At 37.5% G+C, this 72,089-nt stretch overlaps 1 protein-coding gene and 1 pseudogene across 1 annotated transcript; one reads left to right on the forward strand and one right to left on the reverse strand.

Annotated features, from left to right (window-relative positions):
• The first annotated feature begins 1,914 nt into the window (after nucleotides 1-1,914).
• On the forward strand, nucleotides 1,915-50,649 carry LOC149252398 (lysine histidine transporter 2-like; annotated as a pseudogene).
• Nucleotides 50,650-54,034: 3,385 nt separating this feature from the next.
• On the reverse strand, nucleotides 54,035-56,517 carry LOC149252399 (expansin-like A1). Its single transcript, XM_089459684.1, has 5 exons — nucleotides 56,192-56,517; nucleotides 55,973-56,088; nucleotides 55,692-55,870; nucleotides 54,739-54,871; nucleotides 54,035-54,402 (listed from the first exon to the last, which is right to left on the reverse strand). Exons 1-5 carry the CDS (start codon nucleotides 56,316-56,318, stop codon nucleotides 54,139-54,141), a joined length of 819 nt encoding a protein of 272 aa, XP_089315810.1. The 5' UTR covers nucleotides 56,319-56,517; the 3' UTR covers nucleotides 54,035-54,138.
• Nucleotides 56,518-72,089: the final 15,572 nt, after the last annotated feature.

The raw sequence follows: 72,089 nt of genomic DNA on the forward strand, positions 1-72,089 counted from the left end.
TAAAAAACTGATTACAACTATGACCCAATGAGTAAAACTAACACCCACTCACAGTACAAAGACACAGAAAAATCCTTTGTAAACGTGCAGCAAATGAATCAAGGAATCAATGCATATATATGTAGACAGAAACTATAATGAGTTTTAAATACAGTTCCACAACTGGGGCAGCAGCAACTGCAAACTTTCTTGGATCCTTCAAATACTCCTTCACTAAATGATGGCTATCAAAACTTCACAATTATAACACAATTCTCTGATCTTGCCACTTTCTTCAAAGAAAACAATAGTCCACTTCAACTTTATGTAATAATTGCATGAAGATATTTGTAGTGATGTACGTTGCTACCAGAGGTGCCACTCTGCAACTAGTTCATGATTCGCTATAGGACAAGTCCACGTCCCTTTATCAATAATCCCTTTGACTCCAAATGAACTACGAACAGACAATGTCTTCTTTTCCTCAACTTGAGATCTTGATTAATTTTCCCAAATTCACGAGCGATTCCAAGCCTATGAAGGACTAGAAACTTGGAGCAACTATAGCTATAGTGATAGCTCGTGTCTCTGCCCTGTGTAGATTCCTTTACCAAATTTAAATGATTTTCTGAGATCTGTCATTCAGTGCTTCTTGGGATGAATGCATGGACTTTCTTCAACATTTTCATGATCAACATTGGCTTTGTTGTTTTGATGATTAAACGTGCATAACTAAATTTCTTTCAACCCCAACGCTTTCGCTTTTGAAGAAAATCGGTATGTTAATTAAGGTAGCAATATTTGACCATTCCAATGGCTTTGCTTCACTCCTCCTTCTACAATATCTGATTCTGAACTCGTAAAGGCAGAGCTTCTTGCACGGGCATTGCAGCACAGCAACATCCTCTTCCGAGAGTTTGCACTTATATCTATTTGGAGAACTACTAAAATTCCTGTTGGTGCTCATATGCTACTAAGCTACCTTGCGGAGCCTTTAAAGCAGCCAACTGAGCTCCTTCTTTCTTTGGAACAGCATAGTGTATCAGAGAACCTCAAGGAGTTTGAAGATTGGAGAGAGTACTATGCATGTGATGCCTTATATCGCAATTGGCTGAAGATAGAAATGGATAATGACGAAGTTTCTCCTATTGAACTCTCATCTGAAGAAAGGGAAAAAGAAGCTGTGGCAGCAAGGCAAGCCTTAAATGCATCGTTGTCTTTATTGGAAAGAAAATACACGCCCTGGCTGACGGGGATTCAAGATATGCCTCAAGATACAGAAGAGGGTGAATGGCTTGAGTTGGATGGAATTGCAATGTTCCGTCTATCTTCTGGTGATTGCTTACAACCTGATGCAACGGCATGCACTACCTTGACAAGTGCCTTATATGCCTGTGCTGGAGAGTTAGCTACAGAACGCCAATTGTCGGTTGACATTTCTATTTGCACGGGAGATGAATACTGCATCAATGTTTTTTTACGCTGCGCAGCCTTAAAAGGTGATGGAATCGGCCCCTGCAGCAAGAACAATAGAATCTTTGAGGAGAAACAATGACACTTAATTCGATAAGCTTGTAACGTAAAATGTGTAATGCTTATTCAGTTCTTGCAGAGATGACAAGAAGAGTGAAAATGATAATTTTATGTACACAGGTTTTGTCTAGAGCAGCGCTTTTAAATGGAGCGTTTATGGACAGAGAGCGCAAGTAATGGCAGATAGACAATGAGAGAGCAGGTACAGAAAGCGCAGGTGATGTCAGACAGAGAGCGCAGGTAAAGAATGGCACAAATAGCGCTGAGTGAAGGAGCGTTTCTCTGCGCATCAATGAAATAGGAGCAGATATGGATCAGAAGGTGTTATGATTTCAGTTTGAAAATAACCAGGAACAACAAGGTGGCTCTCCAGCTTCCCGTTGATGAAGCCTGAGTGAGAGGATGGTGGATGCGTTGCATTTTGGAGCGTATGACCAGTCTGGAGAGAGCAGCGCTATTATACTATACAATGCCAACGATGGTTCAGTCACACTGTCTACACTGTCTGACACACAAGTAAGATATTAAATCACCACTCAATACAACACAGCTAATAAAATGCAGTTTTCCACTAAAACGGCAAAGACGACCCCAGAAAAAAATCCAACAATAAATTTTCAAATTGCAAGAGATTATGCATGGCAGGACAAATTCCCATAAAAAGACAGACTGCGGAGAGGATATTAGAAGGGAGTTGCAAGGGTAGGAATACTAAAATAGGACCTGCTCATAAAGACCATAAAACAATTGGTTCAAAGAAATTATGCAGGGTAGGAGTATGCCCGCTCTGATACCATGTTAAACACACATGGACAGCAAGAGAGATATGAAAGATAAAACATGAGAGTGCAATTTTTATTAACAAGAGATATACATTTATAGTACAATATGTGACCGTTGGGTTTCACATCCCAAGGTCTCTTGGGCTCCTTTTGTCCATTCGGCTTCCACACTAACCCATTGAGGATTAGGTGTCCAACACTGAGGTTATGTTTATAGTTTTTATTTTATAAATAAGGTAAAATAAATTAAAATAAAAAATTATATAAGATGAAGTTACAATTATAATTTTTATTTTGTAAAATAGAAAAAAATATAAATTTGAAAAATAATATATTGATATTTATATTTTTCACATTGATATAACTAGCATTTGCACTAGATGTTGCAAAGGAAACGTCGTAAGGCATAAATTCGAGAAGCATTGTGACATATAAAGAATCATTGAAGATGAAACTTAGTAGGTGAAGGGTAAAGAGCAAGTACCCAATGCTCATTGCATTAAATAAGTCATGTTGTTTTTGAAAACTTTTTGGCTATGACATCTCGCCAAAAAAAACTTCCCATTTTTAGTAGGCTATGGAATGACTTCACTAGAAGGAGACAATACTGAATATTATTGCAGGTATTGAGAAGGAGCAGAATTTTGTCCTTGTTAGTAAGATTAATAAGGGCAACAAGAAAAGAGGAACTAAGAAGGGTTAAAAATGGGTTATCTGTAGTCCTCCATTGTGGGATTTTTCTGTAATCTTTTTGCTTCTCAATCTGTATGGTAAGTCTTCAACAATCCATCTCTGCTTCCAATGACTTCAATCTGCATATTATTAAAAGGAGTTCATGCTGTTGTTTAAGCTAACATCCTTTTTATGGTTGGATTTATTTCTGTGAGCAGGGTGGTATTCATTCTTTTGGATCTCTTTAGTTCCCCTAGTTGTAAGTGCACAAAAATCTTGGACTTATATGACATTGAATTATTGATAATGGGAGATAATATTCATGACAACTTTTTTGATTGAATTCTTTGAGTTTTATGTCATTTTGTCTCCAAAATATACATATAATTTTTTTTGGTTGGAACAAAGCTACAAGTTATAATAATAGAGTTGAGCTTAGAAATTCAAGGGAAGCATGTTGTAGTTAAAGGAACCCCAAATGTGCAGCCAACAAATAAACTGTTTTGGTTCAATTGCCCTCAACTTATCCTTTTCTTGATCCATTTCACTCTTTTCCAAGTATCAAAATGATTTGCATTCTAAGTTTCAATCAACAAATTGTATATCTAAATCTGATTCACTGAGTATTTATGGGAATACCATTTGCTTAATGGTTAACTTATGTTCTACAGAATGCTTTCCAGCTTGCTTTCTTCTTGTGGATATGGGTGAGCACTATGTTCATTCAATGAAGGATAAATTCTTGTTTATAGAATCATAGGATTTACTATGGTAAGGATGGGAAAAGTTGTAGCCTCACTTACCCAACTATCAAAGCACATTTAAAAGAAAAAATAATATTAAAGAATGTTTCGGGAGAATAATGTAATGACCAAAACACTCTAAAGGCCATCATATGACCGTTGAGCATCATATTCTATGTTTCATCATACTCGTATTCATGCCCTGCAATACACTGCAAACCAACCAGCAATATTATAGAGCTAACATATTGAAGGGCAAAACATGTGTACCAATTTGAAGGGAAACGAGTTGTGTCAATGAGTAAGAGCAATATTATAGAGCTAACATATTGAAGGGCAAAACATATGTACCAATTTGAAGGGAAATGAGTTGTGTCAATGAGTAAGAAGATGCAAGTGCTATCCAAGGTTATGCACACCATTTCCAACATCCAACATGATGGTCTTCTATCTCTTCTCCATTTCCAACATCCAACATGATGGTCTTCTATCTCTTCTCAGATGGCGTATTGAATTCCTCTGTTCAGTTCTAATAAATTTGTTTCCATTACAGTATAACCCAACTCTTTGAAGTTATACTTGCCCACTCAAACCTCAAATGCCAAAGTACGGAGCCGGGGCCTTTCACACCATAGTAAAAGCAAAAAAGGAAACAAAGGGATATGTACTGGTTATAAACATTATTATATTATCATATGTAGTAAATAAAAGTGTACATGCAATAGTTTTATTCATGTTTAAATTTTTGGACATTGTCATTCATATTGTTAAATCTGTCTACGTAAATCCTGGGTGTATGTAAGTGCGGTTGTGATATTGACTTGGAATGAAAATGGTTGAGAATCAGAGAGCAAAGGCAGAGAAGCCATACTATATATACATCTCAGGAGGGTCTCCGGAGGGATATGTACTGGTTATAAACATTATTATATTATTATATGTAGTAAATAAAAGTGTACATGCAATGGTTTTATTTGTGTTTAAATTTTTGGAAGATGTAATTCATACTATTTTAGTGTAAGAAACTATAAATAATAATAAAAACAAGTCTTAATTTATGGAATATTTTGGTGTTTGAAATCGAGTGACAAGAATTCCAGACATTTTCCATACTGCAGTTACAGTTACAGGGTATAAACTTAAACATACTGCGCTGTCCCAAAAAGAAAAATTAAAAATTAAAAACCTAGTACAAATCTTGGAAGCCCAAAATCCGCTACTTTGACATGCAATTCCTCGTCCAGCAGAATATTTGAAGATTTTACATCTCTGTGGAAAATAGGCGTTCATGGCAGTGAAGAAATGCTAAGGCTTGGGAAGTCTCTATAAAAATTTTGAGATGGGTATCCCAATCTAAACGTCCATCCTTCTTCACTTCCCCGTGAAAATGAGCTGACAATATACCATTTGGAACATATTCATAAACAAGAAACAGACCTGAACTTTATGGGGAACTACAACCATAGAGATGAACTAGGTTTGTTAATAAACTGTCTGAATCTTTTAGACTTATCCTGATGCAGTCTCTTCACTGCCACGACAGAACCATCCCGAAGTTTACCCAGATATACCAAATCATATCCTCCATCTCCAACTTGATTCTTTTCATGGAAATCATTGTTTGTCAAACCGCTAACAACAAAACTCTCGCAAAAATCAAGAGTCTTGATTCTTCTCGTGGAAATAATTTTCTGTCAAACCGCTAACAACAGAACTCTCACGAAATTCAAGAGTCTTCCTTTTGCTCATAGTTATAGCCACTAATAAAGCAGTTACTATAAACACAGCGGCTCCAACGGATTCACCGTGAGTTGTTAAAATCAGTTAGTAATTAATAAACCAAACAATACATGTCAGGGGCAATTAAATCAACAGATCTGGTTAATCCATAAACCAAACAATATCCGTTAGGTGCAATTAAATCAACGCATCTGGATAATCCATAAACCAAACAATACCCCTCATGTGCAATTAAATCAACGAATTTCGATAATCCAATCGTTAACGATGGATCGAACGACAAAAAAATGATCACATGTGTACACTGAGGGGAGTTGGTTTCAGAGGGAAACACTTTACAGCGTAAATATGTTAATTCTATTATATTTGATATTAAAATATATAATATTTACGTAAATTTTAGATATATAATTTTTGTATTAGATTGATATAAATATATTAATTCTATTATATTTGATATTAAAATATATAATATTTATGTAAATTTTAGATATATAATTTTTGTATTAGATTTAGTTTAGATAGTTGAAAGAAATATTATTATTTTTAACCCGGAGAAATGTAGCTATTCTCTTAAACTAAGTTTTATTTTTAAGTAAAACATATTAAACCTATAATAAACATATCTTTCTAATAATTAAAAAAATAAATTTATCAATTTCTTAATCTCTTTTATTTAAAAACATTATAATTTTATATATCCTATATATTCTTAAATCATTTTAAATAAAATAACTTCTCCATAGACACAAATAACCATGTATGGGATATAATTGTTTTTACTTGAATATTATTTAAGGAAATTCTTTTTAGTTATAATCACCTAGTCTGGTTTATAAATTTCATTTTATTTTAATTTGCGGATATTATATGTAATTATTAATAAGAAATTACTTCCAAAACTATAATATATACATTCAACCTTACGATATTATAAATATTAGTTTTAAAAAATAAAAATAAACAAACAATCCTATTACATAATTCAGGTGCATAGACATTACGCCCGATAGTTCTGGCTTAATAAAACAAAGCACTTGAAAAGTCATTGTGGAAATTCGATAAGAAAAGTTATTGGAGATTTGAGAATCATTTTATCTAAATTTAACTATTTATATTATCTAATAAAATATATTTTAATATATTTATTATGTTTATCATAAAAATAATAATAATGTAATTTTAAAATTATATTAAATTAAATTGATGTATGAAATTGTCGTCTTCAAGATATATATATATATCTTAATTTATTATAGGAGTGAATCTTTTTTATAAGAAAAAGTTTTGTAGCATTTTTATTAAAAAAAAATCACACTTTGGTTACTTTAGTTTAAACAGATTTTTTTTGTTCTTCAAATCATGGAAAATCTGACAATATTTTGATAAAATCTGCTTGAGATTTTGTAAATCCAAGTTACAACTATCAAACTACAAGATTTTGGGTGCTCCAAGGTTTTTGATGGTGTTGTGTCTATTTCCACCATTAAAAACATAAGTCAAAAATTGCTCCTGCAAGATTTCTTGAATTTTTTTTTGCCCGAATTCTAACCACTTTTGGCAGTCCATGGAATTCCTCCGCCTCAGTAGACAACGCCTTTTGATTATCACAATCAAAACTGCATCACTATTCCCCACTTAATGTTGCAGTGTGACATTCTATAAGAAAATAAATGTGATCAAATTGTTAGTAATGCATGTTGTTGTCCTCTGAGATAATTCTAGGTTAGGTAATTATGCTAGAGCATCTAAAATATTTTGGTTGTTTTTAAATTTGTGGAAGACCAATGTTTTAAGCTTATGTAAACAAGTATTGTGTCCTAATTTCTCTCAACACAATGAAAGGGTTGTTTCTTCACTTCTAAACAGTAATTTAGCTTTAAAATATTTGGAATGAAGAATTCAGAGAAAATATGAGTTTTAAGTATTCAAATAGAATATTTAAAATAATCATAAGACAGATGCTAGTAAACTATGTTCACTAACCAAAAAAAATGCATCCAAATTCATGAAGAATTGACAATTAATTGATGTAGAGGAGTTTGTTTAGACAAATAGTCTAATGAACTAATCTTTGTAATTTATTATAACTTCGTAGGAGATTTAAGATAGACTGATATTCAGTTTATATCTTACTCAAATTTCTTCATAAAACCAAATACATGTTGAAATAACATAATGGAATGAATAACATAAAGAAAACTCATAGAGATAACAAGTTTGAAACAAATTTAGAATCCTTTTATTGATATCAGACAACTTCATATACATGTAATTCTGATTTGAATAAACTTAGCCCAAGGGTGCAACACTTTTCAATTCAAATTGGGAATTATTTATGCAAAATGTTCCCAAATGATCTAAAGTAAAATATCTAGATACATTGGAAAAATATCTAGAGATTTTTCTACAAAAATAGTACATAAATATAGGGAAATAAAACTGTTGAAGTTATTGTCTCTAGGTTCGAGGATTCTGGTGCTGATGTGCCTAATAAATTTGTTATTCTGTTGTTAAATCTGCTGATGACTGTTGTTGACTCATTACTCCAGTAACTTGCATAATTCTTTCCATATTTCTTTATCTGGAATTTGGTATTTGATTAATCTTCTAAAAGTTTCATCTACCTCAGTATATTTTTGAAAAGTTGGTTTTACCACAAATAAATTATTTATCTCATGCTTGATGAGTAAATCATAACTAAGGCCTTCTATAAACGTTTTACCTGTGATTGTGCCTTTGATCTTTGCAAACCTAGATTTATCATTGGCAATTGAACATAATTTCATTTGATATTCTTCTAAATTAATTAATTTATCTGTCATTCCCTGTAATCTAGGCAATCCCTTTTGGTGTAAAACTAAAAATTTCATGTGAAACTTATGGATACTTGATTCGAGGTTATGGCACTTATTTTCCAGCTGCATCATCAAATTCTTCTTAGTGAGAATCCTTCTCACTTCCAGTATGGTCTCTATCTTGTCTTCTATATCATATTCCTCCAATTCATCTTTGGTTTTGGAATTCAAAACCCTTATCAATGCATCTTCTCTTCCTCACTTTGAACCCAAATGTTTCTTTACATCTGTTAGGGCTTGTTTGGCCTTCTGTACTAGTTCATCCTACTCAAATATTATTTCAATTTAAGGCCATATCTCAATGATGGCTTCATTTATATGGATCCATATACATTCTCTAGCATGTGTAATAGTATCAATCATAACATATTTTCTTTCTAGGAATTGAACTCTTTGGGTCAGCGTATATGAAGTCTGCAACTTAGCTAAATAAGCATGATCAATCTTTAGTTTCTGTTCTTGTAAATTGTTAAGCTGACTCCTTAGTTTTTTGACCTCTTGCCCCTTAATTAACAAATCTTCCATAGTATTTTCCAGCTTTGTTGTTGGATCAATAGATGTAGTCCCCTCTGCTAAAGTAGTGGTTGATGTAGATGTTAGTGTTCTATCAGATGTTGGGGTTCCCTGCTATACTTTTTCCTTTAGAATCTTTTCAATCTTAGTCTCCATTTTCTCTATCTTCACATTTTGTTCAATTATGATCTGGAACATATTTTATTTCTCCATTTCTAGCTAACCTGTCTCTTTAGCTTGTGGATCTTCTGTAGATGGCAGAGTAAGTTGTTTTCCTAGAGAAATTATGTCTACATTTTTAGTATTGATAAGTTCTTCTGTTGCTTTTACATGTGTGGGATCATATCCCAACTTTATTACTAAATCCTCTAAGGATTTGGTCTTCGTATATTTTTTTGAAGAATAAACTCTTCCTAATTTTAACTGAGACCATACATTATCTAATGACTGTTGAAGTTTAGATGCTGCCATAGTTGAACTTGTAAGGGAAGAATAGATCATTTTACTAGATTTCTCATGTAGGTCAATATGGTCAATAGATGAATTGAATTTGTATCAAAAGTAAAGATAGACTTAGTATAATCATTATCACTCCTAGGATGAGTGACTTTGGGCTCTAGAAAGGCTATTTGCATCTTTCCCTTCTCAGTGTTGAAGGCAGAAAGTACCCTGTGTTGAGAAGAGGATGTCTTCTTCCAAAACTATGTGTAGGTGGAAGCCTTCAAAGCTTCATTCCTCTGCTTGATTTCTTTGTAAATTGTGAAGATACTCTTCTCTTTATGATTCTGCTGCAATTCTCCTGTCTGAGATGATGACACATTTGGACTAGATGAAGATAAATGAGAGCCTACAACCATTTCTTCTCTTCTAGAAGATGATGACATGAATGGGCCTATTAGGATAATTGGGCGTTGTTGTGTAGTGTCTTTTGAATGTGTATCACTTGTATTAGTTGTCTTCTACCTTTTACTGTAAATTTTAAATTCCTTGGCTGCAGTTTTTGTTTCCATGGGAGAAGCACTATCTTTGGGCCTTTTATAGTATTTTTCTTCTCTTAGAGGAGTTTTTGATGGTGTAGATGTTATAACCTGTTCCTCTGCTTCCTGAAGTGTGTTTTCTAGCCATTCATCCTGGTTCATAAATTGTTCTATCTCAGGCCTAGGAGTGTGAGTATATCGGGTAGCTTTTTGTTCTACCCTTAGTTTGAAATTACTCATAAGGGATCATAAGACCAGGTGAAACTAGGCTTAAAGTTCAATTGTCTGAGGAGATCTTATGCTTCATTTGTTTATGATCTAGCATTACAAATAAAGGGCCCTACTTGAGTTTTAATCTTAAACTGAGCCTTTTTCTTTGCTCCAAAAAAATGTAGTTGATCCATGTTGATCATTTGTCTGATATACTCTAATGCAAATATACAAATAGGAACAAATTTAGGTAATTTGAATGGGGGAACCTGACATCCGTATATCTTAATCCTTGTATCATTTTGGTATAAATACCAATCTCCCATTCTGGTTTATTCACTGAGATGAAGGATTTTCATGATCTTTATCCCAATTCTTGGTTCTGCATCATTGTTGAATAAACATGTAGCAACATATAGGAATTGATCAAATCATTGAATGTGTACTTATTGGTGTTCTTCCTCACCAGGGAAGTCCAATGGATGACTGAGTGTGGATTCCCTTGATTGTCCATCTTCTATAGGAGAAAAGAAAACCTCTCTGATTCATTAAACAAAAACAAGTATACTAAAACAGAGGCATACTTGAACACTGCTTTTGTAGGAAATTTCATGAACTAATCATGAATTGACTTTGCTAGGTATCCACTGTAATTGAAAATCAGAGAAGGCTTTTCATTTGTTGAGAAAACTGAAAGAAAACCTATTAATACCTCATTGATCCACTGATCAAAATGATAACCTAACAGATATGAGGCAATGTATAAAATATGCTTGTTCATTTATGGAAACATAGATGACTGATAAGGTGGGTTGGTTTTAGGTAATTGGACATCTTCTGGTAAAAAGGTTTCAAAAATTCTTGCTCTCTAGGGAAAGTAAAGATTTATGTAAATGTCCATGAGGGATTCTAGAGAAAATGGATGCAAGGGTTTGGTGTTTTGAATCTGTAGCATTTGGTTGATTGGCTCAGTAGTGATGGTAAAGAGAACTTCATTGTTTTTAGAAACTAATGCTCTTTGAGTGGGAATATACATATCATGACACCATACAACAAAATCTGGGAAACGGCGGGTCTGTTGAATGTTGAACTAGGGTAAGGAGGATTGCCAGAGGTTTATTTCATCACTTTGGTCAATGCATTTATGTTTTAACTAATTGTGGAGTCCATAGAGATCGAACTCACAATTGTTTTCAGCAGATTTAAAGTATTGGTCAACTAAAGGCTGATAATCTAAATCAATGGTAGGCAGCAACATGGGGTTTTCCATAACATTAGATTTATTTTTAGAAGCCATGACTGAAAAAGAAGGGTGAAAACAACTTCAATTACCCAGAAAATTAATGATTTTGTTGTTGACTGATAGGTAGCAGTGTGTGCAAATCTTCGCTGATAACTTGGGCAATTGTTTGGCCTGGTATTCATCGCAAATGGTTGAATTCTGATTTGGTAGGGAAGGGGATAATGGTCATCCAATCAGCTTCAAAGAAAAGAAATAAAAATGGATTTTGGTCAGTTAAAGTTTTCATTGGGTAATACCCGTTAAATGGCGCGAAAGAGGCATTTATTGGTAACAGGATTTTTAACGGGTTCAGAGTCAGCGTATGAGGGGGTGACAAGTGGTGGAATAGGAGTGGATGGATGATGGGTACGTGGTGTGACGAGTGGTGGGACAAGGTTTTGTTTAAAAATAGTGGGAATGAAGGTGTAATGGTCGGCTAGGTGTGGGAAGGTGGATTTCCAGGGGGTAGTGGGCGATTTGCGGTTTTGGAGTGGGGGGGTGCGGAGGGCATGTGGCAAAGGTGGTTTTGGGGTGGACCACTTTTTTGCACCCCTCCTCGTTGATTAAACACCGGAGGGGCTAGGGGGGTGCAGAGTGGCTTTGGAGTCATTGATCTCTACGCTCGGGATCTTCAACTGCCCAGAGCTTTGAGAACTTTAACCAGAAATGACAAAAGGTCGCGTCGTTACTTATTTCAAAACAAACTTTATTTTAAGTTTAATCTAATCATACTTAAAATAAATTAAATACAATTAATAAATGAATAAGCGACATTTAAACTAGCACGCTTTATTCTTTGGGATTTTCATTATTTTCTATTATTTCTATTTTTCTATTTTTCTTTTATCTTTTAAAAAAAAATAAAATAAAAAAAAAAAAAAATATATATATATATATATATATAAAACTTATCAAAACATGTTATCAACTTGTCTAACCATTACAAAACGGGAATTACTGCCCAGGTCAAGAACCCATAGCTTTGACCCTATCATTATATCCCCGCAGGTGGAGAGAAAGGAATATATCTTTCCTTCGACAAGACGTTAACATATAGCCGTGGAATTGAAATTGTAAAAAGAGAGAAGTAGACAAAGTAATGTTCACATTTCACCTTGCCACCTTGTGATGTTACTAGAGGGCCATGTTTATCTTGAATATACATGAGTGGATGTCCATTCTCATTTTCGGTCAACTGCGGCCAATCGGCATTCCAACGACAACGCGTATATAAATACTTCAAGGGTACAATGGCCACTAGGGTTTTATGTATATTCTCGTTCCGAATGATTTATTAGCTGAGAATTCAACTTCCTTTAACTTATTATTAGACTTCTAAACAGTGATTTGTTTGGCTCTGATTATGCTTGAGCAACTCTTTTGGAGATGTTTAATCACTTAAAAAAACTCAATACTTATTGTAGGGTACCTAAACCCTCACTTATACATGGTTTATAATTTGAAATAATTATTTAGATATATTATTTTGCTTCTATGCAAGTAGTTTCTATAAATATTCTAATTCCGTGGATTAGTGTATCTAGTTTCAATAAGAATTTTACCTATGTTGTTTAGATATGTACTTTAGTCTTTGTAAAATTACTTTCTTAGTGAATTATTTTTACATAACTCCTTAACCTTAACCTTAAATTTATAGGATTATTCTTTCAATTGCCTCGTATCTCTCTACTTCAACAATTAAATATTTGTTTATACTTAATTACGAAACCCTCGGCGAAAGTCAATATTTGGGTTTCTTCTAGGAAAGCTTTGAACAAAAAGATAGTTATATGATGCATGCGTATACATGTTCTATAACTACTTTATGAAAGTATTTTATAGATTAAATAACTAATAAATGTAAAAATCCCGTTTAACCAAAACACTTATACATATATAAATTATTTATAGATATTAATAGTTCAATTACAAATTTCTAGCTTTTTTATAAAACTAATATAACCTTTCTTTACCATGTTCATTGTGATCATACGATTATCAAATGTGATAACTATTATTATTTTTCTATTTGATATTAATTTATAGATATTAATAGTTCAATTAGAAATTTCTAACCTTTTTTTTTAAACTAATATAACCTTTCTTTACCATGTTCATTGTGATCATACAATTTTCAAATGTGATAACTGTTATGATTTTTCTATTTGATGTTTAAGGGACTACGTGTGACAATTCTTATGCTTTCATGAACAATTACTTTATACACACTCCAGAAGATGGTGGAGATGCATGAAATGGTTCCAAGGAAGTACTTTGATCGATATCATGAGCTTGGGAAACATGCATTTGGGGAGAAATTGGGTCTATGGATTGTTTTTCCACAATAATTGATAATGGAAGTGGGTATGGATATAGTTTACATGGTCACAGGGGGAAATCACTAATGAATTTTCATGATATGGTTTGCTCCTCCTATAATAAGATCAGACAATATTGTTGGGTAGTCATCTTTTGCTTCATTCATTTCTTCTTAGCGCAGTTTCCAAATTTCAATTCAATAGCATGGATTTCACTTGCAACAGAAGCCATGTTTCTAAGGTATGATTAAGTTTATTTGTAGTCGTAGACGATTGTATTTCAACATATTTTTGGGTTTGTTTCAATCTTTGTTTTACTTTTATTTTGAACCATTATAATCACTATTGACTACAATAAGCTTTGAATGTAAGTTAGTCCATTTTTAGAGTCTTATTCTCCAATATAACTGTGCGGGAAAGAAAATCTTTGTATCCTTATGCTCATTCTCAATTATCTTGTATTATGATTTTTCTCTCTACTATATAAATCCCCAATCCTTGGGTATAGATTAAGGTACACTTTGAATATAAGTTAAAGCATTTTTAGAGCCTTCTTTTCTGATATGACTATGCAAGAAATAAGAATTTACTATACAAAACCTTAATCTTTGTGTATAAAATCATATTATTTCCTAGAGAAATCAGGATTCTCTATAGAGATTTGTTATCTAATTTCAGTGGGCATGAATTAAGTTATTTTCTTAAGAGAAAGTAAGATGGTGTACATAGTCTTCTTCTCTGATTTGATAGTGTAGGAAGGATATAAGTTATATTCTAAAGACAAATCAAGATGGTCTACGAGGCTTTATTCTTTGATTGGGTTTTCATATAGAAATTTGGTCAAAGTCTACCTTTGGAAATGCTAGGAACTCTAGGGTCTTTTTTTGTTTTGTTTTAAAAATGGTTACTAGCAAGACTTATGTAAGTTATTCCAAAGTTTATTTTGAATGGTTATTCAAAAATTTAAAGAATATGTCTCTACTAAAGATATTTAACCAAGAATGAAGTTAGAAAAGTCCCAGAAGGTGTTGTGGAAAGGTTGCATTTTTAATGTTTTGTTTATACATGCTCTAATAGTTATGTTACCATTTATTGACCTTTGAATGTGCCTAACAAATCATTTTAGTTGTAAATCCCCCAGATATAGTTTATGTCTCAGATATCCTTACTGTTGTTGTGTGCCAACTCTTAAATGCTCCTTTATGCCTACCAATTAGTACTTTAAATGTGGTGTATTTCGTCCCCACTAATGAAATGATGCCCCATTGTAGTATGGTCTAGCTGACCAAGACCATCTACAGTCAAAAAAATCTTAGTTGTGGCATGCATATGGTTTTGGATTTGAAGGTAACTAGATGTTGGGCATTAGAAGCAATTATAGAAAGTAGAATATACATGAAGATTATGTTGTACCTAATACCACCTAGTGTTGTTTCCCCATGGTATGCAAACATAGTTTATTTCCCTTACATGGGATCTAAAACTCCCACTCGCATGTCTTGTTATGCAACAATCACTTTTGAATCAAACTAACTCAAGCAAATACTTAGCCAAATCTGCAGCCTGACAAGCTCTTATTTCCTTGCGCAGTTTCTTAGGGAATTAGCCTATATTTAATTAAGAAATTCCTCAATTTTGAATTGCGCAATCCTCATAGGTCTTCCTCTGATTGTATGCACGACCTGTACAATTCAGATGATTATACAACTGATAGTACAATGTCCCTAAACTCCAACCTCATCTGGGTCTTTCTCTAATATGACATGCATGAGTTAATTATGAGTGAATCTTCAGTTTATTGGTTTATCAGTGTTGGTTACACCCCACTACTGCAAGCTACACCCTACTACTGGATCTCTCACTAATTCCTCCATCAGTTGGAACTAGCTTAACTGAATTTAACTCAGTTAAACTGAATTAAATAATTACAACTCAAAATCAAGTCAACCTAGGCCCCCAAAATTTAGGAATCACTCTACATGACTCTAGATAGACTCCCAACTCGAATTAACTAACCAACTAATTCAAATTAACTTAGTTAACTATTACAAGTTGTTATCAGAATTAGAATTACAATTTAATTCCTAATATAATTCAAGGACAAAATTAAATTAGTTTTCCTTGTTGCATTTTTCAATGCTCCCTCTCAACAAGAAATGGATTATATACTACCCTGATCCTACCTCTGTGAAACTCGAATTTTCATCTTGACAATGCCTTTGTCAAAATATCTGCATCCTTCTCCTCTGTAGGAATGTACTCCAGCAACATGATTCTCCTCTGCACACAATCTCGTAGATGGTGATACCAGATGTCGATATGATTGGACCAATCATGAAAAAATGGATTCTCAGAGAGTTTGATACAACTCTGATTGTCACAGTAAATCATTGTAGGATCCATCTTCTGACCAAATAACCCAACAAGGATCTTCCTCATCCAGATAACCTCACAAGTTGCTTCACTATCAGCGATGTACTCTACTTCTGTTGAATTGAGTGCAACTGATCTGTGCTTCCTGTTGTACCAAAAAATTGTTGCCAACCCAATACTGAAGATTTCCCCTGATGTGCTCTTTTTTTGGGATGGACTCCCTACCCAATCTGCATATGTGAAGCCTTGAAGCTCCACTCCCTCTATCCATCTGTACCAAATACCAAACTGAGTGGTTCCTTTGAGGTATCTCAAAACATCTTTAGTTTCCTTCCAATAAAGTTTGGTTGTATTGACTAAGGCTTGACTAAGCTGGTTAACTACAGAACACGTGTATGGTCATGTGTTCACCAAATACATAAATGAACCCACAAGTTGTCTATAAATAGTAGCCTCCACTACTTCACTTGAAGTAGCATCTTCCTTCCTCCAGTTACCTGCTAGAGGACTCTCCATGGGTTTGTTTCTCTCCATGTGGAACTACTTCAGTATCTTGTTGGCATACTTTCCCTGAGAGACAAACAGTTCCACACCTCCTTGTCATACTTCCATACCAAGAAATTAATGCATGAGCCCTAGGTCCTTCATCTCGAATTCTCTTACAATATCCTCTTTGCAAGATTTTATCAGCTTCTCATCACTTGTTGGAATAAAATGATCGACATATAATATTATAATCAACAATTTACCTTCAACCACAATATGGTAAAGGTTTGCATTTGTTTCACTTTTGGTGAAGCCCAACCCGGTTAAGTTGATGTCTATCCTGGTGTACCAAGCAAGGGATACTTGTTTTAGTCCATACAGCACTCGCTTGAGTCTGCATACATGTGACTATATGTTGAAGGTCTCAAATCCTTCTAGTTTCTCAATATACACCTCTTCCTCAATTATATCATTAAGGAATTTTGTCTTTACATCCATCTAATTTATCGTCCATCCCATCTGTGATGACAATACTAGAATAGATCTGATTAATGAGTACCTTGCTACTGGAGGAAAGGTCTCACCGTAATCAATTCCCTCCACCTCAGAGAATCCTCTGGACACAAATCTAACCTTGTTTTTTTCCGCATTCCCATCCGTTTCTTTCTTTACCTTGTAAAGCAATATGTAACTCACCACTGACTTCTATGTTGGTCTTGGGACCACTTCCCGAACACTTTTTCTGATAATGGAGTCTTACTCCTCAACCATGGCATCAACCCATACTGTTTGTTGCACTTCTTCCTCGAATGAGGATGGCTCAACCTATACATTCTCGCTCATTAGAGCCATGTAGCCAGTGTACTGATCTGGTGACCTCCTCTACTTGTGTTGTGATGTGGATGCTCCCACATTCTCTCTAGCATCATGCATCAATCTGTCAGCCTCTCTCGTGTGCTTCCTTCTATCTCTGGAAGTATCTACATGAGTGGGTGTTTCCACTCTCTGCTCCTCTGCATGTGGCTGCTCCACATCATCTTGAGGTTCCTCCTTAGCAGCTAAAAGATCCTCCTCTACATGTAATTGAAGCTAACCCTCAAAGGAACATCTCATGGCATTCTCTTCATCGAACTTCACATCTCTACAAACGACTGTCATCTTGTTGGATGGCAAGTACACCCGATATTTGTGAGGTGTTTCAGTGTACCCCACAAATATACCCAACTCAGTTTTTGGCTCTAGCTTTTTTTGTGCATCCTTGGTAACATGAGAGTAGACTGATGAACCAAAGATCCTAAAGCATGCCACATCTAGTTTCTTACCTGAAAAAGCTTCTTCTGGTGTACTAATCCTGAGAATTCAATGAGGGGTTATGTTCTGCAAATAAATAGTTGTGTTGCATGCTTCAACCCACAAGTGAAACGGTAGGCCTTGATCATGTAAAATCACATGTGCTACTCCAAAAATACTTATGTTCTTCCTTTCATCCACCCCATTCTGTTGTGGGTTATGAGGTGCTATTAACTCACGTCGAATGCCTTTTTCTGCACAGAAGTTCTTGAATTCATTCGACACATATTTTCCATCGTTATCACTTTTGAGAGCTTTAAATTTCTTGCCAATATCTTTCTCGACAAGTGCTTTAAATTCACAAAATTTAGTGAACGTCTAATATTTCTTTTGCATGAATAAAATCCAACACTTATGAGAAAAATCATCAACAAATATTACATAATACCTATGCTTGGTCATGGATGTTATCGAGAATGGTCCACACACATCTGAGTGAACTCAATCAAGGAGCGCTTGCACTCAACTATCTTTATCATGAAAGGAATCTTTGGTGTAATTCCCCATTGTGCACCATTTGCATGTGTCTCTTTTCTCTAGTGTACCCTTGGGAAGTCCTGTAGAAATTTGTTGCATGATCTTCAAAGCTTTGTGGTGCAAGTGACCCAATCTTCTATGCCACAACTCACTGATGTATTGGCTCTACACCTTCTCTGCTTTTGTGCTCAAAGCAGCGCAGTCTTCTATATCCAATTTGTAGAGGTTCTTAACTCGAACCCCGATACGCTTCACCTGTCCTGAGGCTATGGATGAAGGAAATCCTTTCCCTTTCTAAATATCACATCGTAGCCACGGTCCTCCAACATGGAAACTAAAACCAAATTCTTCTTCAAAATCAGAACATACATGAAATCTTTTAATGTTAGAGGAGAACCAGACTCCCTCTGAAAGGTAATAGTACCGATGTCGGTCATGCTATACCTCCCATCATCTCCCATATCGAGAATTCAATGAGGGCTTCCGTTCTGCAAATAAATAGTTGTGTTGTATGCTTCAACCCACAAGTGCAATAGTAGGCCCTGATAATGTAACATCGCCCGTGTTGCTCCCACAACACTTATGTTCTTCCTTTTAGCCACCCCATTTTGTTGTGGGTTATGAGGTGTTATTAAATCACGTCAAATACCTTCTGCTACACAAAAGTTCTTGAATTCATTTGACACACATTTTCCATCATTATCACTTTTGAGAGCTTTAAATTTTCTTCCAATATCTTTCTTGACAAGTGCTTTAAATTCACAAAATTTAATGAACGTCTAATCTTTCTTTTGCATAAGAAAATCCAGCACTTATGAGAAAAATCATCAACAAATATTACATAATATATGTGCTTGGCCATGGATGCTGTTGAGAATGGTCCACACACATCTAAGTGAACTCGATCAATGATCAGTTGCGCTCAATTGTCTTTATCATGAAAGGAATATTTGGTGTACTTCCCCAATGTGCACCCTTTACATCTGTCTCTCTGCTCTAGTGTACCCTTGGGAAGTCCTGCATGATATTCAAAGCTCTGTGGTGCAAGTGACCCAATATTCTATGCCACAACTCACTAATGTCTTGGCTCTACACCTTCTCTGCTTTTGTGCTCAAAGCAACGCAGTCTTCTACATCCAATTTGTAGAGGTTCTTCACCCAAACCCCGATACACTTCACCTATCTTCAGGATATGGATGAAGGAAATCCTTTCCCTTTCTGAATATCACATCGTAGCCATGGTCCTCCAACATGGCAACTGAAACCAAATTCTTCTTCAAAATCGGAACATACATGACATCTTTTAATGTGAGAGGATAACCAGACTCCCTCTGAAAGGTAATAATACCAATGTCGGTCGCACTATACCTCCCATCATCTCCCATCTCGATTTGCATATGGAGGTCCTTCTCCTACAAGTCACTGAAGAATTCTTTGTTGTCAGTCATACAGAATGAGGCTTCACTATCTAGATACCACATAATACCCATCATTGATGTCACCATGAAAGAGATGAGGGTGAAATCCAGTTCGAATTATGAAGCAAGAGCTTCACCTGTCGCTCCTCCTGAGGGCTTATTATCGGCCTTCTTGTGCGGACACTTTGTGGCATAGTGTCCCAGCTCATGACAATGAAAACATTTAATCTTCGACATGTACTTCTTCTTGTCACCCTGACTGGAATCTGATTTGGAATGGGATGACTTCCCCTTCCCTTTCTTCACTTTCCAACTAAGGCACAGTTCTCCTCATCATCATGCTTGGATGAGGATCCTTCTCTGGTGTTTCGTCGAATCTCTTCTTGTACCAGGTCGGACCATAATCAATTCCACTCTAGTAGCTTCTCCTCCCATTAACTGAGTCTTGGTAGTTGTTCCAGCTATTGGGAAGGCCTAGAAGTGCTAGGCTCACTAGATTGTCTTCTACAACTATAACACTGAAACTTCCAAGATCATCCTGACATTGGGTGAACTTGGTTAAGTACTTCGGCGTTGTGTCACCCTTCTCCATCTTGATTTTTTTGAGCTTGTCCTTTAGTGCTAGATTCTTGTGGTCACTGTTGTTTTGAAACAAGCTCGTCAAGGCCTTCCACATTGCAAATGGATTTTCCTTACTTTGGAGGTTTATGACAATATGATCTCGAACTCCTAGGATAATCCTTCTCGCCTTTGCCACACACTTTCTCCACTCTGCCAGATCTTAAGCATCAATTGGCTTAGGAATATCTTTGTGTATGAATTCCTTAAGCCATTGTCTTTCAAGACTGCCTCCATCTTGTCCTTCCAAGCAATATAGTTCAAACTACCTTCAAGGGAATATTTGAGTCTCAATCTGTAGAACAAAATCCTACTAGCTCTAAAGTATGATACTACAAATTTAGCTTATCCTGCAAAAGACAAACTCGTATTCTTCTCTTCTATAGTGATTTCAAATATGATACCATGTAGAAATTCCTTGTAGATTCAAACTGCAGATTGTAATATGCTAAAACAATTGACTTTAATCTACTCTACTCGATAGCAGAAACAATAATTGATGGATGAAATCACGAAGCATAAAAGAGAAAGAATTCAATCACACATAACAAAATAAGTTTCTAGGGAAAGATGCAGCTAAAAACCCCTTCTATCTATATATTGAATTAATCTTAAAATATGAGAAGATTAGAATGCTTTGCTCAATCTCGAGTAATCTCTACACTATCTCTATCTGTCTCACTGCTTCACAAACAAGGTCAACTCAATACTTAGCCAAATTTCTTGCCTTCCAAGCTCTTATTTCCTTGTGCAGTTTCTTATGGAATTAGCCCATTTTAATTTGGAAATTCCTCAATTATGAATTGTGCAATCCTCATAGGCCTTCCTCTGATTGTGTGCACCACCTGTACAATTCGAATGATTATACAACTGATAGTACATTCTCCCTAAACTCCAATCTCAACCGAGTCTTTCTCTTATCTGAAATGTGTGAGTTAATTATGAGTGAATCTTTAGTTTACTGATTGATCAATGTTGGTTACACCCAACTACTGCGGGTTATACCCCACTATTGGATCTCCCACTAATTCCTCCATTAGTTGGAACTAGTTTAACTGAATTTAACTCAGTTAAACTGAATTAAATAATTACAACTCAAAATAAACTCAACCTGGGCCCCTAAAATTTAGGAACCACTCTACATGACTCTAGATAGACTCCCAAATCGAATTAACTGAGCCAACTAAGTCAAATTAACTTAGTTAACTATTACAAGTTGCTATGAGAAATAGAATTACAAATTAATTTCTAATTTAATTCAAGGGCAAAATTAAATTAGGATTTTCTTGTTGCATTTTTCAACAAATATGGTTACTTGGCCTTGCCATACAACTTTAAATTGTATGCATTAGGGTTTGTATTCCTTTTACATATTCCTCTATTTAAGAGAAACATTGATCTTATGTCAATGCTCATGCTATGACCTAGTTGTTTTTGCAATTTCATGTATACTCCAACAGAATCACCTAGATTGTGGTATGCCTATAAAACAACTACCAAAAAATTGTTCTTTGCTTGTATTAAGTCATACATTCTTGATCTAGCGTATGGTGTTTCGTTTTTTTGTCCTCTAATTTCCCTATGTTTTAAACTTTGGATAAAAGCTGTATAATGGTGTAGGAGCATGAGGCTTGAAGACAAAAGGCTTCGAATTTATTCCAAAAATACAAAAAAAGTTTACAAGCAAAGGAGTGGGATCCTTTAGCTATCAATTTACAAAGTTCTCTAGATAGGATTTGAGCTAGGATTTAGGGATTGAGTGATTTTATAATTAATTCAAGTTGTTTAGATTCAGTTGAGATTCTCGAGGAGAATATCAACCAAATTAGATATTGTCTAAGATTAGGTAGATTCGATCCATTGATTAAGGATCTGATTGTTAGAATGAAATGGTATTTATGTAAGTTCTGAATGATTGTAAAGGGATTTTGACTGATTTGGCTTGATTAGGCTATATAAGATTAAGTTACAGAAACTGTATCTCTGTGTGTTTGTGTAAAATTGGTCAATCCCGGAGGTGTTTTATTCCTTCGAAATATCTTTGAGTTCTGTTGATTTCCAATTTGGCTTTTGAATTAGAGTATGTAAAATCTGTATTATATCTCCAATCTTGTGATTTTCCCCATTTTGAAATAATTTGGTTATGTTCTAAAAACATCAGAGAATATGGTTTGATACAAGTTAAATGTAGCGGAGGTGTTAAGTTTGGCAGAATAGAGAAAAGAAAACCTGGAAAAATCATGTTAGCCAAAGGAGTCTAGAACCATCCGATCTACAGGTCAAATAGATCTAATGGTCATCGCGTGCCAATAAGCTCGTGCGTTAGTCAAGGAAGAAAAGTGGTTTTATCAGTGAAGCTATTTATCAGGTGAAGAAAAAGTGGTAAGTTGTCTTTTGAAATTCTGAGCGATTCCATTAATCGACCGAAACATAACACTCAAGTGGAGAGAGAAAACCACTTTATCGGGTGGAAAAACATCGTGCAAGATCTTCGTCTGATATCACTGTTAACCTTTGGATCAAGTGTGTTGTGATTAATGGTGGAGGATCGTCGATTAGTTTTGTTGATTGGGTGAACCAACAATCGACGGATTGAAAGGTAAGATCAACGATGGAGAGTTAGCGTGATAATGTTTGTGGAAAAATAAGACATAATGAGGAATTAACCAAAAGTTTGAATTCCTTTTGATTCCATGGAAATTGCAAGGTTGTCATATTACGGGTAAAATTAAGCGGTTTTGCTAATTTAGTAGAATAGCCAAGTTTGGAGGTAGATGACTGATACTCCAAAGGAAATCCAAGAAGAAGTACCACCTGAACTTGCAGAAATCGTTTCTAGATTTGAACGATTATCCATTACACCTTCACCCAGACCACCATTTGTGGTATTAGAGGGGCCTATTGACACTGAACAGGATCTTAAGGATCAGAAAAAGAAATCCAACATGGCTTTCAAAGTTGGAGGAAGAGGTGGTGGTCGAATAAGAGGAAGACTAGTTGCAAATGCTGAAGTGTTGGAAGCTATGCAACAGATGAAAGCTAGATTGGAAGAAATGGAAATGGGAAGAGATGCAGATGCTGGAGATGTCAGTGAACCTAAAGTTGGAGCTGCAAAAGATGAGGAACCTACAGATGTAACTCCTGAAATGAGATTCTTTAAGTCAGTATTGAGATCCACATCTAAGCCTAGACTTGAAGTTTCAATCTACATAGGAAGCTTAAGCCCTGAGGAATTGATAGACTGGATAAATGACATGGAGAAATTCTTCAATTATGAAGAAACAGAAGAAGGAAAGAAGGTGAAGTTTGTTGTCACAAAACTGAAAGGACATGTAGCACTTTGGTGAGATGGAGTGAAGGCGGGAAGAAGAAGACTTGGCAAATAACCAATTAAGAATTGGAATAGGATGGTGGAAAAACTGGAAAGTATGTTTTTTCCAAGTGATTATCAGCAAACATTATTTAGATAGGTGCATAATCTTAGAGAGAGGTCTATGACAGTAAAGGAATACACAGAGAAATTCTATAAAGTGAGTATAAGAGCAGGACAAATCTAAGATACAGATGAGAAGGTTGCAAGATATGCGAATGGTCTTAGAATGGAGATCCAAGATGAGATAAGTGTACTATATCCTAAAACAGTAGAAGAGGCTTATCAGATGGTATTGAAGGTTGAAGAAAAACTCATGAGGAAGCAATCTGCCAAAAATAGAGGTACTTTCTGAGGAAGGGCAAGTCAAGGTGGTAGAGGAAGGTCTACAACACCTAGAGATGGAGCTAGCAGTAGCTCAAGTCAGTATGCACCCATAGGTTTGATGCAAGTGGCAGAGGGAGTTTTTCCAGAGGAAGAGGAGGCAGAGGAAGAGGAAGAGAAATCAGATGTTACATATGTAACAAGCTAGGACACAGATCTTATGAGTGCCCAAAAAATATAGGAATGAATCATAGGAATGCAATTGTTGCAAAAACTGAAGAGGAAGCAACAAAGGTAATAGAAGAAGAGAATGTACCAGAGAAAGGGGAATCTTTGGTAGTCAACAAAATTTTGTTAAAGCCAGCTAAGGAAATTGTTGAACTAGCACAGAGAAAAACCTTTTTTAGGACTGTGTGTAAGGTTCAAGGGAAGTGTTGTCAAATGATAATAGACAGTGGTAGTACAGATAATTTTGTCTCCACAGAAGTGGTAGAGAAGTTGAAGTTGAAAACAAAGAAACATCCAACACCTTACAAGGTGTCATGGCTTCAAAAGGGATATCAGTTGGTAGTGAATGAGCAATGTGAAGTGGAGTTGCAGTTGGGTAAATACAGAGACAAAATTCTGTGCGATGTGATGCATACGAATGTGTGTCACATATTGTTGGGTAGACCTTGGAAGTATGACAAAGGAGCTATGCATTATGGAAAGAATAACACATACAAATTTAGCAAAGATGGGGTCAATCATACATTGCTGCTAATGGAAGAAGAGGATACATCAAAGAAACTTGATCCAAAGACCTTTTTTTGAGTGGAAAGGAGAACTTGCAGCAGATAGAAGAATATGAGGTAAGTTTTGCATTGGTTTTCAAACCCAAGGTAATAATTACTTCCACAAAAGTTTCTGATTTACCATTTGAAATTCAAGAGATGCTGGAAAGTTATTGTGATATCATTGTAGATGATTTGCCTGATGAGTTACCACCCATTAGAAAAATCAGTCATCACATAGATTTGATTCTAGGAGAAAATCTACCTAATAAAGCAGCTTACAGGATGACTCCCACAGAGAATGAAAAGATCAGGAAACAGGTTCAGGAACTATTAGACAAGGGACTGATTAGAGAGAGTTTGAGTCCTTGTGCAGTGCCAACAGTGTTGAGCCAAAAGAAAGATGGAGGTTGGAGAATGTGCACTGATTCTAGAGTAATCAATAATATAACAATCAGGTACCAATTTCCTTTACCTAGAATCGAAGATTTGATGGATTGTTTGAGTGGAGCTAGATATTTTACAAAGTGAGATTTAAAAAGTGGTTATCATAAAATCAGAATCAGATAGGGAGATGAGTGGAAAACTGCTTTTAAGACCAATGAAGGATTGTATGAATGGATGGTAATGCCTTTTGGATTGTATGAATGGATGGTAATGCCTTTTGGATTTTAGAATGCCCCTATTACATTAATGAGGCTCATGAATGAAGTTTTGAGATAATTTATTGGTAAATTCGTAATAGTATATCTCGATGATATATTAGTTTACAGTAGATAAAAAGAGGAACATGTGAGACATCTAAATTATGTCTTACAGAGGCTACAACAAGAGAAGTTACTGTTAAATTTAAAGAAATGTTCATTCATGAAGAAGGAGTTGGTGTATTTGGGCTTTGTTGTTTCTGTTGAGGGGTTAAAGATGGATCTAGAGAAGATCAAGGCTATCATGGAGTGGCCTTCACCAAAAGGTGTCTTTGAGGTAAGAAGTTTTCACGGTCTTGCTAGTTTTTATAGGAAATTCATAAGGAATTTTAGTAAGATCAATGCTTCAATTATTGACACAATAAAGAAGGACAGACAACCATTTAAATGGACTGTTGAAGCAGAAAAGAACTTCCAGCTGTTGAAGAGAAAGATTACTGAGAAGTCTATTTTGATTTTGCATGATTTAAATAAACCTTTTCAAGTGAAGTGTGATGCTAGTGGAGAAGCCATTGGCGCTGTTTTGAGTAAAAAGGACAAGCCTGTAGCTTATTTTAGTGAAAATCTGAATGAGTCAAAGAAGAAATATTCTTCTTATGACAAGGAGTTTTATGCAGTGGTGCAGTCTTTGAAGAAGTGGAGACATTACTTGATGTCCAAGGAGTTCATATTGTATTCAGATAACCATGCATTATAGTACATTATGCAACAGCCAAAGCTTAACCAGAAGCATGCAAAATGGGTAGAATACCTTCAAAGTTTTAATTTTGTGTTAAAACATATAACTGGTCAATCAAACAAAGTAGCAGATGCCTTAATTAGAAAAAGCATTTTAGTTCAAGAAAGTCAAATTAAAGTTTCGGGTCTTGATTTTCTTAAAGAGTTATATGAGAAAGATCTAGATTTTAAAGAGGCATTTGAAGCTTGTAGAAATCCTGTTTTGTTAGACAGAAGCAAGTGGCTGGATTATTTCCTGCAAGAGGGACTATTGTTTAAAAGAAATCAGCTGTGCATACCAAATTGTTCTATGAGATCAAATTTAATCAAGGAGAAACATAGTGGTGAACTGGGAGGACATTTTGGTGCAGACAAGACTTATGAGCAGTTGAACCAGTTTTATTTTTGGCCAAAGATGAGAGATGAAGTGGAAAAGTATGTGAAAAATTGTAAAGTCTGTCAATATGCAAAGGGAAGGAGCCAAAACATAGGTTTGTATGTTCAATTACCTATTCTAGATAGGCCTTGGGATACGGTAAGTATGGACTTTGTTTTGGGTTTACCAAAAACTCAAAGGGGACATGATTCAATTTATGTAGTATTTGATAGATTTTCAAAAATGGCACATTTTATTCCATGTTATAAAACCAATGACGCTACTCATGTTGCCAACATGTTTTTTAAATAAATTGTAAAGTTGCATGGGTTACCTAAGAGCATTGTTTCAGACAGAGATACCAGATTTGTTGGTCATCTTTGGAGGACCCTGTGGAAGAAACTTGGTACTAAATTGAGTTTCAGTTCTGCTTATCATCCTCAGACTAATGGGCGGACTAAAGTTGTGAACAGAAGCTTGGGTAATCTTTTGAGAAGTCTTACAGGTGACCATCCGAAATAGTGGGATCAAGTATTGGCACGGGCTGAATATGCTTATAATGATTCAACTAATAGGAGTACAGGGCGGAGTCCATTCCATATATTTTATGGAATGCACACAAGAGGAGTGTCTGAATTGAGAGACTTGGGAAAAGAAGAAATGAGAAGCGCTAAAGGAGAAGATTTTGCTACAGAAGTTCAAGCAATACATGAACAGGTAAAACATCAATTACAGGACAACAATAAAAAATACAAGAGAAAAAAAGATTTGAAGAAAAGAGAAGTAAATTTTGAGGTTGGAGATTTGGTTTTGGCACACCTAAGGAAGGAAATATTTCCAAAAAGGGAGTATAACAAATTAAAACTTAAGAGTATTGGACCATGCAGAGTTTTAAGGAAATTTTCTGCAAATGCATATGAAATTGAGTTACCCCCTGGCATTGGAATATCTCCAATTTTCAATGTTGCTGACTTACACAGGTATGAAAAGGGACAGGGAGATGACACGGCAGAAGACAAGGAAGAACAAGAGGTGGATTGGGTAAAACAATTACCTATAGCAAAGGCATTGCAACCAGAGAAGATATTGGATAAAAGAGTGTTTAAGAAAAAAAGGGGACATGAGTATTTTCAATACTTGGTCAAGTGGAAAGATCAACCAATCGTTGATGCTACCTGGGTAACAGAAACCATGCTACAGAAGTTGGGCCGTTCTGTAGAAGAGCTCATGGACAGGAGCCCATGAAGAGTTTTGTCCTCAGAAGTCTGATGCAGGAGCATGAGTCTTGAAGACAAAAGGCTTCGAATTTATTCCAAAAATACAAAAAAGTTTACAAGCAAAGGAGTGGTATCCTTTAGCTATCAATTTACAAAGTTCTCTAGATAGGATTTGAGCTAGGATTTAGGGATTGAATGATTTTATAATTAATTCAAGATGTTTAGATTCAGTTGAGATTCTCGAGGAGAATATCAACCAAATTAGACATTGTCTAAGATTAGGCAGATTCGATCCATTGATTAAGGATCTGATTGTTAGAATGAAATGGTATTTATGTAAGTTCTGTATTATTATAAAGGGATTTTGACTTATTTGGCTTCATTAGGCCGTATAAGATTAAGTTACAGAAGCTGTATCTCTGTGTATTTGTGTAAAATTTGTCAATCCTGGAGGCGTTTTATTCCTTTGAAATATCTCTGAGTTCTGTTGATTTCCAATTTGGCTTTTGAATTAGAGTATGTAAAATCTGTATTATATAGCCAATCTTGTGTTTTCCGCATTTTTGAAATAATTTGGTTATGTTCTAAAATGTTATCGGGAAATCTAGTGTCTATTCAGAGCTGCTAGTCCCACTAAGACGGGTAGCTAGCTTAGAAACAAATAGATTAAAGTCACTTGTTTTTCATTTATGAGAGAGAGATGAGAAAGAAGCAGAGAGTACCAACCTCAGTCTTCCGCTTGGCTCCTTGCTTGTTTCCTTTCTCCTTTGATAGAATCTCGCCACTGCTTCCTTACTTGTCCTGCTTCAAAGAGCACCTGCAGATTCTCAGAAACATAATACCATCAAAGCATAGAGATCTATCATTGTAAACAATATAGGATCAAATATATATTGACCATACAAATGCATATATCAACACAATATTCAGAGATACACAAGAATATGGAGGAAAACTCAAATAGCTTTATTAGTAAAAGTAGTAGAAGAGAGGATTACAACCACTTGGTTTGACCCAGTGCCATCCTCCCAGCTTGAAAGCCCTGTTCACCTCATACAAAGCAAGATCACCCAACAATGTCTTCAAAGAGAAACCAATAGCACTTCCTTGCAAATTACAAAATTCCAGCCTTTGGATCTCTTGGATGAGGGATCCATATATAGACGTTTACAGGGGAGTGAGTTAGCTTCTGGGATTTTGATTAGTGTCATTTCACTGATAGTTCTTGGTTCCACATGGACATTTTAGATCCCTTACTCATCCCTGGGCGAACTCAGAGAGGCAAGTGTCAAATGAGTAGTTTCTAGAAGATTCTCTAGGTTTCCACCTAGAAGGGCTTTCTAGTATGCATCGCACTTTTTGCATGTGGCAAGTGAGATGCATCGCACCTTTAGCACTGGGCAGTCTGTGTGGTCCTGCTTTGACCAGTTCTGAGTAGTTTTTCATGGAGAACTTCTGGGAGATGATGTAATCAGCTGACCTTGCTCCTTTAGGGTATGAAACAACACTTTTAGGAACTTAGAAGCCCTTGGTTTATGGACATGTATGATTGGGGTTGTAATTCCCAAATATGTCTATAACAGTTGCCCCCTAAAGCATGAGGTTGTAAATCCTTTTGATGTTGGGTGAAATGCTTTATAATGAGGATCCGAGGTTTTTCGAACTGGAAGGTGACCTGTAATAAGATATAATACAATACATTATCTTCATAATATTTTTCATGATCTAGCTGAGGCGGGCATTCCCATGCTCAGCTTTGATAAATTCAATTTTATGTACATAGGACAGACTACCGTCTGTGTGCAGACTGATGATTCTGGTACATCCATCATCCCTTAGTTTGGATGATTATCTGTGCAGCAATGATGTACATTTGATGTCTTTATTCTCCTAAATATATCGCAGCCCAGATGGATGAAACTAGATCCGAGGTCTTCAAAACTCGTTCAATCTTTGCCCGAAGTACAAGTCGATCCATGCGAATAGATGTTCTGAAGTGGAACATGGAATGACATCGCCTGATTACTAGCCAATGATGTAAGTTGTTAACAGGCGTGAGAGGAATCACCGATGATGATGATGACCCTCAAGGTACTGCAGTACAATTCACGTGGTGTGAATACATGAGTTAATGTCGAACGCCACTCAAAGTCTTTCGGTCGAAGGCCATTAATGTAAACCTGTCGCCGGAAGTGAGAAATTTTCCATTGAGGCATGCAAGCTTCAAAGTACTGAAAGGGTTGTTCCTAGGTCGGCTTCTTGGATAATGAGCTGATGTCAACAAGAAGTGACCCGTCATAGGAGGGCATTGATGGATCCCACATCTATGACATGGAACGGAGCAAATGATTTCGTAGAGGTGAAAATGATCTGATGATACAAGGTTCAGGGTGGTGGTCATGAAAGAATGAAGCGTGAAGGTATTGCAGTGGATGAGACACAAGCTGGGTAGGTGAATTCTCTGAACGACTTCTCTTGAACATATTGGCGACACTGAAATGGATTGGTAGCATTAAACCCAAAAGTGGATGGTACGGTGGACCAATGGTGGTATGACCGGTGAACGGAATAACCCAACTTGACTCAATCATGGTGATGGAGTGAAAGTGTCATGTTCAAGAGCGACCTGCTACCAATAAAGTTTCTTCAAGTTTTCTTCCCAATTTTCCCCAGTCATTTTTGACCGGTACCTCTTTATTTTTGTCAAGCTTGAGGAGGATAACATATGCTTGTTCTATAAAATGCCCTTCAGGCAAACCTATCGCTATGTTTTAACGAGCCTAGCAACAGTGAAACTCGCTCTTGTCTAAATCGACAAGTTTGTCGCTATTGTTTTAACGAGTTTAATGACAAGGATAACTCGGTTCTTTTCAATTTTAGAGAGTCTGAAAAGAGACGAAAAGAAGACTCCAATATTCCTTTTTCATAATATAATCCCTTAAGTCCGAAAAAGTATAAAATAATGCGAAAGGGATGACTTTTCGATAGTTTTAACAAGCCGAACAAGACAAACGCTCAATCTTTTTGTGTAATAATCCCTCAGGTCCAAAAAGATTAAAATATAGAGGAGGGATAGCACTTCCAATCACTTTAACGAGCTGGAGAGACCAATTGCTTGGCAATCTTTTCATATTTTACAAGTCAAATGGAAAGAGCTTAAAGGAGACTCGTTTGAGGAACGAGTGATGTTTTCAGATAGCAGTTGGTTCCAAGTAATGTTTGGAAATTTTCAATCACAGCAGTGTAAAGAAGGTGGCTAATAAGATCACTCGTCGCAGTTGTTCCTCAAAAGGGGTAAACAATAAAATCGAGGCGAATGATCAGCTAAAATAGAGTGGAGGTGATGGTAAGAACACGACCAAGGCTCAAAAGCTGATAATAATTCAAACTCAATGGTTATTTACCGGTGGTGGGTTCATTTTTTAATGGGCTTAAACTCTAGTGGAACATATGCTCATTGCTAGGTTTAGTTTTTAACGAGATTGAACTTCACGTAAAACTGCTCGTGATAATGGTCATTGATATTTGATTCACCGTTGACAGTAGGTTCTTTTGATGGTCATACTACCTATTCAATTGCTCCATCAAACTAATTAGAAATGAGGACATATGCTTGAAAAATGAGTTAAAAAACAATTCCCTACTTAAATTACATGAAAGGTAACTTAAAATTAGTTTTTTACCCCTCATTTTACCATTTCATTTGGAGTTGTGACTTTTGGAGCTCTGGAGGTGTTTTCCCCTTTGATTTTCACCAGCTGATTCCATGAGATTCTATGGACGATTTTCGACGCCGTCTAGACCATGTAGGAGCTAAACCTGAGCTCTTCAATTGCATTCTTTCCTTTTTGAATTATGAGCATGTTTTCCTGCTTTTCTGGGGCTCTGGGTTTGAAAATTCCGTTCTACCCCCATCGCACTTAGTGTATATCGAAAGGTGTGATGCATATTAAGCTAGCCACTGGCCAGAATGTATGCATCGCACTCATTACACAGCTAGGGTGCGATGGGCGCAAGGAGAAAAACTTTTGCATTGATTTTTCATGGAAATTTTGCCTGTTTTTTGCCAAATCAGGACCCTGATTCTTCTCTTGTTTGTTTTTTAGAGATTCATCGGAGAAAAATGGTCATTACATGGCGTGAATGCGAGCATGAAGAAGAGGACATGGTTGCCCTACATGATCTGGGTACGGTAACTGCATTACGGAACTGTGGCTTGCTCAAGTTCTTCCGCATTTCTAACATGAGGCAACAAATCAACTTGTTGCAATATTTCCTCGATGTATGGGATCCTACCAACCAAGTGTTCCAGATAAGAGGCAAATCCATCCCCATGACTGTTGAGGACATCTACTTTTTGACCGGTTTATCAAGGCATGGTGCCCCTCTCTCACTTTCAGGTTCTGCCAGTGGGGTTGAATCCATGAGGGATTATATTCGTCGATACTGTAGAGAAGGATCTCAGCCAAGCAGGGATGGTAAGATCAGTATCTGAGATGTCACTGGCCGGCCTTTGAGGACTATTTTTTTCACCTTTGCTAGATTGGCTGGTAGCGCGGCCCTTCACTTGGCCAATATGTCCTATATGCAGTATGCCTTGGAATGCCTTGAACCCAAGGTATTCAACTGGTGTGATGCAGTACTTCCAGTTATCAAATAACAGCTTACCAAGGTGAAAAATGGAAGATCCAAGAACTTTGGCTATGGTTCTATTCTGATTGCTTTCGCCTTGGAGAAGATCCCACTGATGCAGCCACAGTACATTTCACTTGGCCTACCACCACCGACTGAGCCACGGATGCAGAGATGGGTTGACCTTATGGCCAGACATGCTGGTCAACCGCAGGTTTCATTCTCTGATGCTTTCTTTGAGTGGTTCAACTGTGCCGAGTATCCATATGCAGGGATGGATTTCCGGGGTGACTCGGATTTGGTGCTGCCGGCTGGCGAGCAGTGGGGTGTCATAGGTAAAAATCTTTGACCATGTCTCTGTTTATTGTTTTTATAATGTTCTTGTGTTTTTCAAATGTTTATCAAGACTAATCAAAACTCATGTGATTATGCAGATATTGGGCCAGTGCGACCAACAGCGCGTCTGATAGGAGCAGTTGTCGTTCCAGTAGGAGTGGTTGTAGGGAGGGCAATTCTTCATGACCTGGACGTATCCGAGACCCTTGCAGTGTTGCAAGATCAGATCAAGGGCCTCACCCTTGGTATTCCGGATGTGAGGACCGATGAGCTGCCTCTAAGATTACAGCGCCATACCACTGGCATGCCGAGCCGATGGACCAGGCTCTTACGCATGATTGCACAGGCGGTGACTAGTTATCATGAGCACCATTAGATTAGGGTGCCCCCTTGCATTTTGAGTTTTTGGGTCATATGACCGATTTTGTCCTGGACACAGAACACTATGTACAAACTATAAACAGTTATATATATATTTTTATTTTCGGAGCTTTATTTTGGTTAAGTTATATTATCCTGATGCAGTTTATTGATAAAATGCTTTTCTTTTACAAATGTTGCAAATGTCTATCTAACACATAATTTGCTAATGAATCGGTTAACGTGTTTAAGTTTCTGGAAATATGTTGATATTGAATAGAATCGAACTGTCTTTCCAAAATATTGACCCTTAGGAACATGCGATATATAGCTAGATTCTGAACGGAATAAGTGCCGGTAAGTTGTAGAATGATGAGCTGTGAGTCTAGCTTGACGACAAGTTGGCGTATGCCATGCGCGATGGCATCAGAGAGAAGTTCTATCAACGCGCTATATTCAGCGATGTTTTTCGTTGATTGACCAATACATACCCCTCTGAAACTCACTAACTCGCCGCTTGGATCAAAGATGGCCCAAGCTGCAGAAGATAGGTTTCGTGTACTATGACTCGCCCCGTCGGCGTATCCAACAAATGATTCCAATGGGTTCGACATCTGCAAAAAAATGCAAAAGTGGATTACCTAACCAAAACGATCACTCTTAACGAAAACAAAAATGTAACAAAAGCATATGAAGAGGTTACCATGCCGAGTCAAGCATAGTAACGCTTAAGGTACAACCCGTTTCGGGGTTGCGACAATGGAATTCCATTATAATCTACTAGCTTGTAGGCTCCTTTTGCTAATACACGCTTAACAATATAGGGATCCATCCACAAAGATTAGAACTTACCTGCTCCCAATTTATTGGATTCCTGATCATAGAGCAAGACCAGGTCACCTTCTGAGAAAACGCGGGGTTTGACATTCTTGTCAAATTGTGCTTTGACTCATTTCTTATGTGCTTCGTTAGCCAAGGTGGCGTCATGACGAGTTTCATCCAGTTGGATTAATTCTAAGAAATGAGCTTCTTCCTCTAAAGTTCCGGGGAGGAGGTCGACTGCAAGCTTGAGAGACGAAATCTCACATTGAACTGGTAAGATTGCTTCCAGGCCATACACCAGCTAAAAGGGTGTAAACCCGGTCGCATTTCTCACTGATGTTCGGTATGCCCACAAGGCTGAGTACAGGATTAGGTGCCAACTTCGTTTATGGACTCCAATCATCCTTTGCAGCATGCGTTTCAGGACTTTGTTGATCGCTTCAACTTGCCGTTAGCTTGCAGATAATAAGGAGTAGAGGTGTCGTGGGATAGTCCTAATTTGGCGGCCAATTCAACCATCATGTGATTGCAGAAATGCGATCCATGATCTCTAATTATAGCTTGCGGAACGCCGAACCTGGCAACTACATGATTGAAAAAGAAAAGAGTAGTCATTTCGCCGGTGTTGTTTAATGTAGGCAACGCCTCAGCCCATTTCGTAAAATAGTCAACTACGACTATGATATACCCATGCCCCCCAGCCGAGGTGGGGTTACATTGCATGAAATCTATGCCTCACTTGGCGAATGGCCCAACAGCAACTATTGGCTGCACAGGCGCGGGTGGTATTTTGGTTTTGCAATCGAAGATTTGACAAGCATGGCAACTTCTAACTGCGATTATGCAATCTTTGAACATTTTTGGCCAGAAGTATCCTGCTCGTAAAATCTTTTGTGCTGTAGCATAACCAGATTGGTGCCCCCCACATGCACCTGAATGACAATCATTCAAGACTTTTTCGGCCTCCTCATGGGTGAGGCACCTTCACAGAACAGTATCGACACCACGACGGTATAGTTTATCACCGACGATCATGTAGTCTTTTGCTTGGTATCGAGTACGTCACTGTTCTAAGCGAGAGGTATTAGACCTATATGTTTGGGTTTGGAGATAAATGATTATATCTCCATACCACATATCGCTTGAAGATATCAGAAACAAAGATTCATCCACAATTATTGTTTTGGATGTTGAATCGTTGGATGATGATGGTAAATCACATAGTGACTCTGCGAATACTAGAGCTTTCTTTGATTTGGATTTTAGAAATTCCAGATCAAACTCTTGCAAAATTGCTATCCATTTTGAATATTTGCCCCCAAGCAATTGTCGCGACAAGATGTAGGTCATGGGGTTGCAATCTGACAAAATGGTAGTTTTTCGAAAGAGAACATAGTGTCAAAATCTTTGTATTGCTTGAACAGCAGTGAGAGCTATCTTTTCAACATATGAGTACTTGCTTTCTATATCATTTAAGTTTCGACTTAAATAATAAATAGGATGCTCGATTCCATTGTCTTCTTGAACTAAAACCATTGCGATGGTCGTATCTGCTGCAGCCAGATACAGGTTAAAGTCTCTTTGATAATGAGGAGCATACATTAATGATGCCTGTATTAGGGATTCCTTTAGAGCATCAAAGGAAGCTTGCGCGACCTGATCCTAGTTGAAGGGTACTTCTTTTTTCAAAAGACATGTATAACCTTTAGCAAGTTTGGTGTAATTTGGAATGAACCTCCTCAGAAAGTTTACTTTCCCTTGGAGTTTCTGAATCTGAAGCAAATTTGAAGGTGGAGGCAAATCGATGATTGTCTAAACCTTACACGAGTCGAGACGAATTCCGTCCTTTGAAACTACAAAGCCAAGTAAACGACTAGAACCGACGCAAAACACGCATTTGTGTGGATTGAGTCTTATTTTGTAGTGTCGGCAATGTAGAAATATTGCTCTCAAATGTTGCGGATGATCGGTCCGCTTTCGCGAGTGAGCCGGAAGATCGTCGAGGTATGGTTTAATGATGTTCTTGATGTCATGGAAGGCATAATTCATTGCCCTCTGAAAAATTTCCCTTGCGTTCTTTAAACTGAAAGGTAGCTTATGGTACGCGAATGTGCTCCACGGACAAATAAATGTAGTCTTTGACTAGTCCTGTGGGCGGATATTTATTTGATTATACCCGGAAAGTCCATCCATAAACGAAAAGATTTCGCATCTAGCGCATTCATCAATTATCTGGTCGATGAAGGGTGTAGGGTAGTTATCCTTTGGACAAGCTTGATTTACATCCCTGTAATTCACGCAAACTCTAATTGTTCCTTGCTTTTTCATCATAAGAACAATGTTCGATACCCAATCAGTTAAAGGAATCGGGTAAATGAAACCAGCATGCAGATGTTTTTCAACTTCTTCCTTGATGGCAGCGGCTTTATTTGGGTGCACCTGGCGAAGCTGTTGTCTTACTAGTTTTACATCTGGATACATCTTAATTTCATGTTCAATTATGCTCGAGTCAATGCCTGGCATTTCTTCATATGACCATGCAAAGACATCTCTGAACTCGTGAAAGAGAGCGTAATATATTTCAAGTTCTAAAGAAGAACAAGATTTGCCAACATGAATATTTTCTACAACATCTGGTTTAGTTGAGATATTTATGGCGATAGTTTCTTCAATATTGGACAGATTTTGCTCGGAATCCACCATGTTTACAATATTTGATAGAAAATCAAAAAATGATGGATGATTATGGTCACTGGAGTAATCTTCGTTGTAATCCAGAAGATGGGAACGATGGTGGTAATCTTCCCATGGTGCCCCCTGTATGTTCATTGACTGAACAATTCCTTCGTCTGTAGAATGTACATGCGACCAAGGATCTGAAGAGGTACCATACTCCTTAGACCTATCTACCCAAACGCTTGATGAGCGTTCATTGGGGTTTGCCTCCCATGCCGAGAACATTGATTGCTACAATATTTCTATTGGGCTTGGAGGCAACACCTGGTGACGATCCATGCTAATATCGTGTTCGGACATCTTCTGAATGGAAGATACCATATTGCAGGTTCCCACCGTTGCCACTTCTGCCAAGTTGTTTGGAGGCGGTAGGGCAAAAGTACCCATCAATGTAGGGTCTTTTAGTAGGCCTACTCCAATATTTTGAAGCGACTGAGAGCTTCCGTGGATCATCGGAATGCTTCCCATAAATTGCGAACTGTTGGGGAGGAATGTCTGTTGGTTGACAATTGTAATTCCCCCTTGGAAGGGAAATGCAATCTTTCTGAAGTATGTCAACACAACAGCAGCCATAGCATAAATCCAGGGCCTTCCCAGTAGGATGTTGTAATCGAGGTTTCCATCGATAACTTCCACATCAATTTCTACTATTTTGCCCCCCAGTTCGACTTGCAAGTTACTTAAAATCTCGTATGGAGTGTATGTTCATCCATCAAATGCTTTTAACGTCGTCGACGATCGTGACAAGGGTGGTGAGCCTAAAGTTTTCCAGCAACTCATTGACATAATACATGTAGATGCCCCCTCATCAATAATTGTTCAATGAATAATTTTGTTGAGGGCTTTCACTTGAATGAGGAAAGCGAGTTGAGCTAGTAACTGAGGTTCATATCCTTTATGATTAAAGGCCACAAGATTGGAATCTGCTGGGTCAATCCCACCTATTGCTGATAATAGAGCCTGCTTTTGGGAGGTGCAATTTTGCAGTACTTCAAGTGTCGACATAGCGGACGACGATTGGGCCAAGTCCTCTACTATATTATAATTCTGTGTAGCTCTGGCACGAGGATTAAATGTCAATTTGTGTACTAGTCCCTTTGGCAGCTTTATCGTTAGCTCAGGTATGATGGGTGGCACAACTTCGCTCGAAGTTGTTGTCGAACTACTAGGTTGATCAGTAGCCTTGTTGTTCAACAGCTGTGGATTCCCGTAATCTTTATTCCTTGTCAATATCAAAGCATCATTTTTCTGTTTTAAAATGGACAACATAAGTACTTGGGATGGGGAAGCATTGTCACTAGCAACCAGATTGGTTCCTAGGTTTGGAAAAAGATCAGTCAATACTGTTGAGGTTTTTAAATTCTTAAAAAATTTCTTAACTTCAGCTTTATATGGACAATCTCTCGTCCAATGATCCTCATCGCATATGAGGCATGGCTGAGTAGGTTTCTTTTGCCCATAAGGGTTTGCAAAAGATTTTTTAGGAGACGAATCATCCTGTTTCTTCTTTTTGATCTTCCCTTTCTTCTTTCCTCCTGGTTGCTTCGGTTCTTTGCCTTTTTCAGTTGACACGGCATTAACCTCCAAGGCTAGAATTTCTTCATTTGCATTTTGATCAGAAATCTTACGGGCTTTCTTAGATGTAGCCTTTGTCAATTTCGTGCTCGTCGTACCTATCACGCCATTGCCGACATGAGAGTCTTTGTTTGATTTAGGAGGAGGAGGAATGGAAAATTCTGGTCTCGGAGCATCAGGGATTTTGTCATAGAGCGTGCCAGACTGAGTATAGATCAAGTCTAGATATTGCGCACGAGCAATCACCTGCTCTTCAGTGACAACCCCTCCCTTCGCCACATCTTCTGTTATAGAAGGTAACAAAGACTTAATAAACCATTCAACTAGTAGCTGATCAGGGACATATGTTTTTACCATTCTACGACGACGTCGCCATTCATGAATATGATCGGATATGTGAGTGGCCGTCATTTGCTTGAAATTGGTAAGAAGCTCTGTTCCTGTTTCATACCTTATTGGTAATTGAAAATGGGTTAAAAAGGTTGTGGCAAGGGCGCTGAAGTTATCAAATGAAGCTCTAGGAAATTCAATGTACCATTTTGCTGCTGGACCAGTTAACGTTCGCTGAAAAAGGTGAAGCCGAATCGAATCATCATTGAGAGTGTTGGATGAACACCACAGATGAAAGGTCATCACATGATTCGACGGGTCTTCACCCAGATTTCCATTAAATTTAGGAATATCTGATGGAAGTTTATGAGGAATCGTTGGCCACCAAGGGGCATAAGCGATTGGATCGTTCGTTAGCTGATTTAGATCTGGTAACTCTAGAGTCGCCACGAAGGGCAACTGTTGATTCAGGTTCGGCAAAGCGTACCCAGGATAAGATGGGATCGCCTGAGCAGTGGGTCTTTGCGTACCAGCATAATGTATTTGATGCTAATAACTTTGATAAGGTGGTTGGGCATAACCAATTTGAGACAATTGGTGATAACCGTTTAGAATATACGGTTGCCCATTACCTTCAAAGTTTTGCTGCTCAGGTCCTTGGTAAGCTTGTTGGAATTACGGTTGTTGATGTTGCACCAGCCATGGTTGTGAAACCATTTGTTGTTGCCCAATACTAGACATTTGACCAAGATGAGGGGTAATAGTACCCGTTTGAGCCTGAGTTGCTCTAGTTAAGGAGCCACTAACTGGCGATTGTGGCTGTGTCGCGGAGATAAGACGTTGTTGTACAATGACCTGAGAAACTTGAGGTTGGCATACAACAGGCAATGCTTGTACTTGCGACACAATAGCTGGTGTAGTGGGGATATTCGACACAGGTAGACTCGGTTGCATTAAGTATACAACTCTTGGTTTTTGGGGTAGTATTGGCACCCAACCGCTGGATGTGATTCCAATTTGACCTGAATTCAGTTGTGAACTTTCATATGGTTGTTCTCCCAGAGGGAACAATGAAAGGGTGTAGTGCCCTCCATATGGCAGCAATCTAGTGCTCAAGGTAATGATTGGCCTTTGGAGACCAGACTGCCAAAATTGATATTGTTGTGAAGGATCAATTTGTTGAGATTCAACGTAAGAGATTCCAGATACTATTCTGGATGAACAAACGAGAACAAAACATACTATCGAAATAGTCCCTGGGTGGACTCCTTCTAGTGGTTGAGAGCTAGTTGGGAAACATGGTATACCAGGGAACATCGTCGGAGTGGAGGCAGGAGGTTCTGCTACCGCTAAATTAGACGAGACAGTCCTAGATGTCGATGGTTGTCCAGACATATCGAGTCTATCCAAAAGACTTCCCAGTGATTCTATAGGAACTTGTGATGAAGGGGTATTAACTTCTGAAGTAGAAGGATATAGGTGGATCCCAGTCCCAAAATGCAATGGAATACTGGATGGGAGATGCTCCAGAATCTCTTCTATAGCAATCAATCCGAGTGGAAGAGGCAGACCGTCAGGTCCGTAAAATATTTCTGGTGCCGAAGAGGGTATAGATTCTGCAGCGACAAATGCCGGAGGGGTAACACCTTCCGAATCAACTCTAGATGGAGCTGGTTCAGGAGTCAAAGTGTTTATTGTTACACTAGGATCAGTTCCAATGTCCTCTTGTAATTGCAGAACTTCTTCTGTAGAGGCAGGGATACCAGAAATGGTTGGAGTAAATGGAGTCTCAGAGGATGTTGAAACACAAGTTTCAAACAAACTAGGAGACTTTGACCCAGTTAAACGAGTTCGCTTGGCCTGGAATGGTTTCGTTTCCAAAGTCAAAGATGGTTGACTCGTCAGTCTCTGCGAACGACGGGGTTTTGATTGACTTTCTTCCACAATTGCGGATTATTTGATCAACTCAAAATAAGAGGGGAAAATGTTATTCCGTATTAAATGAATTTTAGACACTTTGACACAGCTTGCTTTTTCACTTTTTAAGATTCAAGAAAAAGCTAAAGATGACTCTAGTCGCCTTTGATTTTTAATGACCCTGAAGTGACAAGTGCTCAGATGGACCTTTTCCTTTAAGGAATCTAAAAAGGAACAAAAGAGACTACTCTGGAAATCTAGACAGAGGGATTACCAAACCAATCGCAAAACTGCAGAATACTTTTTAAAGTACGGCAGTCAATCTTCCCGAATGCTGTGTCCAGTGCATTGCGATCGATAGGGTGGCAGACACAGCTTCCTAAGGATAAAGGATATAGCCTATTGTGGTCTCCCAATATATACTCGACGGTATGTGGGAGCACAAGTCCGTACTGGCACTTGCCATCTCAAAGAGGAGGAATCACCCAACCTACGATGAAAGCGACAGTTACCAGGATTTATGATGTCGAAATATGTCTCTAACCTAGACTTCTAGATGTTGTGCGTTAGGTTCCAAAGCGTTTTTATGTTCATTGAATTTATTTTACAGTTGATCTTTCTTAAGAAGTTTTCCTTTAAGGTTCACCGCATGATGTAGATATACAATTCCTAAAATGAAATCTAAGATGATAAACAGTCATTTACTCTTCTTTTTGCAATGAAAATCTTAGCTACTAAGGAAAGAGAAATGAAATCCTTTCAACATAGAGTAGAGAGTACACACTAGATGCACTGTCCTAAATCAAAATCAACAAGCAGTCTAAATGCAAATGCACGTGCATGTATTTGTTTTCCGCTTTCTTAATGTGTGAATGACAAAAAGAATGCTGAATACAAATCTAAATTATCTCTTCTTTCAAAGCGACAGTACTAATGATTTTCTTTTCAAAAAAACAATAGGAAGGCAAGACGACACTTTGCGATTTTGAATTTAAAACTGCTTTTGACACTTGAAATACTTATAAATTCAGATCAAATACAAGAGTAACAGTGTAATTGACTATCAGAAAGAGAAGTATTCTTTTCTTTGACTGAAAACGACACTTGCGACACTTTCAAATCAAAAGATGACAGTTCGATTAAGCTACCATTTTGTAAATGAGAATTGTGAATGGCGAAAAATACATAAAAACATTCACAAATCTTTGTACAATGGAGGCTGAATGATGTAAAGGAAGGGGGTTTCTACATTGGTCTACTGATCATAGACAGAAAAACTCCTGAATAAAATTGAAGATAGTGAAGAAAAAACCAAAATCTAAAGGCAGAAACAGTCTTACCTGATCATCGCACCTGTAACACAGGGAAACAGGGATGCATCTCACCTACTGCACACGAGAGGTGTGATGCATCCAGTTTGCCTAAAGGATAGGGTGCGATGGTCCAAGAACGAGACTTTAACTTGGTTTTTGGTCGCAGTTTGCAGTTTAGTTCAGGGATTTAGGCCGAGAAAATGATAGTCAGTAACTACAAAGTATAGGGCTGATCTAATGAGGTTTCTCAAGCTACCTTTAGGGCACTTAGGATGTTTGCAAGTCAATTGTTCAGTTCATAAACAAACCCGGAGATTGACTGAAGCAGTGTTGATCTACTTTGCACTTGCATAGCAAATGCAGTTCGAAGGCTAGCTGGCTTGACTTCAGGCTCTGTCTGTGGTTTATGAATCAAACAAATAGAGACAAGCAATCAAACTAATTTGTCCCCAGTGGAGTCGCCATTTTGTTATCGAGAAATCTAGTGTCTATTCAGAGCTGCTAGTCCCACTAAGATGGGTAGCTATCTTAGAAACAAACAGATTAAAGTCACTTGATTTTCCTTTAAGGGAGAGAGATGAGAAAGAAGCAGAGAGTACCAACCTCGGTCTTTCGCTTGGCTCCTTGCTTGTTTCCTTTCTCCTTTGACAGAATCTCGCCACTGCTTCCTTACTTGTCCCGCTTCAAAGAGAACTTGTAGATTCACAGCAGCATAATACCATCAAAGCATAGAGATCTATCACTGTAAACAATATAGGATCAGATATATATTGACCATACAAATGCATATATCAACACAATATTCAGAGATACACAAGAATATGGAGGAAAACTCAAATAGCTTTATTAGTAAAAGTAGTAGAAGAGAGGATTACAACCACTTGGTCTGACCCAGCACCATCCTCCCAGCTTGAAAGCCCTCTTCACCTCATACAAAGCAAGATCACCCAACAATGTCTTCAAAGAGAAACCAACAGCACTTCCTTGCAAATTACAAAATTCCAGCCTTTGGATCTCTTGGATGAGGGATCCATATATAGATGTTTATAGGGGAGTGAGTCAGCTTTTTGGATTTTGATTAGTGTCATTTCACTGATAGTTCTTGGTTCCACATGGAGATTTTAGATCCCTTACTCATCACTGGGCGAACTCAGAGAGGCAAGTGTCAAATGAGCAGTTTCTAGAAGATTCTCTGGGTTTCCACCTAGCAAACTACTTGTGCCATTTGTCTACTCTTGCTCATCACACCCTATAGAAGGGCTTTCCAGTATGCATTGCACTTTTTGCATGGGGAAGTGAGATGCATCGCACCTTTAGCACTGGGTAGTCTGTAAAGTCCTGCTTTGACCAGTTCTGAGTAGTTTTTCATGGAGAACTTCTGGGAGATGATGTAATCAGCTGACCTTGCTCCTTTAGGGTATGAAAAAACACTTTTAGGGAATTAGAAGCCCTTGGTTTATGGACATGTATGATTGGAGTTGCAGTGCCCAAATATGTCTATAACATAAGAACATCAAAGAATAGGGTTTGATACAAGTTAAATGTAGCGGAGGTGTTAAGTTTGGCAGAACAGAGAAAAGAAAACCTCACAAAATCGTGTTAGCCAAAGGAGTCTAGAACCACCCGATCTACAGGTCAAATAGATCTAATGGCCATCGCGCGCCAATAATCTCGTGTGTTAGTCAAGGAAGAAAAGCGGTTTTATCAGTGAAGTTGTTTATCGGGTGAAGAAAAAGTGGTAAGTTGTCTTTTGAAATTCTAAGCGATTCCATTAATCAACCAACACGTAGCACTCGGGTGGAGAGAGAAAACCACTTTATCGGGTGGAAAAACATCGCGTAAGATCTTCGTCCGATATCACTGTTAACTGTTGGATCAAGTGTGTTGTGATTAACGGTGGAGGATCGCCGATTAGTTTTGTTGATCGGGTGAACCAACAACCGACAGATTGAAAGGTAAGATCAACGGCGAAGAGTTAGCACGATAATGTTTGTGGAAAAAGCGGACGCGATAAGGAATTAACCAAAAGCTTGAATTCCTTTTAATTCTGTGGCAATTGAAATGTTATCATATTGCGGGTAAATTAAGCAGTTATGCTAATTTAGCCGAATAGCCAAGTTTGGAGGTAGATGACTGATACTCAAAAGGAAATCCAAGAAGAAGTTCCACCTGAACTTGCAGAAATCGTGTCTGGATTTGTGATTATCCATTACACCTGCACCCAGACGAACACATAAATTCATTCATGTGAACAATTTGTGATGTTTCCCTATGTACCCCACTATCTAGTATCCACAATGCCTTTTTGGATGTTTTCCACACTTTCCTTGTTCCTGTCACATGCATGTATACTTCAGATGCAAATCTCCCCCGTGATTTTTTTCTCTACTTGAGATAACACTAACCCTTCTAGTGTTCCCTAACATTATTCTCTTACAATAGATACCAGATGTCATAATTATGCTACCTAATGAAATTCATTGTTGGTTTGATGGTCCTCCTCCGTGTTAATATTTGTCGATCTATAACCACTATCTTTATGATTTTATTTTATGGCCAAGAATGTGTGTGTCATTCCTTGTGCATAATGTTGTGATTGTTGAATGTGGAAGAGCCGAGGCATATTGGTTAATATACTCCCGTGTGCTTTCAAAACCCAAAAGAATATTGTGAAGGATGAGCTCCCTTCAAGGTAGATTTTCTAGTTGCATTGTTTTGATTGGTGTATAGTCCTTCTCTACTCTTTCTAATCCATGACATGTATAAGTGGACGGATGAAAACTGGGATATTTCTCGTCGGGTTTATTAGTTTGATGGTATAGGTATATTATACAGAGGTGATCTACAACATGTGTAGGGGAAGATGTTTGCTAATTCCATGTGTTTTTTAATTTTATATTATATGTATTCATATACAAAACATGTTTAACATAAAATAAAGGATAGGAAGAGGTGGTTTACAACTTCAGTAAGTGGAGATGTTTATTACTTATGTGTGTTTCTTAAATATATGTACACATATAAAAGATGAATCTATGTTAATTTTCCTTTTCACTTGTCCTACTCAACCCCTGGGCACCTTGTTAGCTAATTGAAATGTGGATGTTGGTTCTTTGTTCAGCTATTCCACTATTGCTTGGGGAGATTCTACCCATCATGGTCGAGACCCTGATGCATCCTATGGTTATAGGGACACCACCATAAGTAATGTTGTCTTTAACACACTGGGATGTTAAAAATATGCAACCACAATCAAATTCCACATTGGACAACTCACTTGATGGAGATAATGGCTGCATTTATTTCCTCTTTTTGAGAGGACCAAAATCGACCTAAAGATCACTCAAATAAGATAAGGGAAAGTGTACCTATGAAGAAAATCCTTCATGTGCACATTTGTCAAGGTTGGCCCTAAAGCAAAGGGAATGCCCTTGCAAGGCTATAAATACAAGTGACCTCTACCTCATTTGGACACAATAATGAAACAATCTTCTATCTTTGTTTTTGGCTCGCCCAGGTCTAAGGCTCATATGCGGAGGATCAGGATCACTTTGAGGTGAAATTGCAGGGACCAGATCTTGCATCTTTGATTTAGGGTTTTGGGCCTCAGTCGCAGGCACAACAAAGGATGGATTCGACTGAAATTACTTGCACAGAAGCTCATCCATGTGATTGGAGCCTTCCAGTCACATGGACAACTCTCCATCCATGCGACTGGAAGTTAGGGCTTTTGCAGTCTATATTTGACCATAGTCGCTCGCATGCCAGGCTTAGGGGGGTGACTGGGAAGCTATAGTCGCTCGCATGACACCTATGTGTAACCAAGATCGAAAAGATGAAATCTCAGTGTTTCGAAGATTTTGCTCTATGACGTAGTGTTTGGCAGTTGACTGCAGACAGTTATAGTTCATTACAGGTTTTTGAATCAGAGTTTTGACTATAAGCATTGTTGGGTTCATTCCATGGATGTTGTAGTTGTTTTGTTGAACAGTTGCATAGATGAATATAAGGATCATTGTACTTTATTTTGCTAAATCATTTGATGACGATCTAATAAGAAGAAGAATTTGACAGGGTTTTCCCTATAGTGGGTTTTCCCCTGGTCTCTCGCCAATCCTATTGTCTCTATGCGTGAATGATTTCTTATATTCTTCCTTTATGTTCCACTGCATTGATGATGATTACATTGTTCTTTCTACCTTAGTTTCATATGATGTTGAAGAATGATGTAAATCTGAATAATGTTATGATTTTATGGGGTGAACTTAATGTGTTAATTAAGAAATGCAAGTATCAAAAAAAGAACAATATAGTCCTAAGAAAAATTAATATGGTATGAAAGTTGGGTTGAAGAAAAGTCATGGAGAACACCCCAATGGAGACACCTTTGATGGATGCAACAAAAGATGGAGGAGATCTAAAATAATTCAAGGGCTTGAATAAAACCTTAGGTAATTTGTGTATTAGGGTTTGATGGATATTATGAGGTCAAGGTTTGAGAGAAACCCTGGTTTATGGAAAATATTTGAGATATGAAACCTAACATAGTCAATGTGAAGATGCTCAAGCACTTGTGATAGATTTGATGAGGCCTTAGTAGGCCTTGTTGTTGATAAAGTTTATTGAAATAGTGAAGGCAATGTTTTCATATGGACAATAGATAGTGATGGCTCTTGAAGGTTGGTTCAAGAGGGAGAGGATCACCTCTCATTGAAGATAAGCTCTTTTCTATTTATGATGCTTCTTTATATCCTTACTTTTGTTTAGACTTATTGATCTAATTATTGTTTTCATCATTACTTATACTTCCTACATGTATTTTTGAGTATTTGTATGTTTCTAACCTCCTTGATGAGATGTAATAAGAAGATCCTCCTTGAGGATCATCTGACATGAAAGAAAGAAAATCTAGAGTTGGAAAAGGTAAAGAGGCACCTGCTGAAAAGATGACAAAGTGCTACAAGTTGACTATGTGAAATGAAAAAATGCACCGGTATTTGAACACTACAAGGTATGCATCATATATTGTTTCAATCTTGTGTTTCAACTATAATATTGGATGGCAAGGTAAGCCCTAAGGTATGATGAGAATGTCTCCTTCTAAAATGCCTCATGCATGCATATGAAAGTGATTTGGATTCATGGTTCTTATGATGAAATGGTGCACTTGATTTTGAACAAGCATCTTACATAATTGATTTCTTGATTCTATGAAGCTACTTGGAAATATTGACTTCTGATACATTGGTATACTTTATTTTTGGCTAACATCTATGATTTTTTATATCTTGATCCTATGGAGAAGGCTAGCACCTTGATTCTCATAGATGGTAACTTGATACTATTGATATTGAACATGGTAGCCATGATGATAGAAGTGTAACAATGAGATTGATATTCAGGATCTTTAATTGACCATGGTTATGCTTTGATGTGCTTACTAATTATGGCATACAGTAAAATTGAATGCCCTGACTTGATGGATTGAGTTACGAAGAAGTAATTTTGTGATCATATTTCTTGAAGTATGCTCCTATTAGCTATTTTACACTAACCCTTGATGAAAGATTGATGTCATAGTGAAGTAGTTGATGCTAACATATATGACCATGATGAATATGTGGATATAGTATGATTTTATGATCTAACATATTTGCTGATGCATGACAGTATTATAGACAGATTGATGACTTGATTGAAGATGACAAAAGTGGATTCCCATTCAGAGGGAGAATCTCTCCATAAGATCCTTACTCCTATTACCATTGGCATTATATGTATATTATTTATTGTTGAAGTATGACGTATGGGCATAAATAGACAAATACCTGACATTGTTGATCTGTGGAAAAGTTTTGATCTAAGAAGAGAGAGTTTTCTCTTACTCTAAGCCTCAGTTGTACAGAATCAGGGCTACAAGTGCGATTGTAGCCCTTCAGTCGCACAGAAGAAAGGTCAATGGTGTGGCTATAGTCTTCCAACTGCACACGGGAAAGCCTATGGGTGCGACTATGCATGTTGGACACAAAAGAATGAAGTTTTGTGTGAAATCAGATGTTCACCTGAAGGATGTCAGCCCTACATATGTGGAGAAGATAATAGAAAGATCTGTGAGTAGGAAAGTTTGAATGTTTACTCTAATATTAATATATATACTAAAATTGTGTTTGCAGGTGATTGGGACATGCATAGAGATAAGTCATTATGTTTAAAGTTTATGTTACAATAGTTTAGCATGTTTTGACTGATTGATATAGATGAGCAGTGTTTGGACCTTTGACATGATGCTCAATAATGACTTAGAACTTTGACTTGATGTTGAGATATGTTATGGACTATAGATCTCTCTATGATAGCAAATTTGGGATTTGACCTGATACCTTCATATATTGAGACAATGTTGATGCTTGTGGTTGGCACCTCCTTGAGAGGGAGGACGACTATGGTATCCTTTATGTGATATATATATATATATATATGGTATTTGATTTGATTTCCTATATGAACAAGAGATAGTTGTTATTAAGACATGATGATTACCATATATGAGCATGATGATATGTTTCTGATCTACAAAGAGTATGACTGATCGAGGACATTGAGCCAACTATTCCTCCCTTGTTTGAGCTCATAGGGTGTGGAATTGAGATAGAGGACTCCTAGGGTGGAGGAAACTCTGGGCAATAGGGTATCACCCCTATCTGTTACCCATAGGGTTGGAGTAGTAGCTCACCATATCTTGGTCTTTGCAGAGTATACCCTAGTTGGCATCATACCCACAAGCAGGGCTTGTTGGGATTGTCCCTCCTTGTCTGGCCAACAGGTTGAGGAGGCTTGGAGGCATGTGATCCTTACCTCTTGGTACGTCAGGTATCTCGTCCAAGCTCAGATTATGATGAAAGTGTTCTACCACATGAATTTTGAGGGTCATTGTTGGGAAGATCAATAGGAAATAAGATGGGTTGAGTATTAACTCCCCTATATCACATACTGCTCGATATGGGATCATAGTAGTAGCTCCCCCATGAGATTTTGGGTTGATATATGCTCCTTGATATGGTTCCAGGTTGAGATATGCTCCCTGATGATATGCTCTCTAATAATGACGTGGGTCATAGATCTAATTCCCTGTGGATATTCCCGAATAGTAGCACGCTAGCAAAGATTCTAGGTAGTAGCTCGTTCACAAAGATTCCATATAGTAGCCCGATGAATAGAGGGTGGTAGCTTAGGCTCCCCTTCAATGACAAATTCTTCTTCTTTTAGATTTGAGAATATTCAGCATATGAGCAGGAACAATCAAGAGTCAAGAAAGAATGAGAATAGATGAATTGAGATGATGAGATACTTGAGATTGGATATGATTTGATGACAGTATACATGTGACATGATGCGAGTGGAATTCTCCCTAGTTTAGAGGAAGTGTTAAAAATATGCAACCGCGGTCAAATTCCACTTTGGACAACTCACTTGATGGAGATAATGATTACATTGAATTTATCTTTTATAGAGGACCAAAATCGGCCTAAAGGTCACTCAAATCAGATAAGGGAAAGTGTATTTATGAAGAAAATCCCACATGTGCACATTTGTCAAGGTCTACCCTAAAGCAAAGTGGGCACCCTTGGAAGGCTATAAATACAAGTGACCTCTAAATCATTTGGACACAATCATGAGACACTCTTCTATCTTGTTTTTTGGATCGCACAGGTTTGAGGCTCGTCTGCAGAGGATTAGGATCACTTTGAGGTGAAATTGCAGGGTTTGAATCTCGCATCTCTGATTTAGAGTTTTGGGCCTTAGTTGCAGGCACAACACAAGAAGGATTCAACTATAGTTTCTCACACAGAAGATCATCCGTGTGACTAGAGCCTTTCAGTCGCACAAAAAACTCTCCATCCATGCGACTGGGAGTCAGGGTTTTCGAAGTCTAGATCTGATCCTAGTCACTCGCATGGCAGGCTTAAGGGAGCGACTGGGAAGCTATAGTCACTTGCATGATACTTCCTCCATGCAACTGATACCTAAAATATGAAATCTCAATCTTCCGAAGATTTCGCTCTATGACCACAGTGTTCGGTAGTTGACCGCAGATAGTGACAGTTCATTACAGGTTTCTGAATCAAGGTTTTGAGTATAGGCATTGTTCAGTTCATTCCATGGATGTTGTATTTGTTTTGTTGAATAGTTGCATAGATGAAGATAGGGATCATTGTACTCTCTTTTATTGAATCATTTGATGATGATCTAATTAGAAGAAGAATTTGAAAGGGTTTTCCCTCTAGTGGGTTTTTCCCTAGTCTTTGACCAATCCTATTGTTTCTATGTGTGAATGATTTTCTTCCATTATTCCTTTATGTTCTACTGCATTGATGATGATGATATTGTTGTTTCTACATAGTTGCATATGATGCTGAATAATGATGTAAATTTGAATAATGTTATGATGTTATGGGGAAATTAATGTGTTAATGAATAAATCAATTATAAAAAAAAGAACAATATAGCCCTAAGAAAAATTAACATGGGAGAGATTGCATTTGCATATTCTGGACAAAATGTGGTTATGAAAACTCAAGCCACCATTCCTACGAGTCATGAGAAGCCATCGAAGTTCCCCATGTGGATGGGTGCAGTTGTGTCATATATAATAGTTGTTATATGTTACTTTCTAGTTGCATTAGTTGGATATTGGACCTTTGGACAAAGCGTCGAAGACAATGTGCTTATTACACTCAACAAACCCTCCTAGCTTATTGTAATGGCAAAGCTTATGGTGGTAGTCCATGTCATTGGAAGTTATCAAGTATATTTCTAAGCCTTTAGATCTATGTTTCTTTGTGTTTTGTTTATTTGTGTAAGTTTTGTTTATTTAATATTTAAACATCTATAAATAAATTAGTTAATGGTAAGTGGTTGATAGAGGTGTTATTATATAAATAACTTAAATTTAAATAAGTAAATCAGTGATGGTTTTGGGACAAAGTGTAGTAGGTTCAATGGTTCAAGCCTAGTTGAGTATAGAGCTATTGTATGTAGGTTCAAATTTTGTTGAGTATTGTTATTTTATGTGGCGAAATTAACTTCTTAGTGTTTGTCCTGTTACCTAAAACTTGAGTGTATTTAGATTGCAGATTTTGGAATATATAGGAAAATCTATAGAAATGAGTGAAGTCTTAGTATTATTTGAAAATCTATAGAAATGAGAAAACATTTTGACACATTCTTCATTTATTATTATTTGAAATTCCAAACAATGAATAGTAAAAATGGATACACAATTGCGTAGAAAAGTTATGGTTGCATTAATAAAGAAGTGAATGGATATCAAATATGTCCCACTTATTATAGCACACCCATATCTAAATTAGTTTTGGTGATTTTTTTTGGAGATGGAAACTCATCCTCCATTTATAAATGTATAGACACATTTTGAGAAGGGGAAAATGCACTAAAATGACAAAAAAAGAATGCAACTAGGACAATAATATTAATAATAATAATAATAAAATGAAGAATGTGTCGAATTTCAAACCATAGAATGCTATAATAAGAAAAATAAACTCTAAAGCTAGTAGCTTACGACTCAAAATCTTTATTCAAAATAGCAAAGTTGAGTTGCACTTATCTACAATTTCATATTGTTGAAATATATGAACAGTGGAAACACGCTAAATAGAAATCATTCAATAGTTGTCACAAGATAGCTTGTGCTAATTCTAGTTACTTTTCTATGTATTACTAGATTAATTATTTGTAGATTATTGTGTATTATTACCTTATTGCATGAGTCATGTGATAGGGGTGTGACATTCAGCTAACTTCATTGAGTTATTTTTCATTAAGTTAAAAATAGAGGTTGTATGATTATAGATTTTATGAAGATTATGCCATTATGTGTCGAGTATTTTTTAAAATCGATGTCTATATATGCAATTTCAAGAGCTGCCATAATTCCTCACATAATTCTTTAAAGAGTTCTAGCTCAATGGAAGAGCACATACCTTATAAGTAGGATGGTGGTTTGATTCCACTGTGCCCTAACATGAATTAATTAGTGATATTGTAGTTTGTTTTTAATATAATACTTTTTATATTGATTTATTTCAATGAGTGAAATATTTATCTAGATTTGTTGTTTTATATTGTCTCTAAAGACACAAAAGTGATATTGTATTGTCTTTAAATATATTTTTTAATTGTATCTAGAGAGCCAGTAACTAGGATTAAACACATATTGTCTCTATTAAAGCCATCGTCTCTATAAAGACAATATGACTTTAATCCCAACTATTGTCTCTGAAGAGTCAAAAATGAATTTGTATCCTAAGAGAAAATAGTATTTGGGTTATATATTGTCTTTATAAAGACAACTTTTTATGACAATAATTTGAGGCATTCGTATAAAGACAATACACAACTTTTTTTTTTTTTTTTTTTTCCCTCTCATGTTAAGACATTTTACCCAAAAATTGTCTCAGATATTGTCTAAAAACCATGTCTATGTTGTAGTGAATGAAGGTGTATGATGGAATGAAGTTGTATGATGTACTCTTGAGGATTACTAACAAAAAAGAGTATTGAAATTTTTTGGTGGACAAAACAATGATGGTGCTTTTATTTGGTCTATACATAACAGTGGTGCTTTCATTGATTTTGTATGTACTATTGAAATTATTGATTATATGTGATGTATGTCTTTATAGACTTTAGCAATCAAATTGCTATGCAAAGATGGCTTTCTTGTCTCATATAAACAAACTAATCTTGTACACTAATTTGGTGTGTGACCTAGACATGACTTTAAAATTAAATTATTATTATTATTGAGAAAATTAACACCAAAAAAATTTAAACATTAAATTGTTTTTCACAGGATATTTGGCAAAAAAAAATTAACATTCCTACACCTATTTTAAAACGCATACAACTATTAAGTATATTTTGAAATTCCCATAAAATAATAATAATTAAAAATGATAAAAACAAAAACAGAAAAAACTAGAATAGCACTGGACACATTTTCAAAAGGCTTGTCCATAGGTCAGATGTTGATACAATCTTGGTACGTAATCTGATGACAACTGTGATGCAACTTGGGAAGGAGCGGTATTGATCACAATCAAATCATTTTATTTTTTTTTTGTGTATTTGTGTAACACCTCCAAATCATTCATCTAATGGAATCCGTTATTTAAATGCCGTGTTCCTCACGGCCACAGATTCGTGTTGACGAGAAGATGCCATTTTTCTCGCCCCACACATATTAGTGGAAATAAATCGCAATTTCATGTATTTGAATTGACTAGGAGATGGCATTATGCTTTTGCCTCGGATGAAAATCTCGGAAGATGTTGGATTTTTATGGTTTAAAATATGTTTTTCAAATGTATAAAAAATATGTATATGTTTTTAAATGTATTGAGCGTTTCAAACTTACAGATTATAAAACTCAGATTTATCATCTAAATATTTTTTTAAGTGATATAAAATATTTTGTTCAAAATAAAAGAGGGAGATAATGGTCTGTCATTTCCTCTAACAGATTTCAAATTTCGTCATATCGATGACCACTCCCTCTAAGTCGATTTCAATTTCCTTAATTCCCATTTAAAAAAACATGTCTATATTTTTATTAAAAAAACATGTCTACCACTTGGATAACCCACAGCTTAGTATGTAAGTCTTAAGGATATGGTCTAATTCTAGGTGAGGAGGTTGAATACCTATAGGTTTTGTGATACAATCCCAAATAATACTATGTATTTCTGAGAACTAGACACTCTTTCTTCACTTAAAAAAAGTACAAAGCATTTTAGAAGAGAACCATCGTCAAAGAACCATTTTAAGAACTATTTTATGCTTTTTAACGTATAGTGATGCATGGAAATTAACATGTGACAGCGAACCAAATAGAACAATTCTCAAAGGAAGTTGCAAAAAGCTTGCAGCAACGGTATAGGAGTTGTCTACTGAAGGAGAATTTTTAGTAAGAATCTCCTTCCGTAAGAATCTTCTAAAAATAGTAAAAATAGTGGGAGTGGTGAAATAGTTTTTTTTTATTTTTAAAAATGGATTAAGTATTATTAAAAATCTTGGAGCATTCAAAATTTTAGAGCTTGAGAAAACTCTACAGCATTTAAAATTTTATTGTTTGACACATGTAATCTGGATTTTCAAATTATATCTGAAAAAATAAAATATATAAACATCTCACTGCTTTTTTCTGGACTATGCTAGCCAATTAGAAACAACTCTCAGTCCTATGCCTCAAACAATTGCTCTACTCCACTCTGGATTATCACAATTAATTAACAAATGTGTCAGTCCAGTTGCCAGTTTCGCAGGGACTACAGCCTTCTTGCGCAATTTCTGTGATCTGAACTCCCGATTCATAAACAGAGCCCGGCCTCCAGATTGCGGGCAGTAAATTTCTTGTAGGCCACACCCAACTCCCATCGTACCCGCCTGTAACCAGTAACCGAAACGACAGGGAACCTCTGGGAGGATTCTGAATTCCCCAAATTGCACCGTTTTTGTGGGTCATATACTGCCAACCTGATGATCCCACCTGCAAAAATCCAGCAAATTTTTTAATTATACGTGCCCAGAAACGTTTGGGCACTAAATCAATTAGTTGGTGTAATTTATGTGAACAATAATTATGGACAATTAATACTTAACGGCTCATAGGTTTATTAATGTGGTTTGGTCGGATATATCTACTTTAAATAATGAATTTGTTTAAATTTAACACTAGGTATATATGGCCCCAGCATATAATGAAGTTATAGACTGGGAAATATGTGTAGTCATAATTATGTCACTCCATGAGAAAAATGGAATAAATGTTTCTAAAAAAATTAATATTATCAGAACCGAAGTACAGGGTCACATTGGTTATTGCCTGATCAATGTCAACTTCTGTAATGTCTGTTTGGCCTCCTTGATACAAAAACTGGACAGCAAGATAGTCTGGATATTTACTGCTTTTGTCTACTTTCACAGTCATGTTTTGGCCTCCATAGTCACAGGGGATTCTGTAATAGAGTCAAATGTAAACATTAATAAATTTCTGTTTAACTTCCTTACCTCTGCAGTGACTGTTCATTTCTAGATAACAGTTAAAAGGACCCTCACTACAAATATATGTCCCTCAAAAACTTCTCAGTAAAAGGTATAGTCAAATAAGATGTAAGAGTACCCAGATTAACTTTCAAGGATTCTAAAATAAGATGGCCACTGCCCTCTGCCATCCGTTGGAATTCAATAGGCTAGTCAATAATGTTATTACTAAATTACAACTTTTAAGTGTTCAGTTAAGGAATATTTTGAGCTTATATAAATCAGCATTTTTTTTCGTCTGAAAAAAAGGAATACTTTAAGCTAAGTTCCTAACAATGATTACTATTTCATGCTGCATCAGTCAAATAAAATATTGTAAATATAGAAAACCCAGGAGTTCACAATTTTAATCCAAGTTTCATTACAGAAAGTCAAACATTTTTATCTGTATAGATTACAGATTTCTAAATAGTTTGGAATTTGACCCATCAGAGTGAAGTTAACTAATTTAGATTTCTGAATATTTTGGAATTTGACAGATCAAAATTAAGTGATTAATTAACCATTAACAGAAAAATATTAAACAATTCTAAATAAAATAAAAAAACATAATTAATTTAACTTAAAAAATAAAATTAAACAATTAACTTAATTTTTTTTCCAAATTTCAAAATATTCCCAAAATCTACCATACAACATAAACTCCTACACAAATAATAAATAAAATAAAATCCACGGACTATGTCATTCAATCGTAAATAAAATCCACGGACTATGTCATTCAATCGTGCTCACCGTTTATAGTCTATATCCACGGTTCCCATCTTGAGAAATTGGGCAGCTTTGCTAGGTACCGCCAGTTTCGAGAAACTGCGAGCGGAAAGAACAAAATCTGTCTGAGTGCTTTTTGTGAAGTCTGTAACCAAAACTTTCACTCCAGATTTGGTGCAAACGCTTGGATCTGTGCATCTTATCTGAATCAAAATCAAGATATTAATATCAAAGAAAAATCAGAATTACAATTCAGTTTCCATCCATGAAAATCCTCAAAAACAGCAGTTTTTTTAGTCCCATGCCTGATAGCAGGCGCCGCATCCTACGCCTTCTCTGTATATTTTGGCACTTGCGCTTGCCATGACCAGCCCTCCACGAGCAGTTAGACTTGTTGCAGAGTTCCCATATCCACATGCGCCTTTTACCATGGAAAACAATCCAGAGAATTTATTAATGTGCTGACTACTAATTTTAATGCAATTGAAATTTCCTGAAAATTTCTAAAAAGATTTAATCCATACCATTAATATTAGCCCGAGCGAAAGAGGCGACTTTGGATTTGTGAAGGCAGCGGTCACAAGATAATGCTGCGGAAACCAGAGATAGCACCCACACTGCAAACAGCAGGGGATTATTGAAAATCTTCATTGTAATAATTTCTGCGTCAGATGAAGCAGATCGACTCTGGGGAACAAAAGGGCAATCAGAAGTAATCAGTGTGGATTGATGGCCGAAGCTTGGTAGCTTTTATAAATGCAGAACAGGGAAGGAAGAAACCAAGGAAAACGCGTTCATGATGACCGACAGCCGTAATTGGGAAAGCTGCAGCAGATCGCAAGTACTTACTGTGGATTTGAACTCTTGCCTATTGTTGTTTCAGTGGACATCAGCGACTTATGTACGCGGTAAACCGACATGGGTATTTGAAAAACGTGCCGTCAAATCCGTTGGTGGATTATTTAGAAATTTCAAACTACTTTATTACTCTTTCATAGCATTTTTCCAATCAGATCAGTTTTACCGGCAGGATATTTGGAATTTGGAATCTGTGAGTACTCGACCTATTTGGAATTTGGAACATGAGATATCTGTTGGTGTAAAATGGGGGGTTCCATATTTCTTAACATGGTAATTGTATTAGATTTTTGTTTTTATGTTTTAACCTCCTCGGTCGGAATAGAGTAGTTGGTAACCAAACCCATTTATGTATAATTTCATATTGTTGGAATATATGAACACTGGGAACCGGCTAAACAGAAACCATTCAATAGTCGTAGCAATACAGTGTGTGCTAATTCTAGTTATTTTTTATGTATCACTATATTAAATTTTGTTGGTAGATTATTGTGTGTTATCTTATTGCAGGATGGGGTAGGGCTGTGACATTTAGCTAGTTTTAATAGCTATTTTTTATTAAGTTAAAAATAGGGGCTATATGATTATAGATTTTAGGAAGATTATGCCATTATGTGTTGAGTATTTTTTTAAATCAATATCTATATATGCAATTTTAAGGGCTGCCATAACTCCTCGCACAAATCTTTAAAGAGTACTAGCTCAATGGAAGAGCACATACTTTAGAAAGAAGAAGAAGAAAGAAATTATTTTAACATCCACGAGGCTAAAGAAAGCCTATGGGATAGATCGCCTCTTCATCTGCGTGATGTATTCGGCCTTTTTTCTGTGAAGCTTCAAAATAAATGCTCCCAGCTTCTTGACAAACCCCTCACTAATAGATTATCCCAAGAGCTAGCTGGCAGCATATCTGCATAACTTTCCATGTTGTCTTTGAAGGCCTCACATTCTAAAATGAAATGTTTTTCTGTTTCCAGAAAGAACAAAAAATGCATACTCTTTCCTCCCACACTTCCTTTGGCCTTTTCCAGCGCCCTCTTTTACAATGGAGTTGATGAGAATTAGTCCTTAACCAAGCAATAAAAATTTTGGCTCTCCAAGAGATATTGGCCTCTATGTATGCTTTTCGTTGATGACTATAAGTGGGATTAAACACTTCAATATAGTAATTTTTCTTTCTTCTTAGTTCCTTATCCCAAGTATGCTTGTGGAACTTTTCCATAATAAAAGATTTTATCTCTTTTTTGTTTATGGGACACGAGTTCAAGCAAATATCCAATTTACTAAACCATTTGTTATTTTGTTACATCCAATTTTTTTTGCTCTTGCACAATCTATCATTAAAGACAATCTTAGGTCATCTACCCTCTTCCATTTGCTCAATTTTTTTTAAATACCTTATGACTCGCACCATAGCAATTGCGTCAATAGGAGCAGTCCCTGTTTCACTTAACAAGATATCATAAGGAACTGCACTTGTAATCTTGAATTTGTTTGTAATCAAATGTTTCTGAATTTTCTCAATTTGTCTCCACTGCATGTCAGATGTACTGTTGGCCCATAGTTCACAACCATATAGAATCACCGGAATCACTAGAAGCCCAAAAAGAGTTTGAGTGGTTTTCTAGTCCCATAACTCTGCTTCTCTACACCTATTTTGAAAAGCATAAAATGCTTTGCAACCCCCTAAAGTTCTTTTCTTTCTACAATCATTCCAACTTACATCTTTGTTGAAGTCAATTCCGAGGTATTTGTAATCCACAACATCTTCCAAAATGTTGCCTTCAAAGTAGAACTTATGCTGGTTATGTTTTCTTTTCTTAGAGAATACCACTACTTTCGTTTTGCTGATATTGACTTGCATCCCCACACTTCTGCAAAAATGCTCAAGGGATAGTAAGTGCTCTTGCAAACCAAGAGCCGATTTAGCAATCAGAATAAGGTCATCTGCATACAAAAGAAGTCTTATAACAAACTTGCCCAAATAGATACCATAACCCCCTTGCGAATTTAACCACTCCTCAAGCTTGTCGATATATAAACCAAAAAGGGTAGGACACAGTGGGCAACCTTGCTTGACCTCGATATCGCTTCTAAAACTTTCAGAAATGCTTGTTGAAGTTATATTTTTGATGTTACCTCTTCATAAAGCCTATGCACAACTGCTGTCAAATGTTTAGGAACCCTAAGTTCCTCCATTCTGTGTCAAAGCTTATCCCTAGGAACCGAGTCAAACACATTTCTGAAATCAACAAAGCAACAAAAGACTTCTTCCTTTTTCTCCCAAACTTTTTCAATGATGTGTCTTAAAGTTATATAGTGATCAACTGTGGAATGTTTAGGTCTAAAACATGTTTGCCCTTTAGCATGCTTATCTCTTTCTTCTGCCCACTTGCTAATTTTGTTTTCTAGCATGCTTCCAAATAGCTTTGCAAACAAAGGGTTTATCATGATGGTCCTATAATTGGAGGGATTACTGATGTTGCCGCTCTTGAAAAGAGGTATTTCCAGACTAGTTTTCTAATCTGTGGGGAGCCCTTGTTGTATGATGTTGTTGAAGGTTTTTGTAGTTTGAGGTGCAAGAATCTTTCAGCCCCACTTTTGATATTCTACTTGGATTTCAGCTAAGCCTTTTGCTTTTCCAACACCCAACTTCTTGATACCCATCTTTACCTCTTGTACCGTGAAGAGTTCAGTATCAGTGTTGTGTTGGGTCCCTATAATACTAGTGATTACCCCATTACTATTGTAGTTATACCACTTATTTATATTGTTGTGCCCCCATTGCCCCCACATTGTTATTAATGTGCCCATAGAATCCCTCTATTGTTATTTTTGTGGCTTTATATTATTATTGTTAGGTCGGCTGGATTATATTGTGACTCCTTAGACTCCTATATATAGAAAGGAGGTTTTGTCATTTGAATCATCCAAGAATTGTTCATTTATGTAATGTAAAGGAGGTTACCCCCTCGAAGACGCTGAATTCTAAGGCGTTGATCTATCTTTTCTATCTTTTCTTGAGCTAGTTTCATAACATTTGGTATCAGAGCTTTGGATTCTAGGGTTTCGCTGCTCCAAACAGGTCATCGTGGCATTTTCGCTATAAATTTTTTTCTGTGACGTTTCAGAAGTCGCAAAAAAAACTCATTTGAGAAGAAATTGCGTTGAACCTTGGGTCCAAATTTCAGAGCTTTTTGCGCGATATTTTCGAAGATATGATCTGAGGAAGTTGGTCTTTTTGCAGACTCCTGAATTACACTCAAAACAGGTGACCTGGGGAAAATCGTCATAACTTTCTTTCTGAGCATCGAATTGAAATTTCGTAAGAAGGTACAGAAAGAGGACGGACTGTAGTTTTGTTTTATATATTTTTCAGAGTCAAAGGTTGAAACAATGACACGTGGTACTTCATACAAGTTCGCTCTACTGAACTAGTCTATAATCAAGTCACTGCGGGAGATTGTGCATAACTCTTTCTTGGAGAATCCAATTTGGATTAGACTAGTGGCATTGGAAAGAGGACATAGAAGGCTACTACAGGTCACAATTTCAGAACTGGATGATTCGAAATTACAAAGATACATCAGATTCAATATCAGACTTCTACAAAGAAAAAAAAGGTGTGTAGTTTTTTTTTTAAATTTTTGCATAAGCTTGGTTTGAAGGAATTAAAAGGGCATAGTAAAGCATTATTATCGGTAACTGATGCCCCGAGGAAAGAAAATCCAAACACCTAGTAAGGAACCTGAAAGCTCTAGCATGACTCATGAAGAAGAGGAAGAAATGCTACATGATATATCAAAATTACAAGAACAAGTGCAACAAATGTCACGCTCACAAAAGCTAACAGATGCTAAGATAAATGGCGTGGAATCTAAGATAAAGGGCATGGAAGCTAAGATGGATGATCTGAAGGCAGATTTGAGGACAAATTTGAATACAGACATGGCAGATTTGAAGACAGATTTGACAAATTTTCTACAAGAAATACTTACTAATGGTGAAAAGGTTGTAAAGGAAACTCATGATGTGAACAAAAGAAATGTTAATCATGATTCCATAGACTCTAATGTTGGATCGAAGACCCACCATATTCCAAAAATCGATATGAGGAAGTTTGATGGCAAGGATCCCGCCACATGGATATTACAGATGGAGCAGTTCTTCGATCTCAATAATGTGCAAAACACACAAAAGGTACGTATGGCAACTTTATATTTGGAACCAAATCAGTTTGTATGGTATCAATGGCTTTGCTCTCGTAAACAATTTATCACTTGGGCAATTTTTACGGAAGAATTGATAGCACATTATGAGGATACAAAAAGCAACACTTTTTTTAGCCAATTGATAAGTCTCAAACAAAAGGGTTCAATAATGGAGCACATTGAGGAGTTCCAAAAATTGAACATAAGGGTAAAAGATATTCCAGAGGAGCATAGGATTGATGTGTTCATAGGGTCTTTAAAGGATAATATCCAACATGATGTTCGCCTTTGGGAACCTGATTCATTAGAGAAGGCATTCAGGTTAGCAAGAAAAATGGAAAGCAAAATTATGGCAACCAGGAAGCATACCACTCACAACTATAAAGATGGAAGTGTTGTTGCCCCTAGTCTTCCACAACCTATAAGGTTGACACCACAACAATTGGAAGAAAAAAGAGCAAAAGGGCTTTGTTATAGTTGTGATAGCAAATACACTAAAGGTCATAAGTGTGCTGAGAAGAAATTATTCTACATAGATTGTGAAGAGGAAGAAGAAAAGGAGCAAGAAAGGTCAAAAGAAGAGGATATACTCCAGGAACAAAGCCTAGATGAAGAACAAATAAATCCGACCATATCTTGTAATGCATTGGCGGGAATTACCACTCCTCAAACCATCAAGATAGAAGGACAAATCAAGAAGAAAAAGGTAATAGTGTTGATTGATTCAGGAAGCACCCACAATTTTATTCATTGTAGGGTAGCAAAAGAATTGAATTGCTTCCTATATCCAGCACCAGAGTGTCAAGTGATGATTGCAAATGGAGGAACAATAAATTGCTCTGGAAAGTGCCATAATATCAAGCTATCCATGGGAGAATATGTATTGACTAGCCCAATGCTTTCCATTCCAATGGGAGGTGCTGATGTTGTACTAGGAGTCCAATGGCTACAATCCTTGGGTACAATAGCTTTTAATTTTCAAGAACTTTTCATCAAATTTTCTACGGAAGGAAAGGAAGTTGAATTAAGGGGTATTGCAGGGAAACCAGGAAAGATAATCAGCTCTAATGGTATGACAAAGCTTCTAAAAAAGGAGCAAAGGGGTGTAATTGCACAATTATGTTCGCTAGATGTTTCCACATTAGAATCATCTATTTCTCCAGATCTCCAAAAAGTCCTGGACAATCATTCCAAGGTATTTGAGACTCCCAAAGGTCTCCCACCTATGCGTGATCATGATCATGCTATTCATCTGATTCCAGGAAGTGTTCCTCCAAACATCAGGCCGTACAGATATCCCTATGTCCAAAAAAGTGAAATTGAACGTATGGTTGCAGAAATGCTAGAGGCTGGTATAATTCAACCGAGTCAAAGTTCTTTCTCTGCTCCAGTAGTATTGGTGCACAAGAAGGATGGATCATGGCGCATGTGTCCGGATTATAGGGAGCTCAACAAGCTCACTATTAAAGATAAGTTCCCCATTCCTGTCATTGATGAATTACTGGATGAATTGCATGGATCAATTTACTTCACCAAGTTGGATCTTCGTTCAGGATATCATCAAATCAGAATGAAGATTGAAGACATTCCGAAAACGGCATTTAGAACTCATGAGGGTCATTATGAATTTTTGGTCATGCCTTTTGGCCTTACCAATGCACCTTCAACATTTCAAGGTTTGATGAATTCAATTTTCAAACCATTCCTTAGAAAATTTGTGTTAGTATTTTTTGATGATATACTAATCTACAGCAAGTCTTGGAAGGATCATGTTGAACATGTTGACAGGGTGCTACAACTATTGGAGGAGAAACAATTATATGCAAAAAGATCCAAATGTTTTTTTGGAGTCCAGGAGGTGGAATATTTGGGTCATATTGTATCTCATGAAGGAGTTAAGGTAGACCCTAGCAAAATTAAAGCCATTAAGGAATGGAAAATCCCCACATCCATAAAGCATTTGCGAGGATTTCTTGGGTTGACAGGGTATTATCGCAAGTTTGTTAAGAATTATGGGAGAATAGCAGCACCTCTAACAACATTATTGAAGAAAGATGCATTTTCATGGACTCTGGAAGCAACAAAGGCCTTTGAACATCTTAAAGAGGCAATGTGCCAAGCACCGGTCTTAGCTACACCGGACTTCACAAAAACCTTTATTGTGGAATGTGATGCTTCAGGAAATGGAATTGGTGCTGTTTTAATGCAAGATGAAAGACCCATTGCTTTTGAAAGTCGTCCAATCAAGGGAAAGTTTTTAAGAAAAGCTATTTATGAGAAGGAAATGTTGGCAATACTCCATGCACTTAAGAAATGGCGACCCTACCTAATGGGAAGACACTTCAAGGTAAAAACGGATCATGATAGCCTTAAATACTTTTTAGAACAAAGATTATCCTCTGAAGAGCAACAAAAGTGGGTCACAAAGATGTTGGGTTATGACTTTGAAATCATCTACAAAAAAGGGAAGCAAAATGTGGTGGCAGATGCACTCTCAAGAAAGGATGAGGATGTGGAAGCATTGTTGTGCGCCATTTCTATTATCCAACCAGATTGGATAAATGAAGCAAGGGAGGAATGGAAGAATGACGAAGAAGTGTGGGCACTTATTCGAAAGCTACAACAAGATTCCAGTACGTCTGATACATTTAGCTGGAAAAATGATTCGTTATGGTACAAAGATCGCTTATACCTCTGTAAGAATTCCCAGCTAAAACAAAAGATTCTTATGGAATTGCACACTTCTCCCTTAGGAGGGCACTCAGGATTTTTAAAAACTTACCACAGGGTTAAGAAGGAATTTTTTTGGGATGGCCTTAAATCAGATATTCAAAAGTTTGTGGCAGAATGTTTGGTTTGCCAACAAAATAAAGTTGAAACAATTAAGACACCGGGTCTATTACAACCTTTATCCATTCCAAGCCAACGTTGGGAGGAGGTTTCAATGGATTTTATCACAGGTTTACCCAAGTCTGAGGGAAAGAGTGTCATCATGGTGGTAGTTGACAGACTTACCAAGTATGCACACTTTTGTGCATTATCACATCCATTTAAAGCCAGTACAGTTTCTACTGCATTTATGGAAACAATTCAAAAGCTACATGGAAACCCAAAGATTATTGTAAGTGACAGAGATCCCATTTTCACTGGAAATTTTTGGACAGAATTATTTTCTTGTCTTGGTACTCAGTTAGCTCATAGCTCATCTTATCATCCTCAATCTGATGGGCAAACTGAGATAGTAAACAAATGTTTGGAAGGATATCTTCGTTGCTTTGTATCTGATAAACAGACACAATGGGTCAAATGGTTGCCTCTGGCTGAATGGTGGTATAACACTTCCTTTCATACAGCAACAAAAATGACCCCATTTATGGCACTTTATGGGTATCAACCACCATCCATCACATCATATTTAAGAGAAAATTCTAAGGTTCAGGCAGTGGAACATCACATCGAACATCAACAACAAGTCCTCCAACTCTTAAAGGATAACCTCGTGTTGGCACAGAATAGAATGAAACAACAGGCAGATCAACATCGCAGTGAAAGAAGTTTTGATGTAGGTGATTGGGTATTCCTACGGCTACAACCATATAAGCAAATGTCCCTCAAGCAAGCTAAGAAGGATAATAAATTATCACCAAAGTATTATGGTCCGTACAAGGTGTTGCAAAAGATTGGTACTATGGCATACAAATTGGAGCTTCCTGCAGCTTCTCGATTGCACCCAGTTTTCCATGTTTCATGCTTAAAGAAGGTTATAGGCGACAAGCTCCCAGTTCAAACAATATTGCCAGAACTTGACGAGGAAGGAAAAATATATTGGAACCGGAAGCAGTTATAGAAACAAGAACTCGACAGCTACGAAATCGATCAATTTCAGAGTACCTTATCAAGTGGAAGAACTTATCCGCTGAAGATTCCACATGGGAGGATGAGAATTTTATGCAGAAATATCCAGAACTACTCAAGCGTTGAGGACAAAACTTTTTTGAAGGAGAGGGGCATGTTGGGTCCCTATAATACTAGTGATTACCCCATTACTATTGTAGTTATACCCCTTATTTATATTGTTGTGCCCCCATTGCCCCCATATTGTTATTAATGTGCCCATAGAATCCCTCTATTGTTATTTTTATGGCTTTATATTATTATTGTTAGGTCGGCTGGATTATATTGTGACTCCTTAGACTCCTATATATAGAAAGGAGATTTTGTAATTTGAATCATCCAAGAATTGTTCATTTATGTAATGTAAAGGAGGTTTCCCCCTCGAAGAGGCTGAATTTTAAAGCGTTGATCTATCTTTTCTATCTTTTCTTGAGCTGGTTTCATAACATGTTGACCAAGGGGGGAGGGTCAACCTTGGGAACTTGCTCATAGAGTTGTCTTGCATAGTCAAACCATTTAGAAGCTGTAATATTATTTTTCCCAAGGAAGATTAGTTCTTCCCTCCTTGAAACCATGAAATTGGTCTTTTTCTTGCTTAATAATTGCTTGTAAGCTTTGAGTTTTATGTTATCCTTATTTGGTGGTTTGATTCTACTGTGCCCTAATATGAATTAATTAATGATGTTGTAGTTTGTTTTTAATATAATACTTTTTATATTGATTTATTTCAATGGTGAGATATTTTTCTAGATTAGTTGTTTTATATTGTCTCTAAAAACACAAAAGTGATATTATATTGTCTTTAAATATAATTTTGTATTGTCTCTAGAGAGCCAGTAACAATATTAAAGACGTATTGTCTCTATTAAAGACATTGTCTCTATAAAGACAATATGTCTTTAATCCCAACTATTGTCTCTGGAGTGTCAAAAATGAATTTGTATCCTAAAAGACAATAATGTTTGGGTTATATATTGTCTTTACAAAGACCATTTTTTAAGACAATAATTTGAGACATTCACATAAAGACAATATTTAAGACAATACACAAGTTTTTTTTTTCCTCTCATGTTAAGACATTTTACCCAAAAATTATCTCAAATATTGTTTAAAAACCACGTCTATGTTGTAGTGAATGAAGTTGTAAGATATACTCTTGAAGATTAGTAACAAAAATTAGTATTGAATTTTTTTCGTCACATTTGTTCATGGACAAAACAATGATGGCTTTTTTATTTGGTCTATACATAACACTGGTGCTTTTGTTCTTGGACAAAACAATGATGGCATTTTTATTTGGTCGATACATAACACCAGTGCTTTCATTAATTTTCTATGTATTATTGAGATTATTGATTATATGTGATGTATGTTTTTGTAAAATTTATTTGGTCTATACATAACACTGGTGCGGCTCCTTTCCTGAACTCATAAGCAGTCTTTCCAACATTTCTTTCTGTTTTGCTCAGAATCCCCGCCTAGGCCAGTTTACAAATCGTCTTTTCACCTGTTTTCCATTTTCTTGGCCTTCCTACTGAATGGTTTTTCCGGTTCATCTAGGCCAGTTTACAAACCGTCTTTTCACCTGTTTTCCATTTTCTTGGCCTTCCTGCTGAATGGTTTTTCCGGTTCATGGTGAACGTGCGGTTCGTGCATATGGGTTTCTGCTCCAGGTAAGTCTTTACAAAACGATTGCTTGCATTATCATGTTTTCTGTCTTACACAGGTATTTATAATTTCCTCAATAGTATATGCTTTTAATGGTGATTGCCTAGCTGTTATACATAGACTCTAGCTCCCTCCCATCTTTGCCAGAAGGATGTTAAAATCTTTCTTCTGCAAGCTACGAAACCATTTCATCCTTTACAAGCCCTGCAATGATATTCGCTTTAAAATTGGTTATTGGTGGTGTATTGTAAAAGTCTACTGCTGTTGCATCCTTTGTGATGAACAACCTCAGTAATTTTTTCTCTCCACAGTCTTCGATCTCTGAACTCTTCCTCTGCAAGCTTCCTTGAAGCGAATCGAACTAGGGTCCCCTGAAAATCTTTCCGGTTGTTCTCCCGGCCGTTTCGTCATTCCGGTGACTGCATGCATCCAGGCATTACTCTCTGCAACTACCACTTGTCCGATAGATCCGTTTCAGGATTTCGAATTTCCTCCGTACATCGAAGTCCGCACCTCTGATCCTTTCTTCTATTTCACTTGCTGGAACATTTAATTTCACTATAGGCTGAATTTGCAAGGTGGTTGAGTCTTGTCAGAACCTTCGATTTAATCCATTTTTATACTTCTCCATCGTACTTCCTTCTCGGTTGTGCCCCTTTTGGCGGTGCATGGAGGAAGCATACGACTCCATTGCATCAGAGGACCTCATCAATGCCACCGTCAATGCGGAGAACGCGTGGTCGTCTGCCACCCTGGCAACCATGAACAGTCTGCTTGTCAATCCATCTCTGCCTAAAGTGATTCCACGTCACAAGAATATGGATCGCGGGCCCAAAAGGCAGCACAAGGCCGCGAATACCTCCTCCCCTCCACGTGCGATCCGGATCGACATTGCCCAGCTGGATGAAAGACTAGAAAGTCTTCAGCAAAACGCTCTTGTTGGGAAATGGCATTTTCCCGAAATGTCCGACGCCGAAATGAGGACCTGGCTAGCCAAATATTGGAAACCGGTCATTGGATATGTTCCGGTTATTTCTAGTCTCATGTGTGACTGGTATTGCTTTCACTTCCTCACGACTGAAGATGCAAGCTCAATCCTTTGTCGGCCTTGGGTTTATAAGCGCAGCTTCCTTGCTATGCACAAGTGGTACATGGGATTTAATCCGCTGAAAAACACCCCGGTTAACAACTTAATCTGGGTAAAATGCCCTAATCTTCCTCTGGAACTATGGTCTCCGGAATCCCTTCAGATGATTGGCAATGCAATTGGCCGATTTATTTATGTTGACCCCTGGTGCCTTGGCGAACGAGATAAGCGAATTGCCTGGATTCTTATCCAGAGAACATATAAGGGGGGATTCCCCGACCATATTGAAATCAGTTGGAAGGATCAATCCATCTCCCAAAGATTGGATTTTTGGGGAATCCCATTCCGTTGTGCTGCTTGCAAAAAGACAGGTCATCTGGTAAGAAATTGTCCCAGCGCAAAATTATATGAGAATAGGAAAGGCCTCAGGAAATCTTTCTTAAATGGCAGCCAATCGTCACCTTCCTCCCCTATGAAATCCCGGGCCCATAGTAATCCATCCTCTCCCCTCCGCCCGGCACAAGATCCCCCCACTGTCATGCATTCCCCTCCTTTCACCGAACCCATTGATGACCCCCCTGTTCCTTCTCCGCAGCCGGCGGATCCAAAGAACTTCATCCCCGTCCCTCAATATATACCATCGCCCACAAACGACTTTTCTGTTGGATCTATCCCTATTCCCATCTCCTCTTCGTCCCCGGGGGCCAGGCAAGACAAAGGGAAGGGGAAATTGCATTCTGTTGGTCCCACCCCTCCAAACTCCCCTTTCTCCTCCCCTGTCAATCTCTTTGACAGCGATCTCGACCTGTTGCAAACCAGGGCTTCTCTTCAGCTTGAACCCCTCACGATCCACAAACCTGGGCCTTGCTTGCCTGTGATCAGCCCGGAATCGGCCAAAAATATTACGGTCCGGAGGAGGGGTCGGGGTAGCTCTCGACACTTCAGAGGCAGAACCATTGTAACAAATGAAGGAATCCGAAATTTATCTCTTGTTGAGGTCCCAGTTCTTGATGATACGACTTCACAGCCCCTTAGAGCATGCAAGGCTGCCAAATCTCCAAAATGATCTCTGTTTTATCTTTCAACATTCGCGGTCTTGGCGTGGACCCAAAATTCATCACGCTAAAGAGTTTCCTTTTCCATTCCAGGGCCTCAATTTTTCTAATACAGGAAACGATGCATGGAAAGGAGGACTCTCTGTCATATTTTCGAAGGATGCTGCCCTCCTGGCACATGGCTGCTACAGAGGCGACCGGGCTTTCGGGAGGCATGATTTCCCTTTGGGATCCGACAAAGGTCAAGGCAAAGGCTTACAGATGCTTTGCTGGAATTCTAATATCAGTATCAATCCGTGGTATTGATTTTCCTATCAACATTCTCAATCTATATGCCCCGTATAAATCCCGTATATCTTTCTGGAACAGGGTTTTTGCTTCTGACCTTTTCAATCTGAATAACCTAATCATCGCGGGAGATTCAAATTCTGTTTTGTATTCAAACGAGGTTTGGGGGAAGGGCAAGATAAACAGTGCCTTGGCGGACCTCATCACCTCCGAATTGATAAACAGGAACATGGTTGACATCATCCCTGTCCGGAACAGGCCGACATGGTCCAATGGTAGAGTTGGTGATGCCTACATTGCCAAACGATTGGACAGGGTGTTCATCCATTTCAGCCTCATCGACAAATTAGGCCTTCCAAAGCTGTCTGTGGAGAATGTCATGATCTCTGACCACCTCCCCATTCTCTTATCGTGGCCTGACAAGATCTTCAGAAGAGGCTACTCTTTCAAGTTTGATAACAGTCTCCTCCTGAACCCTGCCTTTAATCTTTTTGTTCAGACAACATGGAAAGAAATAAAGGACCGGGAGAAAACAAAATTCATTTTTTCCACTTTCAGGGAAAAACTATCCGAGCTCAGGGACCTGGTGAAAAAATGGCAATTCCAAAGACACCAGGAAGACAGGGCGGACCTAAATCGGGTTCAACAGGAATTGCAGTCCATTATGGAATCCACTGATTTTTCCTCCTGCTCTCTTGAGAGGAAAGCTTGCATCAGGGCTCTGGAGAAGAGAAGATTCTGCTTACTAAAACAGGACGAAGAAAAATGGAGGCTCAAAAGTCGCGCCACTTGGCTTGAATTAGGTGACAAAAACACAAAATTCTTCCACAAGTTTGCCAATGCTCGTAGAGAGAGGAACTACATTTGGAAAATCAAGGATGAACAGGGGAATGAGGCTGTCTCGCAGGAGGACATCACTCGGCTCGCGGTAAGTTTTTTCAATAAACAGTATAGCAGAACAAATGATATTGCTTTCAGTGATATCCGATGGGGGATTGACCCAATGCCTGTGATGTTTGATCACGATATGAATGAGGAAATTTTCCGTCCTGTTGATGAGAACGAACTCCTCAACGCCATGAAAACATTCAAAAAGGACAAAGCCCCCGGACCGGACGGCTGGACTATTGGTTTCCTTACTCACTTCTTTGACCTCTTTAAAAAAGATTTGCTAAGCATGGTACAGGCCTCCAGACTATCTGGTCAAGTCCACAGCCTAACCTCCTCCACTCTCATTGCCCTCATTCCGAAAAAAGATGAGCCTGAATCCTTCTTCGATTTCCGCCCTATCTCCCTTTGCAACATCTCTTTCAAGATCATCACAAAAATCATTGCACTTAGAATAAAGGGATCACTGGCCCGCCATCTTTCTCCAAACCAGCATGCTTTCCTTAAGGGACGAAACATTCATGATGTTGTCGCCTCCACTCAGGAATGCCTCCATTCCATTGCCGTCAATAACACCAAAGCAGCCATCCTGAAAATTGACTTGCAGCGGGCTTTCGATGTTATCGATTGGGGATATCTTCAATGCCTCCTCGCCAAAATAGGTTTATCTCCTGCTGTCATCCGCTGGATTATGGGGTGCATTGAAAATGTTAACTATGCAATTCTGGTGAATGGACGGCCTTCCCCTTTCTTCAAGGCTGAGAGGGGCCTCCGGCAAGGATGCCCTCTGTCCCCCCTCCTCTTTATCCTTGCGATTGATGCCATGAGTCTTCATATCAATCGTGTTGTGGCACTGAAAGAAATTTTACCGATAAGGATCTGCAAGAACATCAATATGTCTCACAACCTCTTTGTCGACGATGTGCTCATATTTGCTATGCTCTCAATGGCTTCTTGGCTATGCATAAAATCCATCCTGGATCGCTTTCACAAAGCTTCGGGGCTGGCCATGAACAAAGCAAAAACAATTCTCTACCATAATGGAGTTGATGAACACCTCATCTGCCGGATAGCCCAACTTTTCGACATTCAATATAAGCCACTTTCAGATGGAATCAAGTATCTTGGTTTCAGATTAAAAGGTCGTTCCTACAAGTCGTCGGACTGGCGCTGGCTCGTAGATCGTTTTCTCAATAAGCTCACTCTCTGGAGTTTCCGCACCCTCTCTTTAGGAGGCAGGGTAGTTCTCGTCAAATCGGTCCTATCCCAGCTTTCAGTCTTCTGGGGTCACCTCTTCCTCCTCCCGACTTGCATTATCCAAGCAATCAACAGGATTATATCAAGCTTTATATGGGGAGCCAAGGCCGAGCGTAGCAAAATTCATCTCGCAAAGCTGGACCTTCTCTCATTACCGAAAAATTCTGATGGATGGGGCATACTGAACATTAAAACTTTTGGGGCTGCTCTTATCTGTAAATCCCTTTGGAGGGGTATTTATGGCACCAATCCGTGGAGCGACATCATTCGACAGAAATATCAAAGAGGCAGGGGAATTGAATTCTGGTTCAGATTTGATTCTATTGGCATCAAACGAGGCTCCGCAATTTGGCTCAGTTTTAGAAGGGTCCAGCGATATTTTCTCAGCAATCTAAAATGGAAAATCTTCACAGGCAGAAAGATTATCATAGGTCTGGACTCCTTCGCTGGTTTCAGGGGAACGTTACAGTTTCCTCCCCCTCTTCTTTTTTTCCTCCGCAGATCTGGCTACTTCACATGGAACCGTATCATAAAGGATTGGTGCGGCCCTTCGCCCATGCTTCGGGATGCCGATGATATTGGTCTTCCAATCGACCTACTCCCTCTTTGGTCCGATCTATCTTCCTCTCTCCAGCAGGGAGGCATCCAGCGATCCACCAATGATGACCACCTGATCTGGTCCCTTCCTTTCTCTGTCTCACATGCAAATGTAAAGGACATTTACTCTGATCTCATTTCTGCAAACATTTCATCCAATCGGCGCTTTCCAGTCTTCTGGTGGAAGCTTGGATGCCCCCTCAAGGTTATCTTATTCTCCTGGTTGGTGCTCTTCAACAAGAATTTAACTTGGGACTCCTTGAGGAGGCGGTCATGGCACGGCCCCAGTAGATGTGCTCTCTGCAATATGGAAGAGGAGACAAACTACCACCTCTTCTTCAAATGCTCTGTCTCACAACAAATCTGGTATGACCTTGCTCAGTTTTTCTCTTTTCAACATCTTAACTTCATCTCTGTGGATGCAGCGTTTGCCTGGTGGGGGCGCCAAAAGACTCTCCGGCCCATTCTTCCCATCACCATCTGGTCACTTTGGAGGTGGCGGAACCTAAAAATTTTTGAGGACTCTTCTTTATCCGCCAAATTTGTTCTATCGTCCATCACTGCTCTTTATCTTCCGATCAGCTGAATGGTTCAATGGTTTTTTGCTTCTTTCTGAAAA

Source organism: Pinus tabuliformis, chromosome 7, assembly GCF_031772625.1.
Source record: "Pinus tabuliformis cultivar Carrire ecotype Pingquan chromosome 7, CPIR1, whole genome shotgun sequence".
Classification (NCBI taxonomy): domain Eukaryota; kingdom Viridiplantae; phylum Streptophyta; class Pinopsida; order Pinales; family Pinaceae; genus Pinus; species Pinus tabuliformis.

Bases quoted from the DNA above. Each gene is read 5' to 3' on its own strand.
- LOC149252399 (XM_089459684.1), bottom strand. From the start codon at position 56,318: ATGAAGATTTTCAATAATCCCCTGCTGTTTGCAGTGTGGGTGCTATCT. The intron at 55,871-55,972 runs GCATGGGACTAA...ATTTTGATTCAG, and splicing joins GATGCGGCGCCTGCTATCAG to ATAAGATGCACAGATCCAAG. The intron at 54,403-54,738 runs GCAATAACCAAT...GGATTTTTGCAG, and splicing joins CAGAAGTTGACATTGATCAG to GTGGGATCATCAGGTTGGCA.